At 35.1% G+C, this 71278-nt stretch overlaps 6 protein-coding genes across 19 annotated transcripts in view; 3 read left to right on the top strand and 3 right to left on the bottom strand.

The window, feature by feature from the left end:
* Positions 1-1430: 1430 nt before the first annotated feature.
* LOC100268099 (serine/threonine-protein kinase AFC2) lies at positions 1431-5594 on the top strand. 3 transcript variants are annotated; one of them, XM_002285440.4, is made up of 12 exons: positions 1431-1731; positions 2323-2509; positions 3162-3188; positions 3296-3449; positions 3569-3617; positions 3714-3828; positions 4114-4205; positions 4361-4517; positions 4599-4663; positions 4771-4868; positions 4978-5080; positions 5219-5594. In XM_002285440.4, exons 1-12 carry the CDS (start codon positions 1630-1632, stop codon positions 5366-5368), a joined length of 1299 nt encoding a protein of 432 aa, XP_002285476.1. In that variant the 5' UTR covers positions 1431-1629; the 3' UTR covers positions 5369-5594. The 3 variants fall into 3 exon arrangements, with proteins under 3 accessions (XP_002285476.1, XP_059595473.1, XP_059595477.1); XM_059739490.1 differs by having other exon boundaries at positions 1509-1731; positions 4978-5594; XM_059739494.1 differs by lacking the exon at positions 2323-2509 and having other exon boundaries at positions 1634-1731; positions 4978-5594.
* Positions 5595-6266: 672 nt separating this feature from the next.
* On the bottom strand, positions 6267-22735 carry LOC100261187 (uncharacterized). Of its 9 annotated transcripts, XR_009466534.1 has the most exons (6): positions 22614-22726; positions 20710-22455; positions 15073-15247; positions 10527-10577; positions 9061-9185; positions 8229-8930 (listed from the first exon to the last, which is right to left on the bottom strand). XR_009466534.1 is itself a non-coding variant. In XM_019219914.2 (5 exons), the coding sequence occupies exon 5, from the start codon at positions 7551-7553 to the stop codon at positions 6381-6383; it is 1173 nt and encodes a 390-aa protein (XP_019075459.1). In that variant the 5' UTR covers positions 7554-8930; positions 9061-9185; positions 10527-10577; positions 15073-15247; positions 22614-22731; the 3' UTR covers positions 6267-6380. The 9 variants fall into 9 exon arrangements, 4 of the variants coding, with proteins under 4 accessions (XP_019075459.1, XP_059595469.1, XP_019075462.1 ...); XM_019219914.2 differs by lacking the exon at positions 20710-22455 and having other exon boundaries at positions 6267-8930; positions 22614-22731; XR_009466531.1 differs by lacking the exon at positions 15073-15247 and having other exon boundaries at positions 20710-22460.
* Positions 22736-30046: 7311 nt separating this feature from the next.
* On the top strand, positions 30047-35820 carry LOC100262951 (protein-tyrosine-phosphatase MKP1). 2 transcript variants are annotated; one of them, XM_019219930.2, is made up of 3 exons: positions 30047-30322; positions 30496-33214; positions 35312-35820. In XM_019219930.2, exons 2-3 carry the CDS (start codon positions 30692-30694, stop codon positions 35444-35446), a joined length of 2658 nt encoding a protein of 885 aa, XP_019075475.1. In that variant the 5' UTR covers positions 30047-30322; positions 30496-30691; the 3' UTR covers positions 35447-35820. The 2 variants fall into 2 exon arrangements, with proteins under 2 accessions (XP_019075475.1, XP_002285484.1); XM_002285448.4 differs by having other exon boundaries at positions 35349-35820.
* Positions 35821-37784: 1964 nt separating this feature from the next.
* Positions 37785-49122, bottom strand: LOC100256103 (coilin). Of its 3 annotated transcripts, none has more exons than XM_010652331.3 (13): positions 48679-49122; positions 48314-48378; positions 47946-48221; positions 47009-47245; positions 46135-46204; positions 45051-45128; positions 44479-44626; positions 41993-42024; positions 40069-40263; positions 39762-39833; positions 39516-39674; positions 38587-38830; positions 37785-38474 (listed from the first exon to the last, which is right to left on the bottom strand). In XM_010652331.3, exons 1-13 carry the CDS (start codon positions 48871-48873, stop codon positions 38287-38289), a joined length of 1959 nt encoding a protein of 652 aa, XP_010650633.1. In that variant the 5' UTR covers positions 48874-49122; the 3' UTR covers positions 37785-38286. The 3 variants fall into 3 exon arrangements, with proteins under 3 accessions (XP_010650633.1, XP_010650626.1, XP_010650619.1); XM_010652324.3 differs by having other exon boundaries at positions 40069-40251; positions 45036-45128; XM_010652317.3 differs by having other exon boundaries at positions 45036-45128.
* Positions 49123-49792: 670 nt separating this feature from the next.
* On the bottom strand, positions 49793-53535 carry LOC100250949 (uncharacterized). Its single transcript, XM_010652310.3, is given in 3 exon segments — positions 49793-50296; positions 53127-53371; positions 53374-53535. Coding segments are annotated over 3 exon segments (309 nt in total). The 5' UTR covers positions 53428-53535; the 3' UTR covers positions 49793-50286.
* A 3597-nt stretch (positions 53536-57132) lies between these two features.
* Positions 57133-71278, top strand: part of LOC100257824 (protein PECTIC ARABINOGALACTAN SYNTHESIS-RELATED) — a 15702-nt gene continuing 1556 nt past the window's right edge. Inside the window, exons 1-10 of the mRNA XM_002285456.5 lie at positions 57133-57781; positions 58749-58799; positions 58886-58976; positions 59908-59984; positions 61849-61937; positions 64242-64361; positions 69922-70038; positions 70138-70281; positions 70375-70498; positions 70646-70837. Of these exons, the coding sequence (XP_002285492.1) occupies positions 57488-57781; positions 58749-58799; positions 58886-58976; positions 59908-59984; positions 61849-61937; positions 64242-64361; positions 69922-70038; positions 70138-70281; positions 70375-70498; positions 70646-70837 (1299 nt within the window). The 5' untranslated portion in view covers positions 57133-57487. The remainder of the gene's footprint in view (positions 57782-58748; positions 58800-58885; positions 58977-59907; positions 59985-61848; positions 61938-64241; positions 64362-69921; positions 70039-70137; positions 70282-70374; positions 70499-70645; positions 70838-71278) is intronic.

The following is a 71278-nucleotide window of genomic DNA, read 5'->3' on the forward strand; positions in this document are numbered from 1 at the left end:
GATATCCTCACCAAAGCTGTCTCAAGTCAAGTATTCTCAAAATTTTTAGACAAGTTGGGCATGTGTGACATCTATGCACCAACTTGAGGGGGAGTGTTGAGATATTAGGAATGCTTTCCTTATATCATTCTTTCCTTATGTCATTCAGTGTTGGGATATTAGGAATGTTTAGATATTAGGTTTTATTGAGATATTAGGAAAGTTCAGATATTAGGATATTAGTTGTTATTTCCTTATATTATTCTTTCATTATATCATCATTTCTCATTCTTAAAATGGTGATTACCCTCTATATATACTCTGTACATGAACGAATGAAAGTATGAATGAAAAACTACCATTCATCAATTTGAAAAATCTTATCATTTAACTTTGAGTGGACACCCATCAATTTGATGACAGGAAAGTTATTATGAGAAATAATACAACTTACAAGATTGTTAGGATATGTACAATTCAAATTAAGATTCTTAACGATATTTTGGAGGATACTAATTGATGTAGAATATATTCCAATGTTGAAAAAGAATTGATTTCTTTTGATACTTTTCATTCTAAAAAGGTGCATATACAAAGGTAGAAGTGGACTTGGGAATATTGAAGGGTGCTCTTTTCAAAATGAGAGGACAAAAAAGCTAATAATTCTTGTACATTACAAGACAACATAGTTATAGGTTCAATTATATACACAATAAGGTCTATGAGTAAAAGACGGACTATTTTGAGCAAAGTGGATTCACTTGACAAAAAGATATTAGTAAGTGAGTAATAAAAGTAAACCCTTTTGAAAAAAAATCTCAATGTAGATTTGTTTTGAAAATATTCACAAAAAAAGTGTTAGCTTTAGAATTAAGGTCACAGTTTAATTTTTAAAACTATAATTAATGACCATGGTTTAACCTTAAACTTAAAATCAGGGTAAGTGATTATAGTTTTAACATAAAAAAATTTTAAAAATAATAAATATATGTTAATGAAGGACTAGTTTGATGAATATTTTTAAAAGTAATCTAAATTTGGAGAAAAAAAAATCTTGAAAAAAATTAATTTTGTTGCAAATTCTGAATTTTAAAGAGTAAAAAAATTTAAATTAGTTTAAAAAATTATTTTAAAAAACTTGTAACAGATCCAAAACTGCCCTGACGCTGACGTTATACAAATGTAGGCATTAAGCCCACGAATTAATAAAATTTGATATTTTTATTTTTAAGTGAATGAGTGATATGGTTTGGTTGTGTAGTAGACGTGGGATCAAAATCCATAACATAAAAGACATTCTCATGTGGGTCAGGCTTGGACCTAGAGACGGGCCGAAGTAGCATCTTGTAAAATCCATGAGGTAAAACATACGATTAAAAATCAATCAAAACGGGCCAAGGGCCCCATAACAGAGCCCATTAGATACGTGGCACAACATCTATGCGCTGTGTAAACCTATGGATGACAGGGTCACAGAGTTGCCCCTTGTGGAGCATCTAACCCTGGGTGCCGTATATTCCATTCTGAAAATATAAAAAAAGTTGACTCAACCACGGTTTGCCTGCATCTAACCATGGTCGTCAACGTGTCCGATCTCTTTGAAAGAACTAGGGTTAGGGTTAGGGTTAGGGTTCGATCCGATTGCGACCAATGGAGATGGAATGTGTGACTGAGTTTCCTCATACTCACATGGATCGGCGTCCTCGGAAGAGGCCTAGGTTTGCTTGGGATGCACCTCAACTTCACCCTAAGGTAAAACTCGAAACCTCTTTGGCTGCTTTTGGCTGCCCAGAATTGGAGTTCCCATATTTGGATTCGGATTTTGTGCAACCAAACGCAGCTTTGTATTATGATTGTCCTTTTTTTTTCATTGTGAAGGATTTGATTGTTAGTGGTTAAGGTTTGTATGGATCTGAGTCTTCGTTGGCTTAATCTGGAGTTTTGGGTTTTTTATGTGCCTAGTCGTACGGGGTTCGGTTTTGTGATCTCGGATTATTTGTAGTTTCTTTTTGCCGGTGTTTATCACCTTAATGCTCTGTTTGGTTGCTGAGAAACGTGGGAAAGAAGAAGAAAATTAACATTTTGGGATTACATTTTTCATTTTCGGGACCCAACATAATTATATATTTTAATCACTTGACCAAAACACAATTCTTAATTGAGTTGAGGCTGTTGATTTTTAGAGACCAATTCTCGATAAACCTTCTTTTTCCTTTTAGTCTGGAATCTCAGCAACCAAATGCAGCAAAACCATTTTCTGGGTAATATACTGGAAGAAATAAATGTGGAGGAGTATATAATTTTATAATTGTTAGTAGAGAATGAATGGATGGCTGTGTGTAGGCTCAGCCAGGAATATATTGTGGGCAAGAGGTTGGGAATGTGACAAGCCATGGAACATCGAGGGTACTCTCAGACCAGGCTAGTATATTTGTAAAGGGATTGGCTCAAAAAGGCTCTCCCCCATGGCGAGATGATGACAAAGACGGACATTTCATGTTTGCACTGGGAGAGAATTTAACCTCGCGCTGTAATTACACTTGTTCGCATTGTAGATGTTTTACATTTATCAATTATGCCCACTTTGCATGAATGCTGTATCTGATCTGTAGTTCCATCTTTGGTTACTTCTTCATAATATTTTATCCTTCTCTTTAAAATATTTTTTCCTTGGGGGCTGAGTTTTTGCATATATGATTTATTTGAAGTTTTAATACTGTCGAGGATTCCAATTTCAAGTTACAAATATTAAAATGGGCCTTTTATTTTATTTATTTATTTGTTTTTATTTTTTGATATATATATTTTTATATATATATTTTGTAGGTTTCTCAGTACAAATGTTTGAATCTTGCTTGGTTCTTGAAAACAATTTTTCTTTATAGATGATGAAATCTTTTCAAAACTGCTATTAGCTGTCTTTTACACATAACAAGCACATAATGTTACCAATACAAGAACAAACCTACCAATAAAAAACACACAAAATCTTTTATGCTTTCTTTCCTTTTTTCCAATGGTTTCATTCTCTCTTCCTGTGTCTTTAGAGCATTTGAATATAATTGAAAATAGAAGTTTTATTCATTTGAAACTTATTATTAGGTTAATAATTGATGCCTTGATTCAAATATTGGAATTAGCCTTGTATGGATTTCTCTGAATTTTTGTTTTCATACTTGCAGATAAGATCCACAGAAAAATTGGTGAAGGTTTGTTTATGCACCCCTTCAAGTTTCTTTAAGCGGCAGAGTTTAATTTAGCAGCATATTTCTTTAGATGTTGCATTCTTTTGCTACATATTCTTTTTGTTCTACAGGTACCTTTGGTCAGGTTTTGGAATGCTGGGATAGGGAAACAAAGGAGATGGTTGCTATAAAAGTTGTTCGAGGTATCAAAAAATATCGTGAGGCAGCAATGATAGAAGTTGAAGTGCTACAGTTGCTTGGAAAATATGATAAAAGTGGCTCTCGGTAAGTGTAGTTTCCTTCTACTTGATCACTGTCATTTGTTGGTATCTGCTATTAGGTTGCCCTTTGGTCAGTTTGAGGTGAAATTTGGGTTGGTGGTTAAGTGAGTTTATTCTTTGCAGTTGCGGTCAAATACGGAACTGGTTTGACTATCGTAACCATATTTGTATTGTAAGTATATGACTGATTTACGATGATATGATTTCCCCAACTTCATGAATATTTTGGGGCTTAAAACTTGTTAGTGAATTTAAATGGTCTTAACAGGTATTTGAGATGCTTGGACCAAGCTTATACGATTTTCTTCGGAAAAACAATTATCGCTCATTTCCAGTTGATCTAGTCCGCGAGATTGGCAGACAACTGTTGGAATGTGTAGCATGTGTGTATTTGTTATTTGTGCTGTTTATTTATCTTTTTCAAACTTGATGGTAACAGTTCTAGTAGGAGATGCTTCAGCCTTTTGTCTAGCTCTGGGATTTTACTGACTATTTTTTCACAGGGCTTTTAGTTATTTAAATTCTCTGTTATCTTAACCAAACTATTCATTTTTCACACTGCTTTTGTTTTATGAAATAAAAATAATATGGAGTTTGAGATGGATAATTTTGTTTATTTGCTATCCTACAGAGTGCTAATGTTGACTTTGACCTATAAAAATTTGCAGTCATGCATGATTTGCACCTCATCCACACTGACTTGAAGCCTGAGAACATACTTTTTGTTTCTCCAGAATATGTAAAAGTATCAGACTACAAGGTATATCTACTTCTGTTCTGGTAGCTTTTCAATTTGTTTGCACTTCTGTTGTTCTTTCAATCAAGACCTTATTGTTGATATTCAGGCTTTTCCTTTTCCCTGTTCCCTTTCCATATCAGTTATTATCTGGTCATAATGTTTCTTTCTAATTGCAGGTTACCACACGGTCACCAAAAGATGGAATATGTTATAAGAAGTTGCCAAGATCAAGTGCTATTAAGGTGATTGATTTTGGTAGCACAGCTTTTGAGTGTCAAGATCACAGCTATATTGTTTCCACTAGGCACTACCGAGCGCCTGAGGTTATTCTTGGTGTGTTTATATGTTCCTTTCTGTTATCATTGACTTGCTTACATTTCAGCGGTCCTCAGTGTCATCATATTTGTTTTTCAGGGCTTGGATGGAGTTATCCATGTGACATGTGGAGCGTTGGTTGTATATTGGTGGAACTATGTTCGGTATGCTTAATCTCTCTGTAGTATTAATGATCTTTGCATCAAATGGCTGGATGGTAATACATGTCATGAAGTCCTAATGCAAAACATGTGGCTGCTTCCTGTTGCAGGGAGAAGCTTTGTTTCAGACACATGAGAACTTGGAGCACCTGGCCATGATGGAAAGGGTTTTAGGCCCCATACCTCCTCATATGTTGAAAAGAGTGGAGTACGTGCCCTCTTGATAAACCATTTGTTATCATTCAATGCTGTAAAGGTGACATTAGTTCATCTGTCATTATAATTTTTTTCTTTCTAATCACTGATTGTTGGTTCAGCCGACATGCTGAGAAGTATGTTAGAAAGGGTAGATTGGACTGGCCTGAAGGTGCAATCTCTCGGGAAAGCATCAAAGCTGTCATGAAACTGCCTCGTCTTCCGGTGTGTACTTATGGTTTTATGGCTTTAGCATTGTTTTGTTTTTTCAATTCCATATTTGAAGGTCCTCATTGTGAAAAACGAATGGGTCTATTTTTTACTCCTGTTTTAGTTTCTCAAATTTGTTTGCTTCCTTGGCAGAATCTAGTTATGCAACATGTGGATCATTCTGCCGGAGATCTTATTGACCTTTTGCAAGGTCTTCTTAGGTATGACCCTTCCAACAGACTCACAGCTCAAGATGCCCTCAGGCACCCGTTCTTTACCAGGGATTACCACAGTAGGTTTTAGAGAGAAGATTGATTTTTTTTTTGCTGGCATTTGGATGCTTGTTTGGATTGATTTATATGATAATGGATTATTGAAGAGCAAGTGCTGGCCCAGGTTTTCTGAGTTACTATTTTTTTCCTGGTTTTGTATGAGCCTCTGTAAATCCCCCATTGTCAGAAGTGTTCTTCTTGATCAAGTTTTGTACCATAAAATTTGATGTTATAGCAGCTCTTTCCGTTTGTATGAAGTGTGTTTCTCGGCCATTGTGTTTCACAAGTTTGTGCCACTATGTTGACGCACTCTTAATTTGCATCCAGCTGTAATGATTGTTTTGCTTTTCATCTGGTAGCATGTTTCTTTCATACTGTAACTGAATCCACTTCCACCATTGCTGCCAAATATTCTCTATGCAAATCTGTTTGGTTAAATGCCCTCGACCTCAAATAAGTTTTAGTTTTGGAGACACCCCAACCCACCCCTCCCATCCCCAATTCCCCCATTGCAACGTTGGATCAAAAGTTTGATTGCCCAATTTTAGCCCCTTGGGATGGATTTTGGGCATAAATGTATCCCTGATTCATGCGCAGGCCGCTGGATCCAAGGGATCAGGGTGTACATTTTCAATAGCAATATACTTTGATAGATTTTTGGCTCACAGATCCCATCACTTTTTCTGGTGGCGTCTGTCTTATCCCAGGACTTGCCGACTGCTGGAAGAGCTCCCATCCAGTAGGCATCTCTTATGGTAACGTTTTATAAGAACTGAGAGGTTCTGTACATAATTTTTTGCAAAAATCATTATGAATGGGATCCATGTGTAAACACCAGTTCAATACCATGGCAGGTTGTTAAGAGGCAAAAAACAAAAAAAAAAAAAAAAAAAGGGATCAAGTGCGATCGCATGGTACAACTTATAAGAAAAAACATTGGATGCATTTGAGTAGGGATTGCGACAATCAATGATATCCAACCTTAATGTGCAAGGTAGAACAATTGCACTTAAATGTAAGAGTAATCCAAAATGGGTTCATTTTCAACGTTTTGTTCTGCAACTCCTAGATACTAATACACCACTAGGAGGTGCAGTCACCACGATACTGCATTTACCGTACAACCAGTAAGAGTAGCGAAGAAAACTTCCCAGATTAGATCTTGTCCTGAAGTAACCCTTTAGTTGAAATTCGATTCCATTGTTCTGAATCTGCTCACTGAGCTTTAGGCTGTCTTTTATTGGCAGCCGAACCTGACTGGTAACCATATGAACATCTGCAAACATGGTCTGCCTGCTTGCTACTGAGAAAGGATAAATGGCCCGGCTGGCAATAAGGGTGTCTTCGTAGTAGAGATTAACGACCAAATAACTGAAGTCCACATGCACCTTCTTGTTTGGATTTGTGAAGTTTGCCAACACGGTGACATCAGCATTGAGTAGATAGCCCATGTCAAGATATGCAGCATTCAGAGTGACACTTGATACGTCGAAACGTGGGCTTCGTGGGCGGAAGAGCATATAGACTATAAGGACGACTAGGCCTCCAACAATTATAATGACCCAGAAAATTACACAGAAGACTGCAGTAAACCATATCAAAGGTTTAGTTTTTTGAGGCTCTGGCACCCGCAAACCGGATGGGCGATGCAAAGGGTCAGTCCAGCGTCGGAAATGTTGCGGTGAAGAAATCTCGGGGTGAGCCGGTGGCTCAGGGTGTTGCTGTGAAGCATGTTCTGGTGAAGGACCAAATTGAACCCGTCGCTCAGGCTGTTGCCGTGAATGAGCGGGATCAGGCCCCGCCTGGGGCTCGGGATGTTGCTGGGAAGGAAAGAAGTGAGCCCGTGGCTGTCGCCGTGAACGAGTGGGATCAGCCTGGGGCTCAGGATGTTGCTGGGAAGGCAAAGGCCGTCGCTCAGGGTGTTGCCGTGAATGAGCGGGATCAGGCCCCGCCTGGGACTCGGGATGTTGCTGAGCCCGCTTCTGTCGCCGTGAACGAGCGGGATCAGCCTGGGGCTCAGGATGTTGCTGGGAAGGCAAAGGGTGAGCCCGTGGCTGGGGCGGTTGTTGGTGTGGAAGAAAATGAGGATTCGATTCATGTTGTCGATGCATGGGTAAGTGACAGTTGAAAATGAGGAGCTTGCAGAAGAGAGAATACGAAGAATGGGTTGTAGTTCGGAAGATGACTTCATGATAAACCCAAGGAGGTGGATTCATGAAAAGGCAAAGAATCAGACATTAGCTAAGCATAAGAGGCAAGTAATCTTCTTGACACCTTTTTGTGAGCAACATTGTTAATGAAGGCTTCCCACTCAACCAATGGCAAACTGTGCCTGTTATGATTTTCAAAATTATAATCTCCTCCCCCTAAGATGTTCATGGTTTTTCTTTAAAGAATTTTAACCTTTTCCCCTGTTTTCAGATATGGAAAACAGATTTCAAAATTGGCTTTAATTTATTTTCCTTGGTGTAATCAAACCTACCGAGCAGCTTTCGGTTTCTGTAGATTTTTTGTTCCCTTTTAACCAATTTGATGGGTACCAATCAGCGAAGTACATGCTATAGCTAAATTCTCGGGAGCAATGTTCTTGCTTCCAGAGCCAAAAGCAGAGCATGCTGCTTTCTCCGTTCTTCGTGAACACTGCCATCACAAAACCACTATAATTTACCACATCACCACTAAAAACCTCCTAAAACCCAAAGAAAGAAAGAATAAAACAAAAGCAAAGCGAAAAACCCGTAAAGCCAACCACACCATCACCCTCAGCATCTTGCCCATACAACCATCCCTTTATTTTCCTTTTTCCTTTTTCAAGGTTACGTAACCCAGTCCACATTCCTCTCTTGCATATGGTAAAACATGCTTCTAAATTTCCCTCTCCACCATTCAAATTAAGAAGCAAAAAAGTTGCCATTTTATATGCAATAAATAGATTTAATCAGCACCTAACAAAAGTGGCGCAACCCACAAACCAGAAGCAAATAAGTTGCCTTTCCCCAAATTTAGTTTCAAATAACATAAGTAGTCTCTAAAATCTAAAATCATCCTAGTTGGGACATTATGGGGACACATACATCAAAAAATCACTTCATTCTGCTTCAATGAGACTTGTGAAAAGAGGGGGGGTGGAGTCTCTCCGCAGAATTCAATGAATGCATTCTTCAATGTAGCTGCACAGTAGAAAAACCTGCTCTGCAGAAGAGAGTAAATTGTTTTCTGGCTAGAATAGTTTAGTTCGCTAAAGGTCAATGATTTAATTGGTAATTCAGTTGAGGAATATCAGGGCTGAAACTTCATGGTTGAGAACAGATCAAGCAATCATCAAAAGACAGTTGCTCAAATCTTTCATCTTTTTTTGTGGAATCATTTTAACCTCGCTGTAGAATGATTGACTCACATTGCTGAGATGTATTTGACTCCTTGACCATCCTTAGGATTAGGAATTACCTTCCCTCTTAAAATCAGCATGCAGAGATGATCTTTCCTATTAAGATCAGTAAACAATGCAACTAACTGGATTGCGGTCAATTTGATGAGGTCACTGCTCGATGTCCACCCTTTAAATTACTTCCTTCTTTTTCCTTTTTCAACCTCTGCTATACATATTAATGATGATTGTCAATTCAGCCCCAGAATAGGAAGAAGGAAAAAAAGAAAAAATAAACAATAAAAAATCAGCTTGGCCTAGGCATCAATTTCATGTGTTTATATAGAAAGCAATACCTCAGCACTTAGATTCCTTGCTTAGATTTGACATAATGGTGGTCCTCCCCTCCAGTTCTCAACAATAGATTTGTTTCTGAGATTTCTCCGGCCAGCCTAAGAACCTCGATGGCCTCAATGCATGCCTAAGAATATGAATGGTTTCTAGTAGATGAGTTTAGTTCCTTATACATCATCAGAGAGAGAGACAGACAGAGTGGGTTGATTGGTGAATGTAGGGTCATGCATCAGGAACAAAGTAAAAGTATTTCACATTTTCAAACCATACATGGATGAAAATAGCTAAGATGTAAGCAGAAAAGAGATTAACTAGTGAAATAAATAAAACCCATTAGTATGATAATATAATTTATACAATAGGATATCAAATGAAGTAAAACTAATATGCAATGAGACTGATCATTGATCAGCATAATATCAGAAAACTAGGAATATAAAAGCAATAATCCATGTCGGTCAGATGCATCAACCTATGTTGGCTTAAAGCCCATGTACAGTGACCAGGTTGGACCTGAAGGGTTGGCCACAATGTTTTGAGGGTCCATGGACACCATAACAGCATCTCACTGAGTCCTGAGGTTTTAGATCAGTTAGGAGTACACTGGAATCAGCAAATGCTCCATTGCTAATTATTTGTTTTAGTAACATATGTGTTGTTTTAAGCAGTAGGAGATGGAGAAGAAGGACCATTGATGAGGGACAACTTCAATAGTTTGTGGGTGAGATGGTGCCATCCATTGCTCAAGGCAGCAATAAATGAGTTCTATAAAACTAAGGTTCACCATTTTAAGTGTTATTTACAACATTCATGAAGGAAAAATTAAATTGTTGGCCAGTGAGGACATGGATGAAATGAAATCCAACAAAAGAAAAAAGGAGGAATATCAGCAACTTGAACATCTATATATGGTTAGAGACGAACAACATGAGGCAGTTGCTAATGCACAAGGATCATCTTAACAAATAAGAGATTGCATCCCCAAGCTTATGGATTGCATGACTTAGGAGAGATATGATACCAATACCAAAGATCTCTCAACTCAACTTTAAGTTAGAAATACATGGCAAAGGTGGTCGTTGATAAAAGCATCAATGTAATTTCGAAGGTGGTTATTGGCAAATTTATAGATATAGTTTCCACAGAAGAAGTAGTAGTACTACGACTACTACTACTACTTTGGCAAATGTATAGATACAGTTTCTGCAGTAGTAGTAATACAACTACTATTACTACTACTACTACTTTGGCAAATGCATAGATATAGTTTTACTACTACTAATACTAATACTAGTAATAGTAGTACTACTATTGCAAACAATAATAATAATGTTATAAATACTACTACTAATAATGAAATAATATTAATATTAATACTACTACCACTACTAATAATAATAATGGTGATGATGATGATGATGATAATAATGATAATGATAATAATGCTAATATTAATAATACAACTTACTTGAAATAATCCAGAAAGCTGACTGTTGTCACTCTCTGAAAGGCACCTCACCTAAATCAGAACTTAAAATATCAGTTTTAGGACTGCCAATGGCAAGATAAAATAAAAAGGAAAGCAAGAGTTTAAGCAATAGCAGGTATCCTTTTTTTTTTTTTTTTTGATAAATAAGAGATTGTGTTAATAAAAGTGCAAAAGCGCACAAAAGTATACAAGTCGTATACAAAGAGCACCAAGCAAAAAACATAACAAAAGGTACAAAAAATACTCCCTTCCTCAACCAAGACCCAACCAATCAATGAAATCTCTATAAAAGTATCTCCTATTTCTCACTATTAGCCTTTGATTAGACAATTTCTCACTATCAAAGTATCTCCTATTTCTTTCCTTCCAAATCATCCAAAAAATGCAAGGAGCAGCTCTCCAAGCCTTAATTCACCTTCTCTCTATAAAAGAACCATGCCACCCTAGGAGGGTCTCCCTAACTAACTTAGAAATGACCCACCAAACACCAAAAATGGAGAACACCAGCTGCCATAATAATCTCGCCTCGTCACAATGAAGAATGATATGATCAATGGACTCTGACTCCCTTTTACACAATGCACACCTATTGGTCAAAATCCACCCTCTTCTTGGAACCTGATCCAAAGTCAAAACCTTTTCCCAACAAGCCTCCCAAGTGAAGAAACTCACCTTTGAAGGAATCCAAGGATTCCAAACCATCTTTAAATTGAAAAAAATAGTACCATTCATCTCCAACAAAGAATAAAGCCCCCTAACAAGAACACCCCTTTGTATCGCCCTCCCAAACTATTCTATCATCTTTCTCTCTCTTCACTGATTGTCCTTGGAGTTTAGAAAGAAAACGCTCCATAACACCCAACTCCCAATCATTCAAGTTCCTAACAAAGCGGGTGTTCCAATTTCCTCTTACTCCTCGATACTCCCACAAATCAGCCACTCGTGCCTCTTTAGCATCAGATAAGGCAAACAGGAATAGGAAAGTCTTACAGAAGGGCTCCTCACTACACCATCTGTCTTTCCAAAACTTCACCCTCTTCCTATTGCCCACCGCAAAGGAAATCATTGAGTTAAAAGCTCCCATGGCTTCATAATCTCTTTCCATACCCTAACACGGTAGGAACCTCTCACCACCCCTGACCTCCATCCTCTTTCCTCCTCTACAAACTTTCCCTTTATGATTTTCTTCCACTACAAATCTCTTTCACTAGCAAAACGCCAACACCACTTACAAAGAAAAGCCTTGTTAAACAACAAAAGAGAACGAATACCTAACCCTCCGTTTGACTTTGCTTTACAAACAATAGACCACTTGACTAAACGTACTTTCTTCTCTAAGGCTCCTCCCCACAAAAAATCCCTTCCAATTTTCTCTAATCTCAACTTTACAACGTTTGGGATGGTGAACAAGGACATAAAATAGATTAGTAAACTAGTCAGAGTACTTCGAAGTAGAATAAGTCTTCCCTCTTTTGCAATGTGTTGTCTCTTCCATAACGAAAGTCTCCTATGAAACTATTCTTCTACCCATCCCAAACTGCCACTAACTTGTAAGATGCTCCCAAGGGAAGCCCTAGGTAAGAAGAAGACAACTTCCCCACCTTGCACCCAATTTCACAAGCCAACTCTTCCAAATTGTCCACCTCTCCCACTAGGATCATCTCACTCTTCTCCAAATTAGTCTTCAACCCAAATGAAATTGGCGATACGCAAATGAGAAAGAGGCTTTGTGGAATCAAGTGATTAGAGGAAAATATGGGGAAAATAGAGGGGATTGGTGCTCTCGGGAAGTGAGAGAGGCACATGGCGTGGAGCTTTGGAAAGGAATAAAGATGGACTGGGAGTTGATGGACACACGGATTTCTTTCAGTGTTGGCAATGGAAGGAGGGTGAGATTTTGGAGGGATAAATGGTGTGGGGACTCCCCTCTGTGTGAGTCTTTTCCCTCCCTCTTTGCTTTGTCTGTTGAAAAAGAAGCTTGGGTGGCGGAAGTCTGGGATCCCCTGGCTGAGGGGGGATGGGGGGGTTGGAACCCCTGTTTTTCAAGAGCCCTAAATGATTGGGAGGTGGAAGAGGCAGAAATTTTTTTGGAGCGTCTTCACGGGAGGAGAGTGTTTGAGGATGTAGAGGATATGGTGGTCTGGAACGAATCAAAGAGCGGCAAATTCTCTACCAAGTCTCTATACCGTGCTCTAAAAGCGGATTGCCCTATTTTGTTTCCATATAGTTGTATTTGGAATGGGTGGGTACAACCCAAAATTAGTTTCTTTGTGTGGGAGGCCGTAGGGGGCAAGACTTTAACCCTAGATCTTGTTCAGAAAAGAGGATGGTCATTGGCTAATAGATGTTTTATGTGTCTTGAGAATGAGGAAACCATAGACCATTTGCTGCTTCATTGTTCAAAAACAAGGACCTTATGGGAGTTACTTTTTACCTTGGTTAGGGTGTCTTGGGTGATGCCCTCTTCAATTAGAGAGACGCTTCTCAGCTGGCATGGTTCTTTTGTGGGCAAAAAGTGCAGAAAGGTGTGGAGAGTTGCTCCTCTGCATATTTTTTGGACGGTTTGGAAGACGAGGAATAGATTGGCTTTCAAGGATAATGAGCTGTCAATTCAGATATTGAAATATTCATTTATCCTCTCTCTATGGTCTGAGGCTAAGTTGTTTATAGTTGAATGTCCTTAATCTTTGGTTAATTTTATTGATTGGTTGGGATCCTTTTAAGGCTGTATTTTGGGCCAGGTGGTCTTTAGGTCTCTTTCTTTTTCTGTGGCCTTTTTGGTGGTGGGTGTATAGGTTTGTATATCGTGCATAGGTTTGTATACCTTGAGTCACTTTCCTGACGTCTCTTTTTAAATGAATTTTACTTTACTTATCAAAAAAAAAAAAAAGTAACTTGCTCATGAGAAATCTCACAAAAAATAATAGTATCATCATCAAAAAAGAGATGAGAGATTTCCTCACCTCCACCCCCTCTTTCCCCAACCTTGAAATCTGAAATAAAACCACCATTCTAAGCTTTCAAAATCAATCTACTAAGGGCTTCCATAGCAATCACAAACAAGTAGGGAGATATAGGATCCCCTTGTCTCAAACCCCTTGAGCTTTGAAAACAACTGGTGGGGAAATCATTAATTAAAACTGAGAAATTGGGAAAAGAGATACATCACTTTATCCACCCCTTGAGTTTTGAAAAAAATTGGTGGGGGAACCATTAATTAAAACTGAGAAACTGGGAAAAGAGATACATCACTTTATCCAACTTATCCATTTTTGCCCAAAACCCATATTGGCAAGAATTGCTAATAAGAAGTCCCAATTTACATGGTCATAAGCCTTCTTAATGTCGAGTTTGCACAATAACCCACAACCTCTCTTCTTTAGCACATGATCAATTGTTTTATTTGCTATCAATACCACATCCAATATTTGTCTTCCCTCTACAAAGATATTTTGAAAACTGGATATCACTTTACCATCACTTTCTTTAGCCTATTGGCCAACTCTTTTCTCAACAACTTATAGAGACCTCCAACCAAACTTATTAGCCTAAAATCCTGGAGCTCATAAGCCCCTTTCTTCTTGGGAATCAACACCAGAAAGGTCGTATTTAGGCCTTGAACAAACCTACCATGTTCATGGAACTCATTAAAAAAATTTAGCACATCAGATTTCACAAACTCCTAACTAAAACACCAAAAAACCATTGAAAAGCCATTTGGACCTGGAGCTTTGTCACCATTCAGCTCCAACAATGCACCCAGCACTTCTTCCTCCGAGAAAACCCCCTCTAACCTCCTAGCCTCCAACTCTTCTAGCACCTCAAAGGATAACCCTTCAACACCGGGCCTCCAGCCCCCTTCCTCAAATAGAAGAGTTTTAAAGGCTCCTACTACCCCTTCTTTCAACTCCCTATCTCCTATAAGTCATTCCCCATTCACTTTGATCTTAGCAATGAAATTTCTTCTTCTATGAGCATTAGCCATCTTATGGAAAAACTAAGTTTCTATCCTCTTCCTTAAGCCAAATTTCTCTTTATTTTTGTCTTCAAAACGCTTCTTACATCAAAGCCTGTTTTTGGAAATCCTCTCTCGCAGAATTCCTTGCTTCTACCTTAAGAGAAGACAAAGTGTTTTCCCTTCCCTTAGCATCCCAGAACCTTATCAACTTGAAAGCCTCCTCCTTCCTTACCGAGACATTACCAAAAGCCTCTTTATTCCACCTTTTCAAATACACCAACAGTAGATATCCCATTTTGTAATGGCCCTGCTTTATTTATTGGTTTTAGATTTTTTAGTTATTAATAAGAACAAAAGAAAAGGACCTATTTGTGATGCATGCCAATGGCAAGGATTATGCTCGAGGAGGACAATCAACATCAATACACTTGTATATGGTTATTTTCTCAATGGGATGGTTAAAAAATGCCAAAAGCATGTCAATTATAAATTATCAACAACTTGACCAAATCTATGCAATGTTACATGGAATTTAAAATTTGAAAAGTACAATTGTCAGACACTCACAGCATGGGTAATGTATGGGATGTGTCTGATACATTACTTCAAAATCCAAATCCTGCGAACTTGTCTGATAAGGGTAGAAGGGAACACTCTCCAACTCAGTAGAACTTTTGTGGGTTACTTTTTCAAGGGATTCCTTAGTCATATGCATGTTCCAAATGAATGAAGCCAGTCAAACCTGCCATATTACAGACACTTCATTTTACCCAAGGTTGTAGAAAAAAGTATTGGAGACTTCCATAGTACAGTCAAGTCCTTGTTCCCAATATTTAGGGGATTAGATGAATAGACTACCAGGCACACACCCACTTTGACAAACATCCAAGTCCATGTAACATTTAATTTACTTTGTATTGCAAACAATGAAAATATGATTATTACTGGATTAGTTATCAAGGAAAAACTAAAGACAAAGAAAATCTGACATTACTAAGCATGATAGTAGCTATCAAAGCCAACAAAAATTATCAAAACGTGAACTTTATTTCTACTTATTTAGTTACAATAAATGGAGACTTATTTTAAACATTTGTCATATTCATTCCACTACAATGCCCTCTAAGCATGCAAAGCATAAGAAATATTCTAATATAGCTAACTATCTGAGTCTAACCAACAATCTTGAAGAAACAAATAGATGTTGAATCATCTATGGGCTAAATAGGATTGGAATTTTGATATGAAAATACATGAATTCATTCTTAGAATATCAGGAAGATGCTGCACTCTATATCCCCTCTCCAAAGTTTTAGATATTATTTTCACAAGTAGGCATAACTTATATTCCATCAGTAATGGGGGTGTAAGGGACTAAAATAATGTGCTTTATACAGATTTCATGCCAATTTCCATTGTGCCCATGCATCACCCTCTTTCTGTCCCTCTGCAGATGCATTTGTCAAGAAGAAAGATTTAAATTACACTTTCAACATTGATTTGGGCCCTAGTCCAAATTGAAACAAGATGAGATAAAAGGGGAAAATGTTTCAGATACAAGATAGAATCTCTGAAATGTCAGAGGTGGAAATTAACACATCCAGTGCAAGACAAAAAGTTGAGCAAGAAGGTGAGAACTATAATTCACCCTCTCCCCAATAATGTCATATAACTGCTGGTTATATATGAAGGACAGATACAAGCAAGCTAAATGGAAACAAAAGAAAGAAGTGTCAAAGAAATGTTTTGCATAAATCTTTTCATCAGAAAACAAGATAATTCATTACATTGAACTTGGTAAAACCTGATAAAAAAGAAAAAGTACATTTATACGTCCAATAGAAATAAAACAAACTGCAGACCTTGTAAAGGAAAACAAAACGACATACAACCCAAGAGCAGTACATATCTCAAGGGAGTGATAAGTGTCTGATAAAGAGATACCAAGTGTCAAACCCCTCACTTGGCTTGATGATCTGCTTATTGGTTTGCAACACACGGATATCTAAGAAAAAGAACATCTCAAGTCTCTCATAACATCAATAATTTGTTGGATCCACCAATCATACTTCTATGGACCTATTTCCCTCTAAGACACTCACAAAATGACAAAAGCCAAGTCACCCTCAACCCATAGATCTTAAAATCTCAAATTTTTGGGTCGCAATCTAAAGAGCTTGCATGTCTACCTCAATAGCTATAATACCTTCTCCCATCAATTTGAAAAATGATTCAAGTATTCCATCACAATAATCTCTAAACACTCCAATCCTAACTTGTCATGGTTTACCCAAGAAGCATCCAACTAAATGGAGTGTGGGGTGGGGAGATTTGGAAACCTCTTAGGTTGAACTTCTTGGATCTACAAAAGCAATTCCAATCTAGCATTGACAAGCTCAAAAGGGTAATGGCAAAAGCATATGTGACAAAGGTCCACAAAGAAGTATAAAAATAAACCAACACTCGAAAAGCCTTTATAGATCTTCATTTATCCTGAAGATCCTGGCAATTTCCATAGACCAAATCACAATAAGTAGTGATATGCTATATTACTCAACCTCTCAAACGACCTCTTAAACCTATAGAGAAAATAACCATTATCTTTGTCACACCTCTAGAGAACCCAGTCAATCCTAACATTCTTGAAAGACTTATGCAAGAGTCCCAAAGCTAGTAGACAGTGTAAAAAATGATGATTAACTATTTCTCCATTAGTCGAGCATAAAACACAACAATTAGGCTAAAAAGGTCCCATCTTCTGAAGCATGTTTTTTATTTTAACTTCTTATTGGCCACAAGACACATAAAGGCCTTAACCTTAGAAGATGCTTTTGAATTTCAAATGAAACTTGTTGTAAAGAAAGGGATCAAATTAACAAAAGCAGGCAAAGCACTAAAAATGAACTGATTGAGAAAACTATTCAAGAAGGTCAAAGGCCAAACTTTCACATTTTGAAAAGTATGCAAAAGATACACATGAAGTAGTGATGGCATGAGACATCCTACTCCTCAAATTCTTGATAAAAAAATGTAGTAGTGGAGATTGAAATTCCATGATGGAGATGAAAAGGAGAAGTCTAAGATATAAAAAATAAAAGAATCTCCAGTTCTTACAACCCTAAAGATATTTGGTAATCAAATGCTAAAAGGTTGCTTACCCCAATAAATATCTTCCTAAAAACGGATTTTCAAGTCATCCCCTACAAAGGTAACCACTTGACAATCATGTTAGCATCTCATATATACACTTTGATTCCCTATTTTTTCATAGGCAAGAAATGAATTATGATAAAAAAAAATTTAAAAAAAAGTGCCCAACAAAACTAGGGGTATAATAGGAGGTATACACAGAGAAAATAGGATAAGGAAAAATAAAAAGACTATAGATCTCCTATCCTAAGCGATCAATAAAATCCACAAGAGAATTAAACTCCAACACTTGGGGGCTCTAGCTCATTTTCTAAGTGAATTAAAAAAGTTCTCTTTTAGGCTTTGATTGAACAATTCCTTTTTGTTAAAGATAACCATTTCACCCCTTCCATGAGTACTAAAACAAGCAAATAGGTGTCAATCACCACAGCCTCTACCACTTGTTGAAACCTCTCATATGCCAAGTTAATGGAAGCTCCTTGATTGCCCAAGAAGAATCAACTGAATCTGAAAAATAGAGGAAAAAAAAATCCAAAAATAGTTGAGCTTTATCACAATGGATGAAAGATGTGATTAGTTGTCTCCTAATCCTCCTCACACATCATATACATGCCACATATGTTTACCAAGGTCAATCCCCTTCTCGCTAATTGGTCGTAGTTGGAATTTTATTCCATCTTGTTTCTCATGCAAAAAAAGGCAATCTCTTTTGCAGGAAAAACCAAAGAGTTTGCGGTATCTAGGAAGTAAGCAACAATCAAAAGCATTGGTACCGCCCATTGGGATGCCTCTTTCTCACAGGCCAGATTGAGGACTCATGTGCCTTCCAGAACCAAGGGTCACCCAACATAATAGGACTTGATTTGGAATGGCTCTCCTTTTCACCCCTTCATACTAATCCATCCATCCACTCTTCTTGGAGCTTCACAAATTGAATACACCTCATAAAACAACCCACCCCCTCTAGCTGCCATTCTTGAAAAGGCCTTCAAAAGCAAGGATTCCAATAGCCTTGGCTCCCCTCCATTGCCCATAGAACTATGACCTCTAACATTTTTTTTCCATAATAAGGCAATAAAGAGAAGGAAATGAGTCTTTCCAAGAACTCTCCCCTACCCACCTTTCCACACAAAACTTGGTTATGAGTTCATTTCATAACCAAAACAGAAGTTCTTCACTTGGAATCCTCCCAAACCCTACTTGTTGCTTTTCACAAACCCACCCCATATGCCTCTTTTTACTTTCATCTTGCTCCTCTCTCCATCAAGTTATCAACTCCCTAAATATTCCCGAAATGAGCCACCCCCTAATCCATGTCCTAGACATGAATCTCCATAACTACTTGCCAAGAAAGGCTCTATTTAAAGTAGAAAGAGTTCTAATTCTCATCCAACCATACATATTAAAATAACCCTCTGTCATGAAGCACCACTTTCTCTTAGGAATCTCCACAACCATTTCCTTAAAAAGGCTCTATTCCATAAGGAAATCCCCCCTAGACCTAAACTTCTTCCCCCCTTTGGCTTACACAACTGGTCCCAACTTACAAGGTGGTCTCTTTTCCCTCCCTCAACTCTAGACCATAAAAAATCTATTTGCAATCTCTCAAGCTTAAAAATCACTTTGACTGAAATCTCAAACACCAAAAGAAACTAGGAATGTGTGATAAAATAGATGGCACAACAGTAATTCTATCACCTAAGATAGGACCTCTAAGCATTGGGAGATCTTATCTAACACTCCACCCCACTCCACTACTAGTCCCAAAAAGAGAGAGCTCTAAGATTCCCCACCAAGAGGAGACCCAAGTGCACAACAAGCCAATATGAGACTCTACAGTCTAAGGAAGCCAATTTACTTCAGAGATCATGACCAACATTGATACCTAACAGTGTACCCTTGCCAAGATTAATCTTAAGGCCACATGCCCAAAAATTAAGAAAATAAGCTTTGGAAATATATCATACAAGTATGATATTCTACAAATCATTCGGCTTTACAGATCAGTTCATATTAGTGGAGAATTACATGGAACATATTTAGAACCGGTTAATTGAACAAGAGCATAATTAGGGTGGACACAATGTAACACTTTTGGGACACAAAATAAAAACATGAGTTGCCCCCACTAAAATATGGCGATTTAGAAATAGCATACCCATCCAATAATAATAACCTACCATAATTTTGAAATTTTCAATTTTCCTCCATCATAAACCACGTTTAAACTAAATGTCCACAATTAAGTTGTAAATATTCATAACCCCCAATCAGTCCAATTTTTAGACAGCAATACCCTACCAGGCTGCTTGCCTATTCCCCTTTTTTACACTTGTAGTATTTGGATCAAGGCAGTAGGAAACATGCACAAATTGAAGTCCCCAAAAAATAGTCTTAAGAAATCAAGCACCTCAAACCTGAGTGCCCTTTTACTGAATTTGTCAACTGGCTTGACAAGGTGAACTTCCAATAAATGAATAATTTTGGTTTCAGGATTTGCAACAAAATAGAAGGCTCAAAGTTTTCAGGCAGCTTTGAGACAGAATAGAAAGATCAAAATAACACCAGTACCATAGGGTTCAGTGTGAAAATACCAAAAATTTTATCAGTGAGAGTCAGTTGTATCCTGCTAAAGTCCATAGCATGAGCATAATTACCACATAAAGGAAGGGGGAATATGGCATAAGGAATTCCATATAATCATTATTCCATCACCGCATGCAGCCAATGCACTTTGCTCAAAATCTCCAAATGAACCATTGTTTATATGGAACAGAAGTCCATACCACTGCATCTTTTGAAGACTTTAACCAAGTGAGTTGTGAACTATTTGTGGGCCATAGGGACACAAATGCTAAATTTACAAAATCACACAATTGTCACCCCAAGTGATAAAACCAGCCAACATCACACCCAATAAGGGGCTTGATAATTACTGTAGCATGCAGAGATGGAAAGCTGTTGCTAAGGATGGGGAATAAACATTGAACTAAAACAAATATTCAAGTAAACAGCTCTTTGGAATGGATGACACTAACTGGATGGAATACTAACCATTTCAGATATTCATGCAGGATGCATCATTTGAATGGATGGCATTAACTAGAGTCTCAGAAACAGCTCCATCAAGAGTAAAGCCCTTCTCCATCATCTGATCCCACACCCTACAGGCCACTGAGAGCTTCTTTTCCCATATGAGCCCCCCTATGATCAATTTAAAAGTCACCTCATCAGGACAAGGTCCTCCAGTATGCATATCCTCATATAGATGCATGGCTTCACTTACTCTGGAAGCCCTGCAAAGCCCATTTATGAGGGCATTGTATGAAACTACATCAGGAGTTATCCCACTCTCTACCATGTCACAAAAAACACTGTGAGCCATCCCCATTTTCCCAGTCTTACACAGGTGATCAACAATTGTAGTGTACAGTACACGATCTGGTAACAAACCCAATCCTGTCATCTGATCAAGAAGCTTCTTGGCTATGTTTGAACTACCTTCTCTAAGAAAAGCTTTTATAAGTATGGTAAAGGTCACCACATCAGGAGTAATCCCCTTTCCACCCATCTCCTCAAATAACTTGTATGCCCTTTTAGTATGGGACGCCGTGCAAAGCGCTTTAATGATGGTATTGTAGGATACAACATCACACAATCCTTTGGCCTCCATCTTGTTCACCATCATCATATAAGCCTTGTCTAACCGGTTAGCTTTACAAAGGCCCTTAAGAAGTTCATTGTAACTATATACATCGGGTTCCACCCCGCTCCTTTCCATCTTCTTCATCAAATTCTCGGCCTCCTCCAGCAGGAGCTCATCACAACAGTAGTTTAGCAGCACATTGTATGTAACCAAATCTGGCTCACATCCATTCCTTCTCATGAAGGATATAATCGATTGTGCTTTGTCAATCCAACCAGCCTGACAAAACCCATTGATAAGAGAATTGTAAATTGACTTACTAAACTTAATTCGTCCCCTCATTGCACCCACCGTGAGCTCATAAGCTAAATCAACCTTCCCATCATGACACAAACCAAGGACAAGTGCCCTGCAAGCTTTTTCATCAGGACTAAACCCCTTTCTAACCATATTACGCCAAATTTCAACAGCAGAATCAAACCTTCCTGCTCTACACAGCCCATTGATGACTATGGTATAGGTTACAATATCAGGCTCTCTTCCCTTTTCAACCATGGTCTGCACTACCCCTAGAGCCACATCTAGCTGGTTCTCACAGCACAAAAGATTCAGATATATATTATAAGCCCAGATATCAGGCACATATCCAAGCCTATCCATGTCCTCTAGAAGTTTCTCAATAAGGACAAAATTCTTCACCTTACACAAACCAGAAATGAACCTTGAATATGTAAATGAATTCAAAGAAAAGCCTTGTGGTATCATTCTATCGTAATACTGCTCTGCCAAATCAAATCGAGATTGACGAACCAACACTCCAATAAATCTATTGTAGTCAATACTAAACACACGGCAATTGGATTTAGTCATCTCATCAAAAGTTTTGAGAGCTTGATCGATCAAACCTGCTTTAACATAGCTGGATATTTGTGCACGATATGCAAGCCGATGTCGGCCAAGACTTCTATACATATCAAAGAGGCTCCCAGAGGGGACCGCATATCACCAATTTGTTCTCCTTGAACGCATTGGGGACTCGAAAAATAAACAGGTTTCTGGAATTCCAGATGAATTTTATTCACTCAAGACTAATGCCCCCCAAATCCCATCAAGCCTGCACCTTCCATTGATACTCAATACATTACTGAAATTGTCTGACCTACGATAATTAAATGTGAATGAAATCATTACCCTACGTTTGGTTGCTGAGAAAGTGTCGGAAACATGAAATCAAAAATCTCAACACAATTGGGCATGATAGGAAACATACAATGGAGAGACAAGGGAGAGTAAGAGACTGAGTGAGAGTAACCTGTTTAACCCGTCCTTCGGCGATGAAGACGAGCCGGAGAGCCTTGTCGCCGCCAGAGACAGGGATGGAGTGGTGTATGGATTTGTAATTGGGCTCCAACTTATTAAAGGGCTTCAGTCTCTGAGCCCAATCACTGAGTGAGTTGGGCTTGTGTTTGGTTTATCATGGTTTTCTTCATTTTAAGCTTCTTTTGCAGCGAACCTCTTAATAGGCAACCAACATAAACCTAAAACCACAGTATTATTATTTAAAGAAATGAATTACAAAAAAAGATTTTAGAACAAAGACCAATTATTCCTATTTTAATGATTTTGAATATTGGAAAGCCGAAATGGTAATGCAATTTGGATACAAAATCTTTTTTAAGCATACTAGTAGTATGTCACGTGTGATGCACGTGGGTGATGCATGTAAGTGATGTTGATGCATAGATTTTAAATGCAAGTATTTGATCATATATTAATGTCTCCATATCCAATAAAACAAAAGAATAAAATTTTTTGACCAAATTCTACACTAATTTGGGAATAAAAAAGTCCATAGGCATTCCGAATTTTTATCGATATTTTCATATGATTTGCCCAAATTTTATCAATATAACATAAATCTCCACAAAAAAAAAAAAAGTACAAATTTGTTGGCAGCTAATTTAACAAAGAATCAAAGAATAGCAAATGCATAAAGCAAAAAGAAGTTGAAACAATAGTAGGAAATCAACAAATTTCTAATATCTAAAAAAAAAAAGGAACGTTATAATTCATCTATCCAATTAGATAATTTATTTTCAATTTCTTTTTTTCAAAATGTTATCTAATATTAAAATTTATTTCTTTTTAAAATAGAAATGAGCTCATGCATGTAGAAACATGGAACAACTCATTTATATATATAGCCCACATCACAACATCAAACATTATTAGATGAGTTACCCATAATCACTCATTATTAATAATTTTAAGCAAAATCTCAAGAACCAAAACGATGTCATGACAAAATATGTCCCACTTTTTGGAAACCATATCACTCGCTTGTGGAACTTGAGCATCATTAATGCTTGAACCCCAATTCGCTTGTGTAACTAACAGCTATATATATATATATATATATATATAATTAAAGTAGAATAACACACAAGATTTATAGTGGTTCACTCTCAATATGAAAGTTATGTCCATTTATAGCAAAATGTCTCACCCTTTAGGTTTTCTCTCTTTATTTTTATTTTTTTATCTCTTTAAATACCAAAAATGAATAAAACTCTCTTCCTTAAAGTTGACTACTCTAAATAAGGTAACCAAATTATATGTGTAAAATCCCTAAAATACTCTAACTTAAAATACCTTTTTAGGATGATAATTAGGTTTCACGCATCTTCCTTAAAATTGACCATCCTGAATAGGGTAACCAAATCATACGTGTAAAATCCCTTAAATACCCCAACTTAAAATATCTTTATTATTAGAATATATATATAGAAAATAAGCACTTTAGCCATAAAGTTATGTTAAGATTATTATTTATTATAACTAGAAGTTATGCAATTATTTGATTATTTTTGTTGTTCAATTATTATTAATTAATATTATAAAATTTTTATCTAATTTTTTATTCATAATTTATTTAATAAACTATATGTCTTGAATTATGTAGAATCATGTAAAGATGTGAAATTATTTTAATGGGCAATTATGAAAAAACTATGTAATGATGATAATTTTTCATAGCCTAAAGTTATTATTTTACATACTCTTATAGAAATTATTGCATCATGTATAACCTAAAGCTGTATAAATTTTATATATCTGCAAGAAGTTATTATAAAAGGGTCAAATCAAGTTAATTATGGATCAATAGAAAAATTAAATGTTCGTAATTAATCTAGATTATGACTAATTAAAAATCGTCACATGTCATAAAGCATATAGTGTCTTGTCATGTAAATAAAAATTATTATATGACAATAACTTCTTCAATTATATTGCTATACGTGTCACATGGCCCCACACAAAAAGAAGACAACTTGTCATCAAATTAAATAAAAATATAAGAATTTTGATCATTAAAATATGATTATCAAATTTGATAAGTGAAAAGATAAGAATGAATTCTCATTTAAAATAAATTAGAAAACATTCAAATTGGTTTTGTTGAGTCCTAAATATTAAGCTTTAATTAAGAATAATATTTTAAGGATCAAAACTATTCAAATATGTCTTAAAATTTCCCCACATATTAACTTTAATTAAAGAATAATATTTACAAAAAATAAAAATAAAAACTATCTAAATATATATTTCTTGACCCTATAAATAAATAAGTTTTCTTTACTTTCAAAATCACACTAGAAGATACAAGAACAGTTCCACAATTGAGAAGAATTTAAAAAAAACTTGCTTCAAAGATTCATGAATTTCTTCAAAGTCTTCAACTATTCACCCTTGAAGATTCAAATATCAAATTCAAATGTTTGAATGCTAAGTTTAAATAGTCAAAAATTAACTTAAAAGATTTGAATATCTACTTCAAGACATTTTTTATCCAAGATCAAGCATTCAACTCTCAGTAAATGTGATTCATGCCAAAGTTCAAGCCTAATCCTAAAACATGACAAAGTTCAAGCCGAAACTTAAAACACGCCAAAGTTCAAGTTCAAGCCTAAGACATGTCAAAGTCCAAGTCTTACCAATGCCCAAATAAGTTCATTCTTAGTAAATTCAGATGACCAAATGGATACTGTCTCTCATTTCCAAAATTAATTAAATTTCCATTTGACCATAAAGTTTCTTTAAAAGAAATTCATGTGTGCAAATTTCTAATACCTTGGTGGAATCATCTCTACCTCTCATCTCTTCTTTTCAAGATAGAAAGCTCTATATAAAGCCGAGAAAAGTTTTGGCCTCATAACTCAAAATAATGCAAAAGGAGCTTCCTACAATAAACTCAAATTACTGCTTTCCTTAATAAAATGACAAATTATGAAGTGACTTCTCTTAACTAAGAATCTAATCATCTCATTGGCTTCACTATGGATGAAAAAAAAAAGGACATGGTTAACCAAGTAGTACCACACCACCATCTCTCAAGAAATATTTTGAAACCATATGCATTTGTCCAATCAAAAGCACAAGTGTGACATCAAATTTACATCTACATCTTCACATAGTTATTAACAAGTTACTAGAATGACTAAAGTTATTAACAAACTTACAAAATACAACCAAGAGCAAGACTTCGAGATCAAAGCATTTTTCTATAAGTCTGATCTCATGTTAAGACCAACAAACTATACCCACACATTTTATGTCAAGATGCATCACAAAATAACCTTCAAATTCACTCTAAATTAAATATCATAGAAAACATTCAAATTTCTTCAAACGAATTTGTTCTTACAAATTAATTGGAAAGATCTCGTCTTAAAAGACAATAAGAAACATCAAATGGTGGATTTCATCATTCTCTTCTATGCAAAATTAATTACACAAATAATTAAGTTAATGCACTTGTCAATAGGTTACCAATAGTTTTAATTTTTTGTAAAAATATTGATTCTCTCCCCTATTTTTACAATTTGTTTTGCTACTATTCATATGGCAAATGGTGATTGAATATAAAAGATTTTTTGCATTTATTGCATATTGATATAAAATACATAAATTTTTAAATATTAAATAGTGACTTAATTAATATTTATTAAATATAAACAATTTTTTGCACTCAATTATATATACATATATATATATATATATATATATATATATATATATATATATAGAGAGAGAGAGAGAGAGAGAGAGAGAGAGAGGTTACTTTCATTCATCTCCAGTTTTGACTAACTATATCTAACCCTTCTACGTTTGAAATTTCATCAAATACCTCTCTTATTTTGAGTAAAAGGAGAAAGATGGGTGAAAATTAGAAATGAGAATGATGTTGGAGGTACTTGATGAAATTTCAAACCAATGAACATTATATATATTTACTCGAAACCTCAAGAAATGTTAATGAAATTAACCTTGTATATATATAACAAAACAAATTTTATTTTTCATTTTTTTATTTTCTACTCTATAAAGCTCAATAGAAGGTTTTCTTGATGGATTAGGCCGTTTGTTTTTATTTTATTTTTTTAAGTTTTAGTTTTTATCTTTTTAATAGAAAAAATCATTTTCTCTCATTTCTCATCATTTTCTTAACTCTAGGTATAATTAGTGGTGAAAATTGTGATACAATTGGATAACATGACTCAAAAATTATATAAATTTTTGCAAGGATGATTTGAATTTTAGCAAGTTCACGTTATGTCTAACTGTGCTAATATCATAATTATATTAATTAGTATAATTCATTTAATAAATGAGTTGTGTTTGGGTTTGACTAATCAATCTATTTACTTATTTATGTCAAATTGACATGTTTATTTGTTCATTTTGACGTTATCATATCAAAATGACCCATTACTTAATCGTGTCAAAGTGATCGGTTTAATCCATATCAATTTATTAATTTTATATATTTAAAAAGTATAGAAATAAAAATAGTAAAATTATGTATATTTTATTATAAATATTAAAATATGAAATAAAATTATAAACAAATTAAAATCGTAAACACATTAAACAAGTTAGAATCACGTCAACAAACTTTAACGGATTAATGAGTTAGAATTGTTTCAATCAATTATCCATATCAATTTATCAACCGTATAATAAATAAATCGTGTTCTTATCAAATCATTATGATATTATTAAAATATGAATCGTATTTGAATTAAGTAAATTTTTATTATTTCTTATCTCAAAAACACGAACTGGACATACGTTTTAATTGTGTAATAAACGAGTTATGTTCATATCATATTATTCTGATAATAAAATTACAATCAAGTTAAAAGAGTTGACAACTTGACACAACCCATTACCACCAATGTGTAAGAGAGTTTCACGGCTGAAGAATTCCATAAAATTGGATGGGTGAGAAACTCACTCCCATGATCCCATCTCCTAGTGGGAAGAGTAGGTGGCGCATTATCGCTGCGTGACTCACGCTTTGAGCCTACAATTGTCTCGTCAAAATATTTGGGTTACACACTTTCATCATCTTCATCTTCATCCTTCAATCCATCTTATTTTTTATTGGAAGATAGAAAATCCAGTCGGAAAAGTAAGTTAAAGAGGGAGGGCTTTTCTTTCTGATGTTTATTGGATTTAGTTGGTGGAAGCGACATTGGAGGTTTTGAGTCCGTTTTGTCTCATCTAATCACAAGCCTTGCCCAATACAATTTTGGTCTCTCTAAATCTAGGTGGGGGGGGGACCAACCAAACATGAAAAACCCAATTGCTTCCCTCTCCCTTTCTTTCTCTTTCTCTCGCCCACCTTTCTTGACTTCCAACAAAACTTCTCCTTCATGTTTGCACACACCATCATCCACAAACCACTGCACATCGCCCTCAATTCCAATCCACCACTCATCACTCGCCCATGGGAAAAACTAAGCTATGAATTGGTACTTCAGAACTTCCAACTTTCATCCTAAAAAATAAATGAAAAAAATTAAAATAAATATTTGATAAATTAATAACCTCGGTTTAAATAATAATATTTTTTTTATCTGGAACTAATGTACTAAATTAATATTTTTCAATTCACTTTTTAAAATGATCAAATACTTAAAATTCATTTTAAAAATCTAATCTTTCATTTTTATTTTTTTTTGTTGACGTTTTGATAATAATGTCTTCTTTTTTTTCTTGTAAAAATAATAATTTATTTTAAAACCTATATGTAAATACTTGAAATAATTAAGGATATTTATGTCAAAAATGATTATTATTTTAAAAAAAATGTTAAATTCACGAATATAGCCAAATTTAAAATTTTAACTTAATGTGTTTTATTTATGAGATAAAAAAAGATATATGTATTTTAAGATATGATATTTTATTATTTTTTAATATTAAAATGCGGGTTGTAATGGAAGGTAAGAGTGGGTGCATGGCTCATAATAAATATAGGATGTGGGTGTAGTGATGGCTGAGCTGTGCGGGTCCATTTTCAGAACTGGTCTACCCTCCACTATATTATTACAATTATGAATTACTAACCTTCAATCTCCTCTACTTATATATTTAACTTTTGCCATGTGGCTGCCACGTGCTTCTTTATGAAGCCTTGGGATTGTTTGGCCTGCTTCATTTTTTGACTTCAAACCATATGAATTTAATCAAATATTAAATATTACTTAAAATAAAAAATTTAAGTTGAACTCATGATTCTATCCGATAAAAAGTTAAAAGAAAAAAATTATTTTTGAGGAATACATGGTGTAAAAATAAGATGTGATATGAGAGTGAAAAAGAGCATGTTCCGCACTGATTTTTTAAAGCGTTTTTATCCTTAAAAATACTTTAAAAGTATTTTTAAGATAAAAAAATAGGTATTTAATAATATTTAATATTTTGAAAAATGTTTTTAAATAAAAAAATATTTAAAGTGATTTTTAAGAAAGCATTTGATATATATTTTTTTTAAAAAAAAATACTTAAAAGACTTTCAAATATTCTTAAAATATCCAAAGTATTTCCCGCTACCTTATTTTATTCCTACTACCCTTCTTTCACTTTCACTCTCTTCAATTTTTTATAAAAGTTTTTCACCACCAAACTGACTCAAAATAATTAAATATATATATTTAATTAAAAAAAGAAGGGATAATCATAAGTATATAAATTCCTATTTGAATTTGAAAAACAATTTGTTTTTAATATAATGTCAATCAATATTTGAATTATTTTCACGTAAGTTTAAAAAAAAAAATGTTATGTTTATAAGAAAAATATGAAGGATATTTTTATATTAAAAAAATTATCATTTTTTAAGTTGAAATATGGGAAAGATTTGATTTTCACATTTAAATTTATTTGATTAAAACTAATCAAATAATCTTTTAACAAAGTACAAAAATGTTTAAAATCTTAAAATTTCAAAAATATTTTATAATGTTTTTTTTACATTTTTAAGGGTCTCTATTTCCTACAAATGGGCTTAAGGTTCAAATAAAATGTACATTTAGGCTCGAAAAAATAGAAGTTTATGCATAATAGAAAATTTTTAAAAATTATATTTGCCATTTATGTGTCTATAAATAATGTTTCGATGGTTTGAAATAAAAATTAAAAAGAAAATAAAAAAATACGTAAATATACTCTAAGTTTGTTTATCGTTTGTACCGGGGTTGTATAGTTAGTACATCTTGTAAAATTAGTACAAATAGGTTGTATGGTTAGCATAAATAGCTCGTACGTTACTATGGTTTAAAAACATTGTTGGGAAGGTTTGAATGCCGGAGTCAAAATTGGCTTCCAATAAGAAGCCGACACGTTTGTAGTCAACCCCCGTAGTGTAACTCTAGCATCTCTACGTGCTACCATTGTTCTTGTAATCATCAACGATTTAAATGATATCACAAGACTGGTCATGCATGATTAATGATGACATGATGACGTGGCAATTTGACCGTTTCCAAGAGGAGCCGGAGTTCACCCGGCCCGGTCGTTGAATTGGATTCGGTAGGGTGTGAGACTATGTGCTTTGAAGTGGGGGTTATTCTCTTGCTGGATCAATATTTTTGTTTCTAGGGTTTTGAAATCAACGCTGCAAGGGATTAAACTGACTATTCAACATTCGGATTCCTCAGCATGGACTTCCAAGTAAGCATCTTCAACAAACTCGACTGTATTAAATTAATTTCTCGCTTTCCTGCACTCTCCTTCGTTTTCCTTTTGTCTGTTTTTGGTTTTTGTTGAATCTATGACCACAATAGTTCACTCAACCCTTTTACTGGGTCGTATTTGTGTTTGATTTCTTCTTCTTCTCTCTCTAGATTTGGGAGAAAGATAGAGAGAGGGCGTGAACCAGTCAATTGTTTTAGGTGAGAAAAAAGGGGAACAGGCAAAGGCCGGAAATTTCAATTTCAGCTATTTATCACGAGGCTCGAATTTGCCACCTTCCATGGTCTTTCCTGGAACAAGCCTTTGATGGGTTTCACTTAGTTTGTAGAATTTTGGTGAGGGAGTGAGATGTTACGTGAAGAAGATAAAGACCGCCTCTCCGGTGGAACGGGGACTCGGAGAGCTTATTTACGGTCAGTTTCTTGGACTGATCGCTCTCCAACGAAACCTCTCCCTAGACCACAGCCAAACAGTAAGGTGAGGTCGTGTCTGCCACCACTTCAGCCTCTTTCAATTTCCCGGCGCAACGCAGAGGAGTGGCCTAGGGCGGGGTCCGATGATCTGGGTGTGTGGCCGCATCCTCCAACCCCTGGGGGGAGATTGGGGTCCATTAAACCCCTTGAGAATTCAAATTCAGAACAACCCCAGAGAGAATTTCAGTTCAAGAGGGATAAGCTTGCCTTCTTTGATAAGGAATGCTCCAGAATTGCAGATCATATATATTTGGGAAGTGATGCTGTTGCTAAGAACCGTGAAACTCTAAGGCAGAATGGTATCACCCATGTCTTGAACTGTGTTGGGTTTGTTTGCCCCGAGTATTTCAAGAGTGATCTTGTTTACAAGACGCTTTGGTTGCAAGATAGCCCATCTGAGGACATCACGAGTATTCTTTATGATGTGTTTGATTACTTTGAGGATGTTAGAGAGCAAGGTGGGCGGGTTCTTGTTCATTGTTGTCAGGGAGTGTCAAGATCGAGCTCTCTGGTCATTGCATATCTCATGTGGAGGGAGGGCCAGAGCTTTGAAGGTGCATTTCAGTATGTGAAAGCAGCCCGAGGAGTGACTAACCCGAATATGGGTTTTGCTTGTCAACTCCTGCAGTGCCAGAAGAGGGTGCATGCTGTACCAGTGAGCCCAAATTCTGTGCTTAGGATGTATCGGATGGCTCCCCACTCTCCATATGATCCTCTTCATCTTGTACCAAAAATGTTAAGCCATCCAGGTACACTAGGACTTGACTCTCGTGGGGCATTTATTGTTCATGTCCCTTCAGCGATATATGTCTGGATTGGGAAGAATTGCAACATGGTGATGTCAAATAATGCAAGAGCAGCTGCCTATCAGGTCATTCGATATGAGAGGGCACAGGGTCCAATTGTGAGTATCAAAGAAGGTGAGGAGACATCTGAATTTTGGGATGCTCTTGCTGGTGGACAACTCTTAGCAGATGGTAGCAACAAAGTGGGTTCCAGAGATGAAAGTAGTTTATCTTCTGAAAAGGATAAAGTTTGTCCTGGGGTTGGCGAAAGGAAAGTTGATGAATACAATCTTGATTTTGAAATTTTCCATAAGGCTCTTGCTGGTGGGGTTGTTCCACCTTTTCCATTATCAGGAACTGGATCTGAGACTTGTCTCCCTGCTAGGGAAAATGGATGGGGTCGACTAAGGCGGAAGTTTACTAGTGGCTTTATGAAGGAATTTGTCACAAAACTGAATTGTGACACCATTCAATCCAGTCATGGAGCAGATATGATTATAGATACTTGTAATGAAGTGAAACAACCCGTTTCCATTTCTAATCCTTTGTCACCATCAACACCTCCATGCGGTTCACCAGATTCACTTCCTTGTTCCCCAAATGGCAGCTCAATTAGCAGTATTGGTAAAGACATGGAACACCCTGTTCCTCTTACTGATCCTTTGTTGTCAGAAACACCTAACTGTGGTTCACCAGATTCTTTCTCTCGTTTTCTGGGTGGTAGCCCTAAGTTCAGTTCCAAATCTCCTTCACTCTCACCTTCGACCTCTGAGTATTCCAGTTCATTTACCTTTTCGCCCTCATCTTCTAATTGGTCCGATTTGTCATACCTTTCTTCTCAACAACCTTCACCTTCCAGCCTCGAGCCCACAGATCCATTCTGTGTGAAGAATGGTTCCTCAGCAGAAGATCCTTGTTTACTTTACAAAGGAACCCAAACTTCACTGGAAGAGGATTTTTCTGCTAATCATGCGCTGAATGGGGCAAATACTTGTTTTCCATGTAAAGGAACCTGCCCCTCCATTGCTGAGCGCAGAGGGAGTAATCCTCCACCTAGGATGTTACTACCCTCAGTTGATGAACCACCTCAAGTGCCTCCGAACCTGGTAAGGTCTTGGTCCTTTTCCTTACCTGATTTGGATGATGTTATGATGAAGGATGTCGATTGTGACCAGTTCGAGCATGAAGGCAATGGAGAAGAGCTAATGTTAGATGGTGAACATTTTGGTACTGGAAATGAGTTAGAAAGTGAGATTGAAGATAAGAAAGTGTATGGTAACTTTTATGTTCCTTTGGGTGATACATCTGATAGGGTTGCAGAAGAAACAAATCTAGCTCTTTACCAGTGGCCTACCATGAATAAAGTGGAGTTGTATAACTTTGGTGTCCTTGATTCTAGATCAGTATATATTATGTTTGCTCCGGATTCAAACTTGGGCACAAGTAATCCTGAGGTTTTATATGTATGGCTAGGAAGGGGTGTTTCATATGAAAAAGGCCAGAGTCAATTGACTAGCAGTGATGGCACATGCAAGGATAATCATGTCCACTGGGAGATGGTTGGGCACAAATTCCTTGCACAAATGGGTTTGCGGAGTGAAGCCCTCATTCAGGTAGTTTTTGCTTCCTATACGTTAGTGATATGCTTGTTTATGTCGACTGTTTCGTTGCATTTCTTAAATACCATATGTCATGGAAGATATTTTATCTTAATATTATTTGAATTCATTGCATGATTACCATTACATTGAACAAGCTACCATTTAGAATTTTTTTTATTTATTTATTTTAATAGCTAAGTAGAGTTTGTATTAGAAGCGCCTAAAAATGGCAAAAACAGTATACACGAAGTATACAATCAGAACGCCACAAAAACTAGGCGAAGACAAAAAACCTTTCCCCTAGCTAAACATATAGCCATTCAATAAAGTCGATCATAGACAAAGTATGATCCTCTATAAACACCCTAGCCCAATTTATAAGAGTATACAAAAAGGAATGTTTTAAAGTTTGGTTTGACTGTTCGATATCATTGAACGCTCTTTCATTTCTTTCCTTCCACAAGGTCCACGTTAAGTATAAAGAGGCAGCCCTCCAAACCTTCTCCTTCCTCTTACCCACAAAGGCACCATGCCAACCAAACAAATTCCTTTTAATTGAAGAATGCAAAACTCACTACACATCAAAAAGGGAGAAAATCAAACTCCAAAGCATTGTAGCCTTTTTACAAAACAAGATTAAATGATCACTAGTTTCGTCTTTCTCTTTACACAAGTAGCACCTATTCGGCATATTCCATTCCCTCTTTTTGAGTTGGTCGATGGTCGAAATTCTGTTCCAAGACGCTTCCCCTCATAGGAGTCCAAGACCTCCAAATAAGACCCCAAGGAAAAGGGTCACTATAGGCCTCCGTGAAGGAGCGGTAGAGGGATCTAACAAGAAAATGTGATCCCTTCTTTCTTTCCAACTCAAAGCATCCTCCACTTCTCTTCTCACTACCAAAGGATGCAATTTTCAGAACAAGCCCTCCACCTCTTCCAATTCCCAATCATTAAAATGCCTTGAGAAGTGAGGATTCCAACAACCCGGCTCCCTACTCCCCTCCCAAGCATTTGACACCAACTCATCTTTGTCAACCGCCAACTGGTATAGGTTAGGGAATGCTTCTTTCAATGTTTGGTCTTTACACCACAAGTCCTTCCAAAACTTGACCTTTCTCCCATTCCTAACAATAAAGTGAGATCTGCAACGAATACCCTCCCATTCTTTTCTAATGGCTTTCCACACCCCCACACCATAGCCTCCCCTCGCTACTCTCAAACACCACCCTCCTTCCTCTAACCCAAATTTGTTGATGATGACATGTTTCCAAAAGGACTCCCTCTCTACCACAAATCTCCAACTCCACTTCCCAAGTAAGGCTTTGTTTAGAGCCACAAGTCTACGAATTCTTAAGCCTCCCTCCTTATTAGTACAAACCAAGCTCCAATTGACCAAGTGAGGTTTTTTTTCTAATGCACCACCGTCCCACAAAAAGTCCCTTTGAATCTTTTCAAGTCTTGCACGCACCTTCCGCGGAATAACAAAGAGAGATAGGAAATAAATTGGAAGACTTCATAAAGTACTTTTTATCAAGGTGAGCCTCCCCCCATTAGAGAGATATTGCCTTTTCCACAAAGACAATCTTTTCCTAAATCTCTCCTCCACTGCATCCCACACCCTAGAAGATTTGAAGGATCCTTAATATACCATTTAGATTTTTGTTGTGTGAATTCAGTTGATGTTACTTCTAAGTGGATAACACTCGTACCATAAAGGAAAACTCTACTGGGAAGAGAGAAATTGACGCCGTTATTTTTTAAGTTGAAATGAAAATATAAAGAATGATACTGATGGAAAGATATATTGCTGATACCTTTTCTAGTAGTTGGTGACATCACCGTGACCAAGTTTAGTGTCTTACCACCTGGACTGTTCTGGTGACCTTTTTTTATCCTTTCAATTGTTGAGTTAGATAAGATGATTGATTGAAGTATTTTTTTTTCCATTAGAAATTGTCTAAATGTCCTAAAATGATTGATCTAACCATACTTGCCACGAATGGCAAGTTTATAGGATTGATTCATTTGTCTGCTCCAGTAAAAAGTAGCTGCTCTTTGTTTTAGATTCTTGTTATCATCATCTAATCCTGTTACTTGATACTCCTATAGGCTAACTTTCTTGGTAATAATCTTATGGAACATCCAGATAGTCAGGGAAGGCGAGGAGCCGATGCAGCTCCTGAACCATCTAAACTCTTTCTCATTTCACAAGACAGAAAACAGCAGTCACAGACTTACAGCTGAGAAAAATTAGTGAGGATGTCAACACCTTCTAGAACTTGGGTTCATGATCTGCTTGGCCTAGCGGATAGTCCGAATCAATCTGTTTCATCTTTACTAAGGAATGTTGGGCATCCCTGGCAGTGCACGTGATTCTGGATCTGCTTGTATGATGTATGGAGAGGATTTATCATTACAACAAACATATACAGGAACAAGCCTGCTGTACACTAAATAGGAATTAGAAGTAAATAATAGTATTCAAATAAGTGAACTGGGAGCACTTTTTTTGTTCTTGTTTCTGTTGAAATGTCATGTCCACCTATAGGCCGACTGCATCAAACACCGAAGGTGTTGTTCTTTGGGTCTAAATGAGAAGTTAAATTCATCTTCTACAAGGACAGTCCCTGCAGTCCCTGATTTATGTTTCAGATGGATCACTCAGTTCAAATTGCAGATTGAACATGCTAGATTTTGCCTTGAGACTTCCCATGAAGAACTGTGGATAATGGTAGGGAAAGACATGCCACAATGTTTTACAAAATGGGGTTGAAGCTTATCAACTACCAACCAACCACGGCTATCATCAACAACCATGCTCATATTAAACAAGTCTTCATGCCGCCATACTTACGTTACCGAATTAGTATTTAATTCCACAAGTTGTCATCTATTTTCTTTGGACCAGAGCATAGAAAAATTCTCTATGGGTGGCTTCTGGTGTCAGTCAATCATTCAAATCTGGCTCCTGCGAACTATAATATCATCTGCTGACTTGGTCAGTTAGTCGTTACTTTGAATTGATTCTTTGAAATACGCCTAGATGAAAACCACGGTGATGCAACACAGGGAAGTGAAATGCAAGGAGGTTTTAAGTAGGTGAAATGAAAGAACCTTAGGCATGACTGCTTGATACATTTAGGCTATGTTTGGGTATTGAAAAGCATTTTGAGGGGAAAAAAATGCTAAGGTAGTGTTAGAAAATTGTTTTCAAAAATAGTTTTTTGTTTTTTATAAAAAAAAATAGAAAAATATGTTTGGTAATAAAAAAAGTAGAGAACGGTAGGTTATTAGACAACTATGGAGAATAATTAAAAATGAAGTATTATACATAAAAGTAAAAATATTTTTAATTTTCAAATAAATTTTTGTTCTACAAAATATGAGATAAAAGATTTTAAAATTTGTTTTTAATTATTGTTTTCATAATTATTTTTAGAAATGAACAACCAAAAATGTATTCAAAGGGATATATATAAATAAAATATAATTAAAGTTGTTAAAAACCTAAAAATTTATATATTTTAAAATTATTTAATCTTCGTATAAAAAAAGTAAAATTAATAAAATAAGTTTAAAGTAGCATAAAATAATTTATTTTTCTTTTATTCTCTCATATTTTCTCTCAAATTTTAAAAGAACCGGGCATAGGCAAGCTTCACGCCTATTCTGTTTGAGTCACACAAAAAAATATAATAGTGGATTTTTGAAAACTTTGAATCGTTATTTTTTCTTTTCAAATACTATATAGAACTTCTTTGAAGATTCATTCAACTTAAAAATTGTTTTTAGAAACGGTTTCTATTCTTGAAAACATAAAATTTTAATTATTTTATGATAACAATTTTCTACACTCAAAATATATTTGACAACTTTTTTATAAAAAACAATTTTTTCAAAACTTGTTAAGAAAGTTGTTTCTTATAATATATTTTAATTATTTTTAATTGTTTTTTGAGGGCTTTTACAAAATAATGCCAAGATTGATTAAAATAAAATAAGGTAACTAAAAGTTATTTTTATAAATTTTAAAACATGAAAAGTAGATTGAGAAGATGTCAAATCCCTAAACAAGCGTTTATTTTAGAGAACATTAAAAAACTGATTTTAAAAACTGTTTCCGAAGACATTTCCAAACAAACCCCTAACTTCTTGGAACTATTCAAACAAGACATTTCAACTATTATGCAGAACTTCCCTAGAGATTTAAATAACTTCTTGGAAGTGTTCAAATAGTAGCAATGCAGCTTTGAAAGCACAGAAACTTGGCACAGACGAAGGACTTTTGGAAAATGACAACACTAATGATTTAAAAAAATAACTTATGACCATTGACCAGGCCATAATCCGATCTTACTTCAAAACTGAATTCATAGCGAATCATATAAAATTTCAGTTCAGCCCGTTATCATTCAGAGAATGCCAAATTAAAATTTGGGTATTTCCTTAAGCTTTGGCTGCCACTTGCCTCTATCCACAGATAGGCTGAACAAAACAAAAGTAGAACAAGAAGTTGACTTAGTGGCGCTACCATTTGATGCCAACTTTGGATATGCACTCCGCAACCACCTGAATCACTATGTTAAGCTGTGCCAAAGAGGAAAAACTGGTTTCATTCATGTGACAATCAAAAGTTTGGAGGCCATCAAACATCCATAGTCAACATGGATGCAGATGCATCCTGGTCAAATTTGCGAACACCTCAATCAGCTACGTATCCTATCCAATATTCCTGTTGAAGAAGTCATTTCAAAACCAAGAAATTGGATAGTCGACCAAAACATCTGGCAAAGTGTCACGGCCCTGCAATCTACCTTCTCCGACTAATTCCACTACAATCAAACTTAGCCGCATGAGCCATTACATTTCCTGCAAATAACGGCTGGTCAAAGATACAATTTGTCAAAAGGCTGCTCCCACCCTAGAATGATTTGAAGGTTTTTCCAAAGTCCAACTTATACACAAAATTTTACCAAAATCGGCCAATGTCTTTTTACGCCAGAAGATATATATTCTTACTTTAGTCAAAAGATTATCGAATCATAGAAGCAGCAGAATCTGACTGAAAGAACACATCATTTTCCTCAAAAGTTATTTTGTGCTCTTAAGAACGACATTGTTGGGCCCAGTGCACTGCCTCTCAATGCTTTATATGACCATGGACTCCTGCCTGGACTCTCCTTCTTACTAGAACCATCTTCCTGGGACAGCTGCGCCTTCTTTGCACTCAAAACCTTATCGATTTCATCCCATGCATTTACTTTTCCATTTTCTGGAACACAAAAAATGCAGTCAACCTCATTGATATTAATGACATTGCTTTCATTGTCTTCATGTCTCATTAAACATAATTCTTAGCATCATAGTGTAAGAATCAGTGATACCTGGGGGAGGGGCAGTCATTTCTCTGTTAATGTTGTGTTCCACTCCTGCTACAGAAACTTGAGTGATATTGAGCTCCCCACCTGGAAGAGAAGTAGACATTCCACTGTTTTTATTGTTGGGTTTCACACCAGACACAGCATCTTGAGTGTCCACAGGAGCTTCAACTCTAGCAGTGACTGCTTTTTCCAGATGTGAGTTGCCAGATTTGATAATTCGAACGTCAATGAGTGATGAAAAATCTATCTGCAAAGACACAGTTCAGTATTTTCACAGCTAAGAAGAAATTTATGTCTTTGCTATGATCTTTTTGTCCCTAGTATATGCATTATAAACATTTTACAACTTGTTTTTGATATTTTCTTTCCTCAACCATTAAGTAATTAAGTAAAAACTCTTTGTCCCTGGTTCTCCTGTGGCTGGGTCCTTTGGTACAACAAGAACCCTTCCCTGGAGAGGGATACCCAAGTCGGCAGTTTCTGACTTTCTGAAGAAAAAAGCATCTCTTTGCATGCACACATGAGCACTTGTGTGGTTTTTCTTCTGTTGTACAGGTTTGTACGTGTAAGGTGGCAGGGTGAGAGGTGGTGATTGTCTATTGTTGGCCTCCATGGTAGAACCAGTTAATTTAATGACACTGTTTAAAACAGGACAAATTTACATTCAAACAACTCCTGGAACCTGCTCCAACAGGCCTAGTAGAATTATTGTTCACTGAAGTGCAAAGCCTAACAAGAATTTTTTTCCTTAATGGAAGATGCATATCAAAGTACCAATAGTCTATAATGAATTCTTGTTTTATAGAAGGTGAACTGGATTATAGGTTTGAATTGCATTGGAGGTAGTACAGCAGGCCCAGGTTCAAGCTTTGACTTGTTTACTAGACCAAAAACAGAAAAAAGAAAATATCACTCATGTTGAACCGGAGTACCTCTAAAGATCCATCTTCCCTGTAAAGGGATGTATCTGGGTCTGGTTCTAGCGCAGATGCATCTTCATCGATCCTTGTCTCAGCAACAATAGGGGATTCAGGAACAGATATCAGTATAAGTTTGTTGGATTCAGGATCATATGATGATATTTTCCCAACCTACATTGAAAAAAGCACATGTTAACTGGAATTCTATGCATCAAAATAATGTGTTACAGAATCAATGAAATGCTGAAAGAGTTATACTCGGAAGGTGGATAGCTCAGGGGTCCAGGTTGATGATAACTCAATCAAACGATATGCAATCATATCACCTTCCTGCAATTTACCAGAAAATCATTAACCTTCGATTGTTCTGGACCAAAAAGATAGAAAAGATATTGGATCTAATTTTGCCATGATTGGACAAATTATGAAACAAATGTACCAGAAAAAAATTTGTTGGAAATTAGGGCACTAAAACGTTACGTTTATTGAATACTCACCTTAACTGAAAATAAAGCTCAGGTGTCCCCACAATCGAAAATAATTTAAGAGCAATAAAGAGACAAACCTTAGGTGAGCTAGTGAGGGAAGGAAGCTTGTCAAAGTCCATGGGATCCTTTGGAGGGGTCCCTTCTTCAACAGCAAATGTCTCAGAATGTTGTTGGTTGAAATCCTTATAATCATTCCTTCTACAAGACATTTTCTCTTTACCCCATTTTTGACCCTTCTTCTTGCTGGTAGTTCCGTTCCACTGAAAGGTTTCCTAAGTCACAAGTTTAGAAAGATAGGAAAGTATCAAACTGAAGGAAAACTTTAAAATCCCTTAAAATGAAATCAATTTGAAAAAGGCTGTCTATTTTATGAAGCAAGAAGATTAATTGCCAACATAAAAAAATACTCTTGGAGTGATCAATTATTAATATGATGAAAACTCCAAAGGAAGAAAATTAATATGTGAGGTAGCTTTTAACAAGTGTTCATGATATTGACTCTTGATAGACTCCAGAAGAGAGGGTGGCAGCTTCCCAATCGCTGTTTTTTGTGTGCTTGTGAAGAGGAAAATGCAAATCACATTCTTATTCATTGTACAATGGCTAGAGTGCTGTGGGACTTAGTTTTGGGCTTATTTGGGGTTCAGTGGGCTTTTCCTAAAACTATAAAGAAGGTTTTATTTAGTTAGGGGGGTGCTTTTGTGGGGAAAAAAAGGAAAAAACTATGGAATTTCATTCCGTTATTTATTTTTTGGACGGTTTGGAAGGAAATGAATAAATTAGCTTTTAAGGGAGAGGAGGGAGTTGGCAATTCAGAGGCTTAAATATTCTTTTGTATGTAACATTTGGGGTTGGGCTAAATTGTATATTGGTGAGGAGCCGCATTCCCTTATAGGATTCCTAAAGTGGTTAGCCTCCAGATAAGGGGCGGTGAGTTTTTGGTTTTTTTTGCTTGTAAGGTCTTAGCTGCCATGTATACTCCCTGTATACTTTGGGCCTAATTCGCCTCTTATGAATGAATTTTGTGCTTACTTATCAAAAAAAAAAAAACAAGTGTTCATGCTGCAACCATGAGGTTATGTTGGTTGGTTGAATAGGATAGAATATACATATGCTAGGATATCATTTCCAATAAGATATGATATCTGAAATATTATATCTAAGGGAAATGATATCTAGAAATATTATATCCCATGAGATGTGTGCCTTGTTCATGTTTGGTGAAAAAAAAAAATAGAAAATGAAATGAAAAACATATTGCATTTCAATATTCCATATTTCATTAAAATAAAAAAATATGTTGCATCACAATGTTTACTATTAAAAAAAATGAAATCTCTCTCATGTTTAATAATATTTCTAAATCATTCTATAATTAATAATTTACTAAGTGATTTTTTATTTCTTTGTTAATAATATTTACAATTAAAATATTTAAAATATATAAATAAAAAATATTATATAATTTTGTTAAATATACAAAAGCATTTTGTATATATTAAATATCATATTAAAAAATATTATATATTAGTATTATTTTAGATTGTATTGTTAACATTTTTTTGAAGTCTTTACTCTTTTGAACTAAAAATTTAATTTTTTTTAATCAAAATTTTTGTCTTGCAAAATGAGTAATATAAAAGAAATGAATGAGACAAATAAAGTTATTATCCAAGGGATATGTATATCATAAATCTCAATGTAGGATTATTATATCTTACGTAGAAGAGACAAAAAAGAAGTTGGACAAGTTATCCTATTATATAACCTATTTCAAGTTTGATTGAACATGGGATATGATAAGTGATCAAATAACTTATTCTATCCCATCACCAACCAAACATGGCATAAGATATGTCATCTTATATCTCATCGAATCTCATATCACATTTAGCTAACCAAACATATAGCCTAGTGAGTTAGTCCATCATGTTGAATAGTTTTAACACAAGAAAATCACTAATAAACAGCCTAAGAAAGTAAAATAAATATAAAATATACCACCGAAACTGGATTTTGCTGGATAGTCTGGTCTGCATCCACAAGAAACAGCAAGTTAATCAGAGAGAATGCAGTATTATGGCATGCACATTATTAGGCAAATTTATTAGATGCCAGCAAGGTGGCAATTTACATGTATTTATAATGCACTCACAGTCAGTGCTTTGTCTCACGTTTTACAGACACATCACTTAACTAATTACCAAGTTTTGAGGATCAGTGAAGCCCAACAACACATCATTCTTGGAAAAAAAACACTAGCATTAGCTTCAATCAGTGTTTTTAAAGGCGTTGGTGGGGCGCGCCTTGAGGCGCGCCTTGAGGCGAGGCGCAGCGAAAACGCGTTGAGGCGTTAAAAATAAAGCGAAACACCTGAAAGGCGTACGCTTTTCTGGTGAGGCGTGACTGAGGCGCGCTTTGATCGCGCCTTTCACGCTTTTCCGGTGAGGCGTACGCGTCGTCGGATCTGATGTGGCAATGAAAGATTTAAAAAAAAACCCTAAGAATACCTAAAACCCCAGTCCTGACTGAAAACAAACCCAAAACAAACCTTACCTCTTCCAGTCAAGCGGCGACGGAGTGCTCACCTTCGGCGGCGACCAATTGCAGCGATCTTCTCCGGCGGCAATCCCTCTCATCTCCAAGTATGTTGCGAACTCCCTCTTCCATGGTTTCTCCCTCTTCGTTCCTCTTCCCCGGTATCCTTTCCCCCACGCTCTCCTTAATTTCCACCATTTTTTAATGGGGCTAGTGGTATGGCCCCATTGCTCAGGGCTTGGGTGCAAAAGTCAGAGAAAGCGTGTGGTAGGCAATCTTTAGTGGCGGTTTAGGAACTCCAGCGGCGGCGGATAATATAATTATTGGTATAAAACAATATTCTTCTATTTTATCTGTGAGGTTGACAAAGATTCGGGCCGATAATCCTTTCAACCGGAAAATAACACTTACTTTTAAATATTAAATACGATTTTCTTAAGAAAATGGTTGTCTAATTGTTAACCAAACCTCACACCATTGAAAAAAATAAATTAAAAAACATAATTTATTTTATGTAATTTAATGATCAATGTGATTTATTACTAATAATTTTTTTTTTAAAATAAAAATCTTCCATCAATCACGATCATACTTTTTAAAATATAAAATTATAAAATATAAAAAAGTTTAATATAATAAGGACAAATTTATTATAAAATATAAAAAGATTAAACATATAATAAAGCAGATTAATCATTCATTATATTTGACAATACAATAATTTTGTGATTAAATTAGGCAAAGTATGTTTTTTTTATGATTCTAATGAATTATTTTCATGTTTTTATTTATGCTATTTTATTTTATATATTTTAAAATATTAATTAATTATATAAAGTAAGGCTCAAAAAGCTTACGCCTCAACGCCTCGAGGCTTACGCCTCGCCTCACGAACACGAAAACGCCTCGCCTTACGCTTTCGCCTTTAAAAACTTTGGCTTCAATTTTCCTCAAAAAAGTAAAAGGAATTATTAAGTTCACATGTGCATCTATCATTGAATGTACAGTTTTCATGCTAACATACAGTTCTGTCTAAAATTGGTTCATGCTGGCTTCTCATACAGGATCAATCTTATTCAGAACCTCAGAATAAAAGCAACCACAAACATGAAGACGGTTATAGATACCTTGTCCAAACTTCAGCACTATTCTATAGTTCTACAGATATTAACATTTACATTTTGTTCTTTAAAAGTAAAGTGGCAAGAAAATGGATCACAAATGAAACAGAGGTGCAGGCTAAGAGCAATATATATTTTTTTTTTTATAGGTAAAAGCACAGGAAAATATTATAAATAAAGAATCAAGGGCGCCCAAAGGTCAACCCAAAGCATACAAGAAGTATACAGCAGACACCTAAAGAGGCTAAGAGCAATATTAGAGCTAGTTTCCTCTCCAGCAGTTCCAGTTCCAATTGCATCTCATCAATTCAACATCAGAAAAAGATTCAAGCCCCAGCATATGATGCATGCCATCTCTATTAAGTAGATCAAGGCATCAAGCACATGAAAATAATCAGCATCTGCTAGTTTCAGGCATTCAATCGAATGAATTTCTTTGAAAGGCTCAACAACATTTAAGCATATAATGCAAATTAGATGGTCAAAACCTACCAGGTAAAGGAAATGCTTTGTACAGCTAATCTACTGAATTCAGCCTCACAGATCTAAGGGATCTTGAACTGAATTCATCATGTCATAAAATTAGACATTCAACTCAGTTTCTAGCATTAGACATAGTAAACACTACAACTTAATTTCTAGAAGTAGTAATACTTAGACAGAGTAACCAGTTTGATGCTATAGTCACACGAAATATGGTAATTGATCTTCATTGGCAACTCAATTTTATTATCAAAGACATAAATCTCAGCATCCAGAATGCATGAAAACCAAGTATTCCTGCTTGCAAACATGCATGCATGAGCACACATATATTGAGTAACGAACCTTTTCCAAGGGGCTCAAAGCGAATATGCCCTGGCCTAATTACTATGGGAACAATGACAGCATCATCTGTATCACTATTTTGATCAGGTTGCTGATGCTCTAGAGAATTCTTTTGAACCTCTTTTTCAGGTGATTGTCTCTGATGCATCTGCCAAAATTAAGATTACAAACAAAATATCATTTTTTAAAAGGCAAATAAATATGTAACAAACAAAAGAAGATCAAAATAATTTAAGTAACTCTATTGCCTTTGATAGGCATATATATTACCCCAGCAAAGACATAAGCTTTATTCAGAAGTTTGGAGAATAAGCATCCAAATACTTGGTAGATACAATACCAACTGATGAAGTAGCATAGATGATCCTGCAACTTAGAGTCATATGCTGGACTCCAGTCTACCTACTAGAATATGAAATATGCACATGTGCATGCAGAGACAGATGGAAAAATAGTGGGCAGCAAGGCAAAGGAAGATGCTGTTGCTATGCATGTAGAAAAGTTAAATTGAGATCTCAATCCTATAAAACAATTTAAAAAATCTTGTGCTTAAATACCTCTTTCTTTTCAACCTCTTTCTTTTCAACTTTAGCTAGTTCCCGCAGCCATTTCCGCTTGGCCTTTTTACGCCGAGCACTTCTACTAGGGTACTAACAGAAAGGGAAAAGATATGTATAACTTAGATGGTGAAGTTGATCTTTGACGAGAAAAACAGGCGCCGAGGCAAAGCAAGTTGTAATAATAGGAAACAGAACAGAAAAGAAAGAAGAGCATCAAAATGTAAACCCTTAAAATGATATAAATGCCCCAGAATGACTAATCAACAATTAGTACCTACATGCATTACCTAGTACAGTTTTGTCAATGGGTAAAATTTTTCATTCAAACTTAGGGGATATGGTTTTATATTGTAACTTAAGCTTTAATCTAACAATTCAAAAGGATAAAGCTTGACCAATAGCTGGAAATTGTTTGACAATTCCTAATAGCGTAATATTAAACTTCATTTAAAAAACCTTTAACCCAAATTCATCTTTCTAAAATTTAAACCTTGTTCCAATCTGGACATATTTGCCTATTTGGGTATAAATAAAGTATTCAGCATGCAACCCATAGCCATGTCATGTAGCAGCAATATTGACACAAAGGGGTTGGATGGTCAAAAGTAAAACATTACCAGCACAATGTCATGTTAATGCATACGAAATAAGATAGTCAAAACAAAAAAAAAACACTGAGGGTAGCTCTAGATCTGGTTCAAGACAAACTACTACAGAGGACTTATTGAAACTGTTGAATTCAGAATATGGTAAAGTAGCTCCTGGATGGGGAACTACTCCTTCAATGGGTGTCACAATGGCTCTATTTGCGGTATTCTGATCCATTATTTTGAAGATTTAGAATTTCAATGAATTAGATCCACAAGAACCAGGAAGTCCTCAGCTTTTCAATACAAAGTGAATTATTTAGGGCTTGAATTTCTAGCCCATTCTACTTTTGATAGTTTGACCGCAGAATTTATTTGTTTCTGTGTTTCCAGAATAAATAAATTGCATAGAAGACATTCCTCTCTATACCTTGACCATGCAGATATCTTTTGTAAAGTTTATTATAATTACAATAATCATACACAAATAGTTAAGGACTATTACCAACCTTTTGCGTTCCATCAGGTGGATTGGCAACTTCCACACCCTGACTGCCATTTTCTTGAAGCTCACCACACCTAGAAAATAGAATGACGATTCTTGGTTAGTGAGCAAGAGCACACAAGAGAGAAAAAGAGGAATGGAGAGGATTGACAATCAAAAGGAATACTTCTATCATTAGTACCTGCTCTCTCTAACAGTTAAAACTAAATAGATAAATTGCAGATGTGTTGACTTCAAAAAGAATGCAAGGCAAGCCATCAGAGGAAAGACTCGAAAGAGACATTTTTCTTGAAACAAGCCATGTTTCTGGCAATTTGCATGAAAAATACATATTTCATAAACTGCATATAGTTACATACCGATGCCCTAATCGAGGAAAACACTGTACAGACACGAAAATATGATTTAGATAACTCTAATTAAAACTTTCCTGAAATGCTCTCAGCAACCAGGGCTAGCTCTCTCTTTATTGAAATGAATGCTCATTGTGTGAGCATTCATATATGTGGATAAGTTATGAAAACTATATTGTAGTGAAACTAGCAAAGTTATTTAACTTGTAGTTAGAATAAATAAAGAATATTAGGAATTGCATTAGCTACATGCTGAAACTCTAAAAAAATCATACTATCATACGAACTTTAGGTTGAGCCCACTAACCATTGATGAAGACTGAACATTCACGAATACCAAAAAGAAGTACACACAAGAGTAACAGCATGAAAGAGACAAGAAGAAATGATTCAACTGGGAGATGTAATGCAGCAATATGAGATAGTGTGTAACTCTAACTTACCTTCCAAAGCAATCAATAAGAAGGAAGTATAAGGAATCTAGTATAACACCCATCATAAACCTAACAAGACTTTAGAACCTACCTCTTTGCATTGGGCGAAGATTCATCGACATCATTACTTCTTTCATCAATGTTGAGGGTCCTAGCTTTATCTGGTTTACCATTCACATTGGATGACTTGTGCTTCTTGAGACTACCCTTCTTGGGGAGGGCAGTGCAGTCATCACAGCTTTTGGTCTGCTCCTCACATACACCATTTTCAACATCTTCCAGAACCACTGGGCATTTTTCAAGCCTTGTATATTTGTTTTTCTTCCTCCTGTAATTTACCAAGAAAAGAAAACGGCAAACAAAACCAGAAAATTCTGATGAAACCTTCTACACAACTAGTTGCAAACAAGACTAAGCAAGAGAAAGTATATTAATTCCACAAAATAACAGCAAAGTAATACTAAGTGAGATATATAGCCATCAAAACTATTTGATATGAGATATAGCAAATAACATGCAAGACCCCAGTGTACAAACCTTGAGAGGTAGCAATATTCCAGATAATGAGAAAATGATATTAGGTAACTAGACACAATATGCATTGGATATATCTCAACATGACTTCCTTGTGGTAAAGTCTCAATATGTATAGTTTTAATTTTCTTACTATGCAATTTAGAAGATACTGTGGACTTCATTAAATTGATAGGTTTTACAGTTTATATAGTTGCAGCATTATAGTTGATTTAATAATATAAATCCAGCACTCTGGCATAACTGTTGGGACATGAAAAGTTTGCATGAATAACTAGATGCTCTTTAGAAATTAAAGATCATCTATACAATGATCAGCAGATGGTGACTGATATTATAAGAATCTAAGTTAAAATAGTACACAGTGGTTTAGTGCAAAATATATCAAATCAAACATTTGGGGTCATTTTAGTCCTCTTGGATCAGAGATATCATCACAGATACAATACAAATCACAAGAAAAGCATTTTTTGGAGATAGAATTCAAGACATACTTTGGGCTCTTAAGTTTCCTGGATGCTTTTCTTTTCTTGGAACCTGCATTTCCGGCCGATGCAGTCTCCACTTGCACTGTTTCCTCTGGTTGATCAGGTTCATCCTCTTCAGATTCACTTTCATACCCTCCAGTCTCCTTGTCAAACTCCTCATTCGCCAAAAGCTTCACTCCCCTATGTATGTGCTGATTCTCCACGATTGCTTCATCCTCAGAGCAATTTGTCTCATCACCAACCTCAAGAAGATCAATCACTGCCCCACCTTTCCTTTTCACACTAATACAAAAATCAAAATAAACCACATACATTACTTTTCATTTTCACACAACGAGAATCCATCAAATGGCATAGAAAACTTTCTAACAAACCTAATGATCTCCTTGTCCTTTAAAATACAAGTGGACTCAAAAGAGGGCAAAACAAAGCCATCCATCTGCCCAAAAAATGAAACCAAAGTAATTAATCCAACGTGTAAGAATGAAAACACCCAAAAAATATATATATATATATAAAAATCCACACAAATCAAAGACAATGCTAGATTTCCCACTAGCCTCAGCACGCAGTTTCTTCTGCGTCATTCAATGTACAATAAAATCAAAAGGTGTGTGATAAATTGAAAGGTAAGCACAAGGATTAAGTCATCCAGTATATGATGTTGGTTAATGAACAATAACATAAATAGAGTAATTGCAGGGATTAGTGTTAAGAGCAGGTATAAAAGAGGACATACAGAGAGGAGGAGGCCATTAGGGCAAAAATCATGGAGATTGAAGATGCGAAGGAGATAGGAAGAGAGGTCGGAGATGGTTTTGTGTTGGGGTTTGAGGAGAAGCCAACTCCGCCTCAGTCCCTCTGAATTCTGTGTCTTGTTCAGAAGATCGGGATCTTCCAACACCACACGAACCCTTACAGTTTCCATTGCCATTCATGCAGCAGAAAAAGAGAAGCAAGGCGATGCCTCCTCTTAAACCCTCGAATAGGGTTGGGAACTCTCCATCACTATTCGCTACTCTCACTCTCAAGTCTCCATTTTGTGTATTGGAACTGATACCGTTTTGGCTACCGTCCCCGGACAAATCTAGGTGGCATTTCTTTTTCCCTTTTTCCTCTCCTTTTTATTGGTTGCACTCCTTTCTTCTTATACATCGACGTTCTAATGCTAATTCCACCAATTATATTACCAAGAATTTAAGCCTAATTAGCTTGTTGTACATTACTCGTTCATTATTTAATTATTTAATCCTTTATAATAATTAATATTAATATAATATTTTGGATTACCTCATTATTAATCTAAAGGAATGCGAAATCTATCACCCGTTAAACAATGTTAATTCTTTAACTCAAATCATTCAACTTGAAATACATTGTTAATATTGATTAATAATATTTGTTTTTGAATTGATTAACAGCCATGTTTAGGCATGACCTACCCGCAGTCTCGATAGAACCCTTTTCGGTACGACCCAGCCTCGTTAGGTTGCTAATCCGCAATGTTGCAACCTTAATACAAATCCTTGGCCTGAAATATTATGGCTTGAGTGGGAAAAATTATACTCCTCCCAATAAACTGCTCATGGAACACAACGCCACGACCCAAATCATGCATTTGAAAATGTGCAGTTAGTTCTCTAGCTGGGTATTATGACTTCAAAGCTGCTTCAGTTTGCCGCTTAAGGAAACCAAATATCTCTAGAATGCAATTTCTTATCCTACACCGAAGACACCTTTCTGCCTCTTTATGAGGTAATAGGATGTCTACATAGCAAAGAGGCATTTTATGGGAGCAGAGGACAATTTAGGTACCACTCAAAGAAGAGCATCAATAAAATGGATAGGGAGTATAAATGCAACAATTCTCATCAACATGTATCCTTCTCAATTCTCAAAGCATACTTATGGCAACCTCCATGATTTCATATAAACACCTTTTCTGGGGTTGAGAGTGTGACCATTCTGACAAGCACATATCCTTGTCATTTTTGTTTCCCTTCTTTTGCTTTAAATTATCAAATCATACAGCAAATTCTGATCCATCGAGGGAAAACAGCATCTTAGGAAATGTACTGCAATTATTGATCCAGAGATGCGATAACATCACTGAAATGTGTTTCTCAAATTTTCTGTGATATTGCAGTAAAATCTGTATGGCATTCGAATGAATGGGCAAATAAACTGCTTCTGCATCAGGTTGCATGTATCACAGAGGCATAGTTGCTGAGAAAACAGGTAGCACAACCCACAAAATTCCAGAGGAAGATGAAACAAAAGTGCAAACTAACAGCAAAAAGAGTTCCCTTTCAGTGACATCCGTCAACCAAACCATTCCTTCAAAGTGTCATAGACCCCTGCAATATTTCAGTAAAGATTATCAGCAAACATAAGCAATCTACAAGAATCCCGACCATAGAAACACATGTATCATGTGAGTCCATGTTATTAAGCTACCAATTGACCTAAAAACTTAAGTTAACAGATTACGATGCATATTACAATGTAGCCTTCTCAGATAGTAGAGTCAATAGTCTTTTTTGGGCTTGCAGTGCATTTAATAAATAAGGGAGATACACGTCATCAAATAATATGAAGCTCCAATGCTATGTTAAGCTACCAATTTGACTTAAAAATTTACATTGTTAGGTAGTAGGCCAACAAGGCATCTATCATGCTAACTTAAACCTTGGTGAAAGCCCAAACACACATGTGGGTGGGTGCGAGTCAAGACATTTAGACTATGTTTGGTATGTTGGATAAGATAGTACATACATGTTATAGGATACTATTTGCAACAGGACATTATATTGAATGGATAATGATATCCTAGGATATTATTTCCAATTGGATATGTTATAGAAATAAAAATTGAATGAAAATCATACTTCACCATATCAAGTTATTCTTCAACTAGAAGACATATCGCTTCCTAATGTTTGGTATTTAAAAATAAATCAAATCTCTCTCGTATTAAGCATTATTTAAAGTTCACTCTCCAATCTATTTTTCAGTAGGTAATTTTTATTTTTTTATTAATAATATTAAAAATAAAAGTATCAAACTTTTGTAAATAAACAATATTATATTTTTTGAACAAAGATTTAGCTTTTTAATTAAAAAATTTTTGTTTCAGAAAGTGACTAACATGAACAAATAAATTTAAGAAATAGAAGAAACTATATGAGAGAAAAGAATCTATGATTCATAGGATATGTGTACTCCATCTCTCCCAATGGGATTATTAAATCCCTTGTATAAAGGATATAAGAAAAAGGTGGACCCTCTTTTTGATTGGTGTTTTTTTATATATTCTTGTTTGCCTATCAAAAAATAAAAAGAAACAGGGTGGATATTTTATCCCACCTCTTATCTTATTCTCTTTTCAATCAAACATAGGATTTGATAAAAGTTGGAAAACATATCCTATCTCGTTGTCAACTAAACATGAGATAGGATATGTTATGCTACCTCTTATTATATATCATGTTATAACCAAACATAGCTTAACCAAACATAGTTCAGAAGGTTGAACTACAATTTTTGTATAGCCAAATAGAAAAAGTTCCAAACAACTGCAAATTTTCCAATAACCATTTGTGCTGGATTCCTAAGAAAGTCATGGAAATTCATAATTTTACATCTAGAAGAAGGGCTTAAGAAGCAGTGACTCAAGGTGTTATAGTCCTGAAGGAAGAAGAAGCATCTTTCTGTTCTATAAGATGATTGGAAAGGAATACAGTAGACTTAGAGGAAACAAAGGTCAGTCCCAGACTCCCAAGAGAACAGGGCCCCAAGCATCAAATTGTCTTAGGTTCCATAGCTGTGGACAGGGCAACAGCTCTCTCATCTTCAAGTAAATTTTCAACAAAAAAATTTAAAGAATTCAATAATTTAGAAAGTAATTTCAATTTTTTTTTTTCAAATGACTAAATATAAATCAATGAACAGTGATGAAGCCTGTGTTTTAATGATAATATCACAATTGCTAAAACCCCGATAAGCAAAATATAAATAGTTTATGAAAGTTTGATAGTTATTATTTATAATTCAAAGTATCCTATTCAGTCATGTTGTCTCTTATGATTAAAACTAAACTAAACTACCTCTTTAACATAATTAATTAAACAACACTAAATCTATTCAAAATTCAAATACTATAAAATTTAATATAAAAATTATTATTTTTTAAAATTGTCAAAATTGAAGCTAAAGAAAAAATCACCATTAAGAAACTTATTTAATAAAATATCAAATATAAAATAATTAAAAAAATCAATTTTCTTAAAAAATTCATAATAAAAAAAATCTTCCAATATATTAAGATACTGAAAAATACATTAGAATAATGATTGTGTGAAAAAAAAAAATATAAGTATGAATATTAAGTAAATTTTATAAAATATTTTATTGCTTTTTAATCAACTGTTAGAACTTATATTTTGCCAATAACACTTAATTATAAATATTTTTATTTTTCAAAAATTCAAAATTTTCTAATTCTTAGGGGGGAAAAATTTTCATTTTACCTTATATATAAATATATATATATATGGAAATTTGAGGGGTGGCTCCATCACTGATTTCAGTACTGAAGTCTGATCTCTGAGGTGTGTTTATTGATAATTATATGCAAATTGCAAAGCTTGAGCATCATCTAAGTTTGTCTAAAGCTTATAGATGTGAAGAAAACATCATTTAAGCCCCATTTAAACAATGTGTTGCTGCACTTGGAACTGTCTCCTAACCATGGAAAATAACTTCTCGAATCTAGTCCAAAATCAACAGCATGGACCAAATTTCTTCCTCCTAACATATGAGATGATTTACATCCATGTAAAAGAGAAACTGCTTTAAATGTGTGATCAAACTATAGAACATAATATAGGGTTATTGAGAAAATGCAGGAAGTGATACAAGCAAAAATCACATTTGCAAAGCTTCGTCGTGATTTAAAACCCTGCTACTATCTTACCATAACCAATAATTCTTTTGCGATTCAATAAATCGCATAAAAAGTAAAGACCTAGGTTTTGCCTTTCACATTACTAAAATCAATCTAAACAATTCCACATTTTTGGATACCAGAAAGAATATCCACCCACAAATCAATCAGTTTGAAGCAAACCTCAGGGAATGTATTTCGCAACACGCTATAATATTTCTAGGGTTCTAAGTCTAGCATACCTGACTTTCTTGATGAGAATGGCCTTGAGCTTGCGAGCGAGTTCCTGGGATTGGATTCTGCGCTCCAGATTTTTACGGGCCAAGACCCGCTTCTCGGAGTTCTTGATGTGGTGAGTCTACTCCCGCTTTATCAGCCGTTCGATTCTGCTCGATTGCATCTTTCGCTGCATTACGATCAGCGCAGATTCGAGGTTTCCATTCAGAACCTTCACTCGAATCCCTCGCAATTGCTGAAGCTCGAGTTGGGGGCGAGACTCGGGCGTCCGAAGATATTCGAGACGTGCCTCGCTATATGACTCATTTCTAGGGTTTATTTTTTAAATATTCGTGCCGTTTTGTGTGTGTTCTTTGGTTGTGTTGGCACAGGCTACAATACGGGGAAGAAGGAACTGGATTGGAATTCGGACGTAATCAATTATCCGGTGTATGACGGTCTACTTGGTTAAAATTAGACCTGCTTCCTCTGCCGTTAGATGTCGCATTTAAAAGGTACAAAATAAAATTTTTATTAAATAGAAGACAATTTTCATCATAAAAGTAAGAAAACTGATTTATAAATAATAGTATTATTATTATTATTATTACTATTATTATTAAGGCCTGGCTTGGCTATTAAAAAATTTGAAGGGAAAGAAATTAAAAGATTGGTAAGAAAATAAAGATGAAATATAGATTAGAAGAAAAAAGATAAAATCAAATTTAAAATTGATAAAAATAATTTATGATTATGTTTGATTCTTATAAAAAACTAAGGAAGTAAAAAATATATATAAAGGAAAATTATTTTTTCACGTTTGTTGTCCTACTAAAAATATCAAATAACATAAAATATAACTAAAATTTTATATATTTTTAAATTATTTAATTTTTATAGCGATGTATTAAAATAAATTTGAAATAAAAAATAAAAAAAAATTATTCACTTTTAATCTTTTTTTTTGTATTTTTCTTTTATATTTTATTTGAATAATTATTATATAGGATGAGCCGGATGTGATAATCATTGGGAAGAGTCATTTATCTCAATCATGTTTAGAGGACAATTTTACCCTTTAATCTGTTTTCTCTATTATCTATAAATAATTTTGAGATTGCCAATACTATGGGGCTCCACCCGATGATAAGTAAAGGTGGTCAATAGTGTAATCTCATGTCCCAAAAAATTGTTTCACTTTTAAACAATATAATTTTAGTATTTACTTTAATGAATTTGAAAGGATAAGTCCAATTGAATTTTATAATTTTCATAAAAATAATCTAATAAACCGTGCATTATTAATTTAGTTTATTATTTTGTATTAATTATATATTATTTTATATTATGACATCAATATGGTATATTTAATAAATTTATCATTTTTTTTTACTTCTTTGGTAATGTGGGGTTGAATGAATATATATATATATATATATATATATATATATATATATATATATATATATATATATATATATATATATAAATTATTTGAAATACCCTCATAACACTCATAATTATATTTTTTTTAAAAATTGATATTTTTACATAATTTGGTAAAAAAATAATTTTCAATATCTCCAAAATAAAAACCACATCTTAAGGTTATTATGTCATTTTATATATGTAACATGTAATTAAAAACGTTATTAGCCTAATATACAAATATTCAATGGAATAACACATAGTTATTCAATGGAATAACACACAATTATTCATTGGATAATATAGCACGTGAAAAAATCAAACAAAAATAAATTAAATTATATTGTAACATTAAAGTATTTGTATTGTAAGTATAATACATTTATGTCGTACTTGTATTTCATTACAAAAATAATAATTTTAAAAATGTTTATTCATAGTCTATTGATATTAATATGTCATTATAAGTATATTATCATCATTCACTCAACACATTAAAATTATTTAATAATATTTGTGTACATATATATAAAATAACAAGTCTCATAAATTCAAATTAGTATTTTATTTGATTTAAGAAGTGATTCATAATATACGAATGATACGAATATATGGTATCATTATACAAAACCATCACTTTTATAAATAAAATAAAAAAGTTTAAAAAATTTATAATTAGGTTTTATTGTAATATATTGTAATATAAGCGTATTTATATTAGTTAGCTCAATGGTTCTTCTAATAAGGTTTTGATGATAACAAACTACGATTAAATTACTAATTTGTTTGAATTATTAAGAATCTCATATATTAATTTGGAAATTCATCAAATAACCTAATGGATGCAAGATCAAGACGTTTTGAATACTTTTAATCATAGAAAACAAATGTAAGATAAATGTATAAATGCACTTAGGATTTACATATCATTTCATGCATCTTTGAAAAACTCGGTTTATTTTTTAAAGTTACAGTTTCATCAAAACCCGAATTTTATCAAATGAACCTTAGGCAAATCACTTCCAAATTGACATATTAATTGACCTAAAGATCTTGCTCAAGTGTTATAAAATAAAATACCATAAAAAAAAAAAGGTTTTCGGGCTAAAAATGTTGAACTAGTCAAGGCATTGGGCCAACCGGCTAGGGTACCCTTTGCCCGATCGAAGTCCGATTGAAGTAACGGTAACCTGCCAAAGCATTAAATGCTCCAACGACTAGTAATCCGGTTGACCCTCAGTTCGACCGATTGAGGCTGCTTTTTGTTTTTTTTGGTTTCTGATGTTAGAAACCTATAAATAGAAAGTTTCACTTTATTCATGAGTAAGATAACACTCACATTTATTTGTCTACCCACTTATTATTGCCTTAGAAGCTCTAATTTATTTATTTGTGTATTAAATATTTATTTGCATATCCTTTAGTGCACCTTTGTGATTCATCATAACTTTGATTTGTATTTAAGCTATTATTGAGCTAAGTTGAGAGAAGTTCATTATTGTAAATTGAGTGTTAAAAGCTTTCAAGTGAATTGAATCTTAAAGAGATTTCGTAAGAGCCCATTGAAGTCGGAATTCAAGTGCAAAATAGATTAAAAGTTTGGTTGAAGCTTTAAATTAGTGGAACTCTCACTCGGTTAGGAGTTAAAGGAAAGTAGACGTAGACAAAGAAGCGTCGAACCACTATAAAATATGAGTTTGATTTCCTTAACTCTATATCTATTTATTTGTTTCTATTGTGCTTAAATTTGTTGTGTTTAAAAAAAATATTTTAAAACCCAATTTACCGTCCTCTTGGGTGTTTTTCTCATTTAAAATTAACTTTTATTTTCTTAATATTGTAATTATAACATATTTTTATCGACCTCATTAATATATAACATGTATTGAAGAAAAAAAAAAAAGGAAAAAATTATATATGAAAATTAAGAAAACAACACTATGAAAAGGAAAAAAATATAAAAAAATCATATAAAAATTTTAAAATTATTTTATTTTAAAAAATAAAAAACAATTATCATTTTCTTATTATTTTTAGATAATCCAAATGAAAAATTAAATAGTCAATCTTCCTCAAATTTAATATAAAAACATAACTTATCAATTTTAAATTAGAAAAATGTATAAGAAAAATCATCATTTTTATTATATAATTATGAAACTTGCTTTTATCTTAGTAAAATATTTAAAAAAAGATTAAAAAAAAACACATTAAATGTTATTTATTTTTTTTTAGAAATAATTTTGTTTTAAATAGTAAATTTAAATAAAAAATTATACTATCATTATATATAATACGTATAATTAAACCCAAAATTTTGATTTAAAATTTGATATCAATAATTACAATAAATGTGGGGCTAGACAAAAAGTTAAGTAGTTTAAATCCTATGTTAGAGTTACTAAAAAAGACCACCTTTTCCTGTAATTATCATATTTAACCCACCTATTGGATGATTATTTTTAATTTCTTTTATTTACATTTTCATTCAAAATTCTCGGCAACATAGCTCATGTTATTTCAAAAACCATCAAATGTAGGAACCGATAAGGCAATCAAATAAATTATTTTTTAATTTATAAAATTCAATTTCTTTACCGTTCTTTTGAGTTTAGATGCTAATGGGACATTACTGATAACTATAAGTTATCCCAAAAATACGTTAGGGGGTTAATTAGTTGTCAGACTTGGTGTAGCTGGTACGGAAGGGAGAGACGAGAGGTATGAATGTATGTATTGAATTCTAACAGCAACAAATAAGGAGATGGGTCTGGACTCTGGGGAGGCAGAGGCTCCAGTGTCTGTAGGTGCGTATCTATGAGCCAACATTGGCCGTTCCTTGCATCCATCTGGTTTCAATCAAAAAAGAGGTGAAGCATTGATCTAAAGTGACATAGACTGTAACGGACCGTAGTAGTAAAGCAAACCGCCGAAGCTGGCTTTCAGTCCGAAGCGAGCCATGGCGGAGCTCCGTCACTCGAGCTCGATCGGAACCCGAGCTACGCCATCCCCGTTGAAGCGCGATGAGGACTCGTCCCCTTTCTTGCCCGACAACCCAACGGACCACTACGATCGTCACTCCTCACGAGATCGGGATCGCGACCGTCCCTTCTGGTCCAATTTTCACTCCATATGTCCATACTTCTCTGATGAGCCTAGGGTTTCTCCACATAACTACAAGATCTCGCTTTTCTGGATCCTTCTCGTCATTCTCGTCGGATTCATCTCAATTTCTGCTATTTTGAATGGTTTGGTCAGTGCTCTTCCTTTCTTCTTTCATTTGATTCGACTGGTGGTTCAATATTGCTTTTCTTCAAATATTTGCCATGCTGTTAGATTGATACCCAAGGATTTTAGTTTATTTGCTATTGTTGAGTATTTATATGAATTACGCATTTATTTTCTCCGGAAATTGTTTGAATTGAAATGTGTTCCATTGCCTCACCTACCTCGACTGGAGAAACATTAGAGATAATTAGATTCCTTACTAGTCAATCTCTTCTAAAATCTGATATTCTCAATACAAAAATGGTTTGTTTCAGATATTGGCTTTCCAATTCCTTACGACTCCTTGAGTGCTTGAATTTGGTGTTTCGGGACTAGTTTTTCTACCATATTTTCTTTTCTCTTATGGATTAATTAAGCACAGCAGTTTTAGTGTTTAGAACACTAATAGCGGATTTTCAGACAGATCTTATTCTAGTGTGGCGCCAATACAAATCCCTAATCCACCCTTCATAGCATTGCACGACAATGGCTAAACTAAGGCAGCTTTGCAAAATTGAAATAAAATTTTGTAAAATAAGATCTAAACAGGTGCTTTTTAATTTTGAAGAAAGTCCCTTTTAGTAGATTGTTGTTTTTTTGAAGAGAATTGTATATAAAAACTTTTGTGTCTATGGTTTTTGCAACATGATGTCTGGTCATATGCGCATGCAACTCAACCTGATTATGTCTGCTCAGGCAAGTGATTAGGTTTTTGGTTTTTTACCTTGGTGCCTCTTTATGCAGTGAGGTGAACTTTTCATGTGGTAGATTGACATAGCTAATGAAGTTCCTTATTCCATAACCTTTTGTTCCTTCTTACTACAGTGAAATCAACACTGTATATGCTGAGGTCATTGACTGTTTGTATGCACTTTTTGCTTGTATTTGATGCCATCAAATATATGCTTCACATTATTATTGCACCACTAACTTTTTCTTTCAATCTATTGTAGAATTCTCCATACTTGTGTAGAAAAGATGGCATTGTTCTTCGCTGTCCGCGTGTAAGTTCCCAAGGATCTCACTTTTATTCGGTCATATGTTTTGTTGATACATGCATCTGAATGTTTGCATTTGTGATTTTTGTTAGGTCAAGGAACCTCCTTCACTCTGGGGCAATCCTTTTTCTGCCACCACCTCTTGGAAGCCTTGTGCTGAGCGCCGCAATGGTGGAATATCAGGTATGGTGGTACCCTGTATTTTTCTTGAATAATTTATGTGAGTATTATCTCCCCGAATTTGTGAGCCATGGAAATAAATATGTTATCATTAAGTAAGATTACCTGGAGTGAACTCAGAGAAAGTTAAACCTTGCTTCATTGAGGGAAGTTCATTCTAGATTTTTTTGTAAATGCTTCAGTGATCTCTACTACATAACGTTTAAGTGTGGAATAGCTTCATAGTTAAATATGTGTGCTAAAGGAAAACTATATGCTTGTGTCATTTCTATCTAGAAAGAACCTATTACTAAGTTCATACTTGGAGTTTAATATTGGTAGCTGGATTGTGAATGAAGTTGTACAATCATTGTTCCATAACAACTTCTTTCTGTTTTTGAGAGAATGGATCAATTTGTTTGTTCCTGAGAAAATTATCTAGAATAATCTGTTATCATGCTCCAAATATTTTATGAGCATTGGGCATATCTACAATTGTTTGAGATCTTAATTCTCTGTGCAAGTTATGTGAACAAGCATTGGTATATGAACCTTCAGCATGTGCCTTAAAGTGGTATTATGAATTGGCATGAAGTAGAACTCTTTTTTTCATGAGAAACTTGGTGTTTTGTTAACATAGCTTGTTTTTTCTTTTTCTTTTTCTTTTTTAATTCTAATCTGTATGTTCATTCTTCCTTGAAATGATCACAATTTTCAGTAATTCATTTAGTTTTATGATTCAGTATCAGAATGTGACATTTAAATTGGAAAATTTTCCCATTTATAGATTGCATTTGTTAGAAGGGCTTTGAAAAGCAATTATAATCTTCTCAACTATTTTCAATACGGCTTAATTAAAAAAGCTGTTTCAAATATGGTTTCTTGATAATTATATATTTTCTTTTACTGTTTATGTGGTTTCTGTTCACCACAGCTTTATTTTGGTTCTGTGCAGATCTTCCTCCTGAGAATGAAACAAGTGGCTATATATTTATCCATGCAGAGGGTGGCCTAAATCAGCAAAGAATTGCTGTATGATTCCTGTTAGGGAGTTACTCCTTTTGTTCTTTTCCTGTTTTCAATTTGATTATTGTTTAACTGTTCTCTCATTTGCATCTCCAAACCAAACACCAGGCACATTGCATGCAGCTTTAGTTTTTGTTCAATTATTTGTTTTTTAATGTATTCGAAATGAGAATGAACTGTTTGGACCTTGTGGAGTTTATATTTCCGTTTCAGCTATGGTTAAATTGCCAAAAAAGTGATTGGTAGAATTTAATGGGATTCCCTCATGCCAATAGAGCCTTCACTTTCTAAGGTCTATAATGCTGATAGGGCTAGAGTGTTGCCATCTTTATGGATATTCGCCCAAATGTGCCTCGTTCAGGAAAAGAAGTTAAACATGACACATGCTAATGCGATGACTAGTATTTGGTCAAAAGTGTCAGGGCAGAATAGCATATTAAGTTCCATTCTTTTTGCTGGCAATAAAAACCTGACATTTGTCTTGGAAGTGCCCATTCTTACATTCTCAGTTTCTGTTTCTTTGTTCTGGATCAACTTAAATAACTTTGGTAGAATTTCTGTTTCTTTAGGTATGGTATTAAATGGTTAGTTTTTATTATTTGGAGAAATTTCCTTCTTATAATACTAGACAAAACATTTACAAAACAGATTGAATATTTTAGCTGAAGTACTTGAATTTTGGGCTGTGCTCTGCAACTGGTCAAATATATAACGAGGCTTAGATCCAAATCTCGCCCAAAATGCCTTGAGGGACACCTTTGAGGTTCAGATCCTCTAAGTCTCACACCTATAAGTGTAAGACATAAATGGGGCACATCTTTCTTGCCTCGAGGCTTACCTTATGTTTGGGATATGAGTCTCATCCCTTGACCAACTAACAAATTCCAATCTGAAAGGTGTTGGATATTATTTTTTGAGATACCATACAATTGATCAATGGAACCAACAAGATATTCCATAAAATCAACCTTTCAAATACCATTTTTATTTTAAATTTGTTTTGTTTAACTTACTGTCTAACACTTCATTTAATATTATTGTATGTATATATTTTTTCGTAGGCTATTTAATATTATTGTATATACTAAAGCTTTAGAAAAATATCTCAAGATTTACTTTACACTAGGTCTGCTCTAGTGAAATTTTGAAAGATTTTAGTGCCAGTGCTTAATTTTTGTTGACTTTATTATTGATCAAAAACAAAAAAAAAAACATTTTGTTGACTTTATTAGATTCGGAGTACCTGAATAATGACAAAACCCAAGTTTCATTATGGCTTTAGGGCCAGAACTCCTGAGTTTTACTGTTTTGCCTGTACTATTTATCAAAATCCAGTCACATAAAATGGTTAAAGAAGATTCATGCCAGTTGCTCATTATATGTTCTTCAGCTTGTTGCATTAAAGGACAAATTATTTCATGACATAAACTATTGTGCTATTTCCTTGGTGGTATAGACTTTTTTTTAAGAAATGCATTTTCTGGAATTGAATTGGAATTCTCTAGTTTGCTAATGGCATGTTGGTATACTGGGTCTTTTCTTGAGGCATAGATATGTCGGTCTCACATTTTGTAGGAACTTTCCATGAATATTAACTGTTCTGGTTTATAAGTTAAATAGATTTCTCCTAGAAAATGGAAATAGTTGAAACAAGTTGTTTTCCTTTGGGCACTTTCTTGTGAACTGATTTTCCTGTGCGAGTCATCGTTCTGGTTGCAATTTATTATTTGCATATACTACTACTATATTTTATTGTATATAAAATGACTTCCTCTGTATACTGTCCCAAAAATTATGCATAATCCTATATTTTAGAAGACTAATAATAGGCTTCACAGGGTTCACTATTAGTTTATATGTTTGTATGCAGATATGCAATGCGGTGGCTGTGGCTAAAATAATGAATGCCACACTTATTTTGCCATTGCTGAAGCAGGATCAAATCTGGAAAGACCAAACGTAAGATGTCTCAACCTAGTACTTACATTGTTTTGTTATAAAAAGTTTACGGAATAAGCAAACAACTGGCTCAAGTGGCAAGGTGTGGGAATGGGGTAGTTCCATGTTTGGTTCTTGGTAACAGTGAATTACCTGTAGAAAGAAAACCAAAAAAAAAAAAAAAGGAGAAAACAAAGAGTAACCCGAAGAGGAAACATCCTCAACAGTTACTTTTCCCTGTGGTTTGTCACAAGAAAGTCAGAAGCTACTTCCTTAAGGATATTTACTTTAAATGGAAAACTTGGGATGGTTTTTTAATTGACAAGTTCATGTCCCTTGATGCCTCTCTTGCTTTGATGATTACATTGTACAAAACACTTTTATATATTGTCATGCTGAAACCTTAGTTATCAGACCCACAAAGGTCATCAAGGTGGATCACCTGGTCAATGGTTCATTCCCTGGCCATGGACTGTATAATAATTAATGTAAGGCTGCATGTATACTTGATATGAATTAATAAATACTGGCATAAACAAACAGGAACATTGAGTGGATAGTTGTCTGCATCAACAGTGTTATCATTTGAAACATGAGCTTGTGTCTAGATGATTCAAACTACTTTAGTTTTGGCACATCAATAGGGAAGCTGGGATTTCTTATCACCTCCATGTCACAGAGTGAAAACATAAGTAGTTTGAGAGGGGTGCAATGGATTCATCAAGTTCTTATCCTTACAATGTTCCATTATAGAAGTAAGACAGTTTAGTGGCTGAGTGATCAGTTTATGGTCTGACCTTGTTGATTTGGTTTTGATAAGATTGGCTGAACTCTAAATATTACACCAATCTTGAAGTTTATGCGACTGTGTTTTCATTGCTTTAGATTATTGAAAATCTCTGGCTTTCGTGTTTATTCAACCAAGCTAAACAAAAAGCTGACTTTCAAATTTATTATTAGTTTTCCAAAAAGAATATATTTCAGCAAGGATCAGGCTAGAAAAAAGTAGTTATTTGCACTTCCACATTTCTTTCCAAGTGATTTTTGTTTCACCTGTGGAGAATTAAGTTTTCTATCATAAAACATGTTTGAATGTCTTCTATTTGAACTTCACATAAATATTTCTAGATCACAGTTGAAAATTATGAGCTCAGGGTATTTTGACTGGAATTAGCAATCACCAGTTTCTTAAAAAGAGACCATTTTTAAGGTGGATGAGAAAATTTCTGGTTGGATCTTGTTGCATATTTTGCCCGCACTTTTTTTTCACAAAATCAAGGCATCTGATGGATCACATCAGAAATCAATGTAAAGGTTATATATTATAAGTCGGCCCCTCTTGAAGCTGCTCCACACAAAGTCTAAGTGGATGCACATCTGGATTTCTGGACACTTGTCCATTTCCTTATTTGTCTTGCTCATTTGTAACTTACAAAATTCAGGCTATTTGTTATACTCATACAGTCCATAAAATCCTTATTTGATATATTAAAAATCTAGCTGTCATCATATTAGAGTAAATTTGGATGGAATCAGTTATCCTCATACGGAGTTGAAGGTGAACTTGTCATTGAACACTTTTTTAAATTCCTTGGAGTCATTTGTAGGCAAGTAGAAGAGTAGTATTCTTTCAGTTCCTAAAAGGGGAAACCATATACTTTTAATACCATTTTCACCACCACCTCCAACAGCATTGTCACAGCCACCACCACATCATCATACTAATGCTTGGTCACCACCTCCACCACTGTCTCATTGCTGCCATCACTATCACCATCGCCATCACTACCATTATACCTCCCATCTGCGCACCATCACAACCATGATATCACAACTGTCATCTTTACCAACATACCAACATAGCATCACTGCACCACTGTCATTTACAATTCTACCTATGGGCACCATTCTTCTTGCTGACATTGAACCTTCTCTTTAATATGCTGCTGCCATCACTTTTGCTATATCAGTGTTGCCAAGCCCAGCCACTATTTCAGTTGCCACCACCACCAAGATTGCTCTACTACTACTTCGACAATTCCAAAGTGCCTTTGTCAATTCCAAAGAATTCAGTCTACTCAGCCAATCTCTCATTCATTACTTTGTTAACTTATTGTAACGTGTCAAAAGTATTTTCTTGTGCCATTTTGAGCTGTTTTTAGTTATTTTTTGAGATGGATTATGCCATAGTTTGGAGAACTACTCATTTTATTTCTCATTTTGGGTTCATGTAGATTATTACTATAAGTTAATTAGGCATTGGTATTATCCTATTCCACAAACTCCAATGCATCTTGGCCTTATCTTTTATCGAAATGAGTGCAGGAAATTTGAAGATATTTTTGACGTGGACCATTTCATTGATTACTTGAAGGATGATGTGCGAATTGTCCGTGATATCCCTGAGTGGTTCACAGACAAATCAGAGCTATTAACAAGCATAAGGTCTGATGTGTTTTTATTTTATTTTTATGGCTTATTATCTTCCACAATTATGATAGTATTTAGTTCTTAATTAGATCAAGCCAATTACTAATACAAAATGTAGAAAAAGGGAAAGAGATAAAAAAAAATTGCTGTATACCTGTTTTGTTTGCTATTCAACTGAGTTATTTTTACTGGCTTAACAATAAATTTCAATACAGTATGGTTCCTTGAGTATAAGTAACTCATTCTTGAGTATCCATGTAATAGGGCAAGAATTCAGGAGCTTTGGGAATCAAGATGATCCACTTTTGCTGTATCTTTTTGTCTTGATGGTGGAAGCATAAGCTTCTTTATGGCTAGAGCTGTGGGGAAGGTTTCATCAATAGTTTCAAGGTGGGGGAGGTTGAGCCAAGTATTGGAGATTTCACATTTGTTGTTTGTAGATGATACCCTATTATCTTTTGTGAGACTTTTGAAAGCAATCTATTATACTGGATATGTATCTTATTGTGCGATGAAACAATATCCAAATTCCAAATTTGGAACAAGAGTGAGCTAGTTCCGATTATTAGGATGAAGAGTCTTGATGTTTTTGCTATAGTGATTGGTTGTAGAATGGGTTGCTTTTCTACAACCTATTTGGGAGGGCCTTTAGGTGCTTAATTTAAGTCCAAGTTGGGAAGTAATTGGTTAGGAACATTTGAGAAAAACTTGCTTCTTAAAAAAGGCAATATCTTTCTGGAAGGGAAGAGTTACACTTATTAAAAGTAATCTTCTTGGATATGATTTGTTTTCCTTCTACCTTTTGCAGGCAATGTTAGATTGAGAAATTATGGAGAGATTTTTTATTGTGGTGGTGGTTGGGGAACCTAAAAAGAAACTGCATCTACTCTTTTTTTTGTTTTTTTGATAAGTAAGCAAAGATAATATATTTATAAACCGAAACTATGCACCAAGATACACAGATTGTATACAAAGGATATTAAAAGGTTAGGGTGTCTATAGGAGACCCCTCCTTGCCCATCTTGGGCCTTGTGGAGTGGTTAGGTTCTAAGTGAGGCATGATTATTGTTTTTTGTGTTCCTCTCGCTTTGTTTTTCTTGGTCTTTTTGGCTTTTACTCTTTTGTGCCTCTTAGGTGCTATTAAAACATTTTATTTTTTGCCTATAAAAAAAAAGATATTAATACGCATATCTTGGAGGAGGAAAAATACAAAAAACTATTCCCTCCCTCATTTGGATCCCACTTAATCTCCAAAATTGATTAAAGACATTGATCCTTTGGCAACATACATCCTAACCCATGTCGACAAGCATCTAACAAAGGAGCTCTTCAACGATTGACCTAATCGCTTCATATTTTCAAACACTCCTCAATTCCTTTCCTTCCACTATATCCAAAAAATACACAACAGGGTGGCTCTTCATACCTTCTTGCAAGTTTTTTTTTTTGCTTGGCAAGCTAGTTAGGGGAAGATATTCACCGTAGATCAACTTCAAAGGAGTGGATGGTCATTGACAAATGGATGTTACCTTTGTAAAAGTGAAGTGAAATCTATTAATTACATCCTGCTTCATTGTACTTAAGCCAGGGTGTTATGGCAGCTATTGTTCTCTTTATTAGGTGTCGTGGGTCATTCCTTATTCAATTAGGGAGACTCTTGAGTTAGCATGGCTCTTTTGTGGGCAATTGACCAACCATTCGGATACTGAAGAACTAGGATAGTTTAAGGATTAGATGTTTCCTTGTTCTTAGTAATGCTTAGTAAGGAAAGAGTTTGTGGAGATTGGCAACTTTAGGGATGGACTATAGTGAAAGGTTATATTGACAATGTTTAGGGAGGAAAAAAGTGATTAGAGTTATTTGAGGAAGAGAGTCTCTTAGGGCGGTGGTTTTGGAGGTTTCTTTGGGAAAGTTTTGCGCTTTGGCATAAGGTCATATTGAGCATCTATGAGATAAACCCACCGGTTGTGACATCAATATTCTATTTGGATGGTCTCATTATTGCCACTAAAAGGCCATTGTACAAGTTTTTCAAGATCCAAACATACTCGTTTTATGGTGGATGATAGGGTAAGGATTTGTTTTTTGAAAGACTTATGGTGGGGGGAACAATCTTTGTGTTCTTAATTTCCAAGTCTTTTCAGTATTTTCTTCATACTTATTTATGATAAAGTCTTTCCTCTTGGCCTTGTTCAATCTATCAACTCCATTTCTTTTCTCTCCATCTAAATTTATATGGAAATCTAAAGTCTCATTCAAGGTTAAGGCCTTGGCTTGGCTAGTGGCCAATAAGAAGGCCAACACCAATGACGTGCTATAGACAAGGAGACCTTACAAAGTCTCTTGTTCTGACTCTTACACTATGTGTACAAGGAGTGGAGAATCGGTTGATCATCCTTTTTTATAGTGTCCGTTGACTTTAGGGCTATGACACTAATTATTCCAACTAACTAAGTTAGATTGGATTCTTCTTAGGAGTATATGTAATATGATGATAATCTGCTTTAAGGTTTTAGGGAGCACCATTAAAGGCAAAGTTCTATGGCAAATTGCTTGTCTCACATTAATTTGGATTGTATGGTGGGAAAGAAATGCAAAGAATTTTTAGGACAAGTGGAGGATTTCAAAGATGCTATAGGATCTAATTTATTTCTATTCCTCTTTTTGGGCCTCCTCTATTACAGCATTTAAGGGCACTCCCCTTATTGACATTCATCTTGATTGGTATTAAATGTGTAGATTAAAAAGGGTTTGGATAGCAAGGAGAGGAGCATTGATTTGGTTTCTTTTTGGAAAAGATATGTTTGATGCCATGGAGTTAGGAGTCACTTTATATTGTATAATCTCATGTGCTACTATATTGATGTATAGGTCTCCTTAGTATATTGGAGAGATTCACTCACCTCTTCTTTTGATAAGTTCTTGTAATTCTGATTCCTCATCCTTCACATGTACTCTAAAACCATATCAATGTATATTTTTGTTTCTGATCCAGAAAAAAGGGGGAAGGAGGGTGGGGTGATTAGAGCTCTTGGTTCTCATTAGTTCTCACACATGAAAGTCCATTAGTGAAGGCTGGGAAGATTTTCAGGTGTATGGTAGAATCTTTATGGGTAATGAGGAGATCGAAGTATTGGTTTAATGTTATGGTGCAGGGATTAGTTTTCCATATATCATTTCCATTGCAGTTGATAAGAATGTTTGCTAGCCTATTGCTGGAGTGTAGAGAGAGGTCAAGGAGAATCCCAAGTTTCTCAAGAGGTTGTTTGCTTGGGGAATTAATTGTTGTATCATTAGCTTTCATTGAGGACCATCAGTAATTTCCCTTGGTGGGTGATATGATGGTTGAATGCTTTCTAGGACAGTGTGGCAAAAGATTCTTTTTGTTAATCAGCTCACATGAAGGGATAACATTTAAGTAAATTGTTGCTGCTTGGGTAGCTACGGGAGAGGATGGGGGCTGGAATCCACGCTTTTCTAGACCGTTTAACAATTGGGAGATGGAGATGGTGGAGAGATTCCTATTCTCCTTGCAAGGGAAGAGGGTGGTTATTAATTTGGAGGATGGTTTATGGTGGAAGGAGGCTAAGGATGGTAATTTTTCTGTTAAATCTTTTTATAGTGCTTTGGAGGGTAGCAGTACAGTCCTGTTCCCGAAAAACATTATTTGGAGCCCATGTGTTCCTACTAAGGTGAGTTTTTTTGCTTGGGAAGCCACTTGGGGTAAAGCTCTGACGATGGACCAACTAAAGAAGAGGGGCTGGTCTCTTCCGAACAGATGTTACCTTTGTTGTGCTGTTGAAGAGTCTATAGATCATCTTCTAATTCATTGCACCAAGGCTAGGATTTTGTGGGCAATGAAGGAGATCCTTCTTGGGTGGCATGGGTTGTTTGTGGGCAAGAACCGAGTGAAGGTTTGGAAAGCAGCCCCCTTGTGCCTTTTTTGGACGGTTTGGAAGGAAAGAAATAAAGTTGTTTTTGAAAATGAGGATCTATCAATCCAAAGGATGAAATATTTTTTTGTTTGTAATTTGTGGTCTTGGTCCAAGTGTTGTATGGTTGAAGGGCCTAATTCTTTAATTAACTTTTTTGAGTGGTTGGGCTATGGATGAGGGCGGGTGAGTTTTTTGTATCCCTATTCCTTTTGTTTTTGACCTATAGGTGCCTGTTGTATACTTCCTGTATGCTTTGGGTTAGCCGTTGGGCCCCCTGTTTTTTATTAGTATACATTTTTCTGTGTCTTTGCCTATCAAAAAAAGGAGCAATCAATGAATTCATATTTTTCTAATTCCTTGATAGGTTGGGGTTTTCCTAGTTCTTGTTAGGGCTTTTGTTCCTCATTTTTGTGCTCTTAGTACACTTCTTGTATACGAAAGCTGCTCTCCCTTGTTATGGCCTCTAATATATTCTCTACTTATTCGTTAAATAAAAGAAAAAAAGCTAACTTATTATGACTGTATACTAGGGAACTTCCAGAAGCGATATGTTACTGGCTTGGGAAGCAATTGGAATAAAATCCTCATGGTTAACTCGCTTATGAAAAAAGGTTGAACACTTGTTAATTGGTCCAACATGGGCATGAATAATGAGGAGTTTGTCAACCACTTTTCTCGTTCACTGTGGGGTTGCAGGCTGTTTCTGAGCTTTGTTGTCTTTGGTGTTTTTTTTTTCTCTCTCCATTCTCAGGGAAGGATGTCCTTTTGGAGTTGGCATGGAAGTTTGTTAAAGTAACATTGGAGTGTGGAAGACAGCCTTATTTTACTCCTGGTGTTTATAAATGGAGCATGGTTGTAGACTTTTTGAAGGGTTGAAGTTGTCTCTGAACCTGAAAGATTTTTTGTTTCAAATTATTGCTTTAGTGGTTGAATGTCTCTTAGGAGGATGGAAGCATTTTTCTTTTAGATGTCTTTGATAAGTTGGGTGGGTGGAGCATTCTGTTGCCATGCAACACATCATTTCTTTCCCCCTTCTTTTCCTTCCTTTCTTTTTTTATTTTTTTCTTCCCCTTTTGGAGTTGGCTGTTCCTTTAGGCATCCTATATACCAGGGTTGCATCCTCTTGTGGATAGGTTCTCCTATTAATTTAATTATTATTCTTGTTTGCCTATTAGGAAAATGTTTAATATCCTTAAAACTTGAAAAGCATAAGCAGATAGACACCTTTTAAACAAGAGAAAAGGGATAACATGGTGTTAGATTACAAGATTGACTGCGAAGTGAGGTTGTATCTCAATAAATTATTCTTATCTGCCCCACCAGAATTGATTGAATTATGACAGACATTATGGGAGGAAAATGATCAGTAAATAATAGGTTAGGAATAGGAGCCTCTGTGTCTGAGAACCTGAAACTGAGAGTCCGTGCATTAACCTAAGAGTTTCTCATGCGACTTCTAGGCATTCTTATTAAGATTTGACTTACTAGTGGTGATTGTTATAGACCTGGTTATACTTAGTTTGGTTTCAGAAATTGAGGACCACTAATTGCATATTTTATTGATGGTATTTAAATTATACTATGTTGCAATATGCAAATGGCATTGATGTTCATCTGAAAATTTGTGTTATGTATGATAGACGAACGGTAAAAAACATTCCGAAGTATGCTCCAGCACAGTTTTACATTGATAATGTTCTGCCTCGGATCAAGGAAAAGAAGATAATGGCCCTAAAACCTTTTGTTGATCGGCTTGGGTAAGTTGTAGACATTGTAGATCTATTAAGAACAGAATATAATTGTTTTTTGTCTATTAATTGACTTCCAATTGTTATTGTGAATCTTTTCCCCTTTAGGTATGATAATGTTCCTCCAGAAATCAACAGGCTAAGGTGCAGAGTAAACTATCATGCTCTGAAATTTCTTCCTGAGATTGAGCAGATGGCTGATCAACTGGCATCAAGGATGAGAAACCGCACTGGCAGTTCAAATCCTTACATGTATGAGAAATGGGTACCTGAAAGTTGGCTAGACTTGAATTTGTGAATTTATGACATTTGCTCCATCAATTCTAAAAATATCCTCTTAAACAGGGCCCTTCACCTTAGATTTGAGAAAGGGATGGTAGGCCTATCGTTCTGTGATTTTGTGGGCACAAGAGAAGAGAAAGCTCAGATGGCTGAATACAGGAAAAAAGAATGGCCTCGACGGTACAAGGTGACATATGGTTTGTTGGTTTCTGGGCCACTTAGATCCCCTAACACCCCTTACATGAGCACTTGCACGCACACAAACACACACAAGAGAGAGAAAAAGAAAACATGGATCTATGAATGGTTTCTCATTTTGGTGATTGTCATGCAGAACGGTTCCCATCTATGGCAGCTTGCCCTGCAGAAACGGAAGGAAGGACGTTGCCCTCTTGAGCCTGGGGAAGTGGCAGTGATTCTTCGGGCAATGGGCTATCCTAAAGAAACTCAAATTTATGTTGCTTCTGGAAAGGTCTATGGTGGGCAAAACCGGATGGCACCACTCAGGAACATGTTCCCAAATCTGGTAAGGCTTTTAATCTTCTCATACAGTTCATTTTATGGAATTTGGCTTAAATAAGTTATATTGAGTTTGAGGAATAATTCATTCCATCATGTTAATTTCACAAGGGATATTTAGGTGTTGTATGGTATTAGATTGTTAGGTTGTTTTTAGTGAATTAATCATGAATAGTTAGAGGTGTCTTTTATTTATTGCTTTCATGGTTTCCTTTTTTCTTTTCATTTTTCTTTTCTTGTTATGGAGGAGTTTCATTTCTCTACTTTTGCCATGTTCTTGCTCCCATGTATGAGGAATGCCATACGAACAACAGATTTCTAATAATGTTTGTGCAAAAATGACATGGACATCATTTCTTACTCTTCAGAGCAAAATCATCCCAATTGATGTTATTAATCCCAAAAGTGTCTTGTTACATTATTCTTGTGGGCATTCTGTGCAAATCTT

The sequence above is a fragment of the Vitis vinifera genome, chromosome 1 (genome assembly GCF_030704535.1).
Source record: "Vitis vinifera cultivar Pinot Noir 40024 chromosome 1, ASM3070453v1".
Classification (NCBI taxonomy): Eukaryota; Viridiplantae; Streptophyta; class Magnoliopsida; order Vitales; family Vitaceae; genus Vitis; species Vitis vinifera.

Excerpts from the sequence above, each read along its gene's own strand:
- LOC100268099 (XM_059739490.1), top strand. The coding sequence starts at position 1,630 with ATGGAGATGGAATGTGTGACTGAGTTTCCTCATACTCACATGGATCGG. Across the intron at positions 2,510-3,161 it reads AGAGAATTTAACCTCGCGCT|ATAAGATCCACAGAAAAATT; the intron begins GTAATTACACTT and ends TCATACTTGCAG. Across the intron at positions 3,829-4,113 it reads ACTGTTGGAATGTGTAGCAT|TCATGCATGATTTGCACCTC; the intron begins GTGTGTATTTGT and ends AAAAATTTGCAG.
- LOC100261187 (XM_059739486.1), bottom strand. The coding sequence starts at position 7,553 with ATGAATCCACCTCCTTGGGTTTATCATGAAGTCATCTTCCGAACTACA.
- LOC100262951 (XM_019219930.2), top strand. The coding sequence starts at position 30,692 with ATGTTACGTGAAGAAGATAAAGACCGCCTCTCCGGTGGAACGGGGACT. Across the intron at positions 33,215-35,311 it reads GGAGTGAAGCCCTCATTCAG|GCTAACTTTCTTGGTAATAA; the intron begins GTAGTTTTTGCT and ends ATACTCCTATAG.
- LOC100256103 (XM_010652317.3), bottom strand. The coding sequence starts at position 48,873 with ATGGCAATGGAAACTGTAAGGGTTCGTGTGGTGTTGGAAGATCCCGAT. Across the intron at positions 44,627-45,035 it reads AAGAGGTTGAAAAGAAAGAG|ATGCATCAGAGACAATCACC; the intron begins GTATTTAAGCAC and ends TAATTTTGGCAG. Across the intron at positions 39,834-40,068 it reads CCCTCACTAGCTCACCTAAG|GAAGGTGATATGATTGCATA; the intron begins GTTTGTCTCTTT and ends GGTAAATTGCAG.